The 71819-nt window shown below is 47.2% G+C and overlaps 1 long non-coding RNA gene and 2 other non-coding genes across 5 annotated transcripts; all 3 read left to right on the top strand.

Moving 5' to 3' along the window:
- Positions 1-847: 847 nt before the first annotated feature.
- LOC138273947 (uncharacterized) lies at positions 848-12991 on the top strand. 3 transcript variants are annotated; one of them, XR_011200316.1, is made up of 4 exons: positions 848-929; positions 1090-1145; positions 8500-8575; positions 12901-12991. It is a non-coding gene; the product is annotated as an uncharacterized lncRNA (long non-coding RNA). The 3 variants fall into 3 exon arrangements; XR_011200315.1 differs by having other exon boundaries at positions 870-989; XR_011200314.1 differs by lacking the exon at positions 848-929 and having other exon boundaries at positions 1004-1145.
- A 37488-nt stretch (positions 12992-50479) lies between these two features.
- Positions 50480-50606, top strand: LOC138273986 (small Cajal body-specific RNA 4). Its single transcript, XR_011200358.1, has one exon. It is a non-coding gene; the product is annotated as a small Cajal body-specific RNA 4 (non-coding RNA).
- Positions 50607-53705: 3099 nt separating this feature from the next.
- Positions 53706-53832, top strand: LOC138273970 (small Cajal body-specific RNA 4). Its single transcript, XR_011200340.1, has one exon. It is a non-coding gene; the product is annotated as a small Cajal body-specific RNA 4 (non-coding RNA).
- Positions 53833-71819: the final 17987 nt, after the last annotated feature.

Below are 71819 nucleotides of genomic sequence, written 5' to 3'. Positions count from 1 at the left end.
AGACAAAAAATGGAGCACATTTTGTAATAGTATTACTTCTTTATTTTGTTATATTTAAACTCAGTAACACTGTCTGGGCATTGGTCCCACGTCATTAGTACAATTTTAATATCCAAATATAGCAATAAGCAATAAAAAAAAGTGATCGGTCCAGGTTTGCAAACGGCCTCTCACTACACGGAAACACAGGTCGCTGCATTTTTTTTTTTACCCTTTTAACTGTTTGAGCCAGAATCTTTTTTTCTTTAAAATCTGCAAAATATGAGGGAAATAATGGACTATGTGGCAAAATTATAATTATGCAAAACATTGCTGTGGCAACACAATCGCATAATTCCAGTGACCCAACTATATATGACTCACTGAATGTGTTAGACTGTGAAGAAAAGTCTCCGATGAGAATGCAGGGGCTGATGAAACAGAAGCGGGTGACATCCCTAGCCCGTCTCACCCCACACCAGAGCCACTTGCCCTACAGCTTCAGGGTATAAACTGTGCACGAGAAAGGCCCCCTTCACCCGGGGAGTTAAAGGCACCCAGTGCTGAGGCCAGCCTGCTCAGACCAGGAGCGTCCCACCCACGGGGCTATCACCTGCCCCCTACAGGTACCAGAAGCCTCCGTGAGATAGACACACCCAGCTGTTGCGCGCGTCCGAACACAGCCCATCCAATCACAACCTCGCTCTTCCTCGGGAGCCAATCAATGATAACCGGACTGTTCACATGACGGCCGCAGATATCGCTTCCATCTGTTTCACCTCTCTGCCGCCAAGATATCACGGACGCCTTGGATTGGCCAGGAGGTTGTCACATGACCGAAATAGGCGTGACTTGGAATCATCGGAGAGCCTCTGATTTGTCCAAAGGTGGCCACGTGACCTACTGGCGCGCCAGACTGTGGATTTAAAAAGGGTCAGCGTGGGCATTAGGTTGGTTTGTGCTGTTCACGTTGTGTTTGGAAGTTGAGTTGCTCTCGTCTACGTTTTTATGTATGTGTCTAGTTTGTTAATAGCAATAGTTCTGAGTTGTATCGCTCACCGGGCGTTCTCAGGTTGTTGTGTTTTATAATTGACTTGTTTTGAACTTTAGGACCTTGATGCTTCTCTTTCCTCGAAGAAGGGATGGGATGGCGGCTCAAGACAGAGGTGGGTGAACGAGAGGTGGTGGGATCTTTATTTTAAATACCTTGTAAATCTTCGTTTCTTTTGCAGGTCGCTATTCTTTTTTCCATAATCCGTCTCGAAGCTGCGTTATCCCACGTGATGATCTCTCTGCGGAGCTGTCATTGCTCCCTTTAAACTTCTGCAATTGATTACTGTGGTTTTTTTTTGATCTAGCTTTGTTAATTTTCCAATTAAACGTAAACTTGCTAACAAAACGTTTTAACTAATGTTTAGTTTTTATGTATTTCAGCTCTGGCCGTTTGCACTTTGATAATTTAGTGTTTCTGTAGTGTTTACTATGAAATGTTTTCGCCATTGCCAAGTGCTTTTATTTCCGTTTCCTTAAGAAGACTCTGGTCTTCCTTTCAGAGCATTTATGGCTAAATGACTTGTTAACGGTATTTTTTTGTTTAGTAATTCACTGTTGTGTTCTGGGACTTGTAGTTCAGTGTAAAATTGGAATAACGCCCATGAAAAGAAAATGCGAGCTGGAAGGGAAATGCTGGTCTGGGGGACACCAGTGTTCTCTAAACTCCATAGTAAGTATGCAAGTAGGTTTAATTACTTTAACTTGCAGATACGGTGCAGCTGTGTCCGGTCTCGCAAGAGTGAACCGCGGTGTAACATGAACTGCAGAGGACGGACACTGACAGTTCGCTTTCTTAGAGTGCGATGCATGTTGGAGCTCGTGTTATAGGTGGAAGAGAACAATCTTTAACTTGTGTTTGGAGGGAATTTTGTGCGGGCCGTTGAAATTGAAGTTAATTTTATTACAATATTGTACGCGAACACTGTTGGAGGGATTTTTTTTTTCCTCACCACCCCCCAAAGTGATTCCTGCAGCCCGTGCCTCTGGCTCTAAGGTGAAGTACCCATGTTAAGATGCAGCTCTGAGGTGTGCAAGGACGCTTCTCAAAGGGTCCGGACTGCCTCGAGCACTGGGTCTTGAGTTGGAGAAAGTGGGGGGAGCGCCTCCAAGGGTGAGGAACGCTTCTTTTGAATGTGGGAGGCGGTGCCCCTAACCAGCTTCTCGTCACTCTCGGGGTACTGTGATTCCTTAGCTGTGTTTTGGGATCTGTTAGTAAGATATCTTCCCCGTTGCAGAGTTCTCTCCCATCTTCGGACTATTACGAGGCTCTGTACCGTGTAGGAGTACCTTTATCCCTAATGAGACAGTTGTCTCGGGGCCGCTGTGTGGAGATTCCATGTTCAGGTGGAGTGCATTGCATATCCATTTTTCATTTTTTTGCAGATTTGCTGGTTGTCGTCTATAACGTCTCATCATATCAGTACAGTTGACCTTAGCAAGAGAGGAGGGAGGTGTACTGAACTGAAATTCCCTTTTTGATTTGCTCGCGCACTCCACCCGACCCCTCCCAAATTGAGTAGTTTACTACGAATGGCTGTTTTCACTCCAACTTTCTTTAACTCTGTTTTTCTTACGTTGTCGCAGAGGCTCAGTACCGCAAGCTAGTACACCGTGTTATGGTTTGTACTCGCAGTTCAGACTGAATTTCTCTCGCTGCCGGTGTTTAGATAGGTCCTCGAGTGGGTCTTGCCTGCAGACATTAATTCAGTGACCTCTGCTCAGCAGCTGGTGATGAATTTGCTTGTAGTCAGGCTCCATACACGCGGTTAGGGAGGACACACGCAACAATAGTCTATTATCGTAAAGGTATACACAGGGGCACAATGAGCCCTAAAAACTGGAGAAAAATATTAACTGCAGAAACTCTGCCTTGTCACTAATGCACGTCGTCAGTGTGATTGGGTAAAGTGAGTGCCCTCGTTCGATTAACCAAGCCATCTTTGAAGTTACAGCTTTAAAGGTGTTTGAGACAAATCTTACCCTGCCATTATAAAACTGTCTTCAACGAACTACACCTGTGTAGGCAAAAAATGACTTTCAGACTTATGTTTCTGGAGGCTACAAAATCACCCTTGAATGAACATATCTTGGGAGTGTCAACTCATTTCTCCCTGGCTGAAGAATGAACTCGCCTCCTTGTTTCTCTTCAGTTAAATATCTCTAGTGTGGAGGGACTTCACACGGGACTTTTCACGACTTGCAACATCCTGCATGGCTCGGATTTATCTGTTAAATGGTTTGTGGGTAAAATGATTATAACAAATCTCCCAAGTGGGCTTTTTGGCTCACGTTTTATGATAGGAGTGGCCGTTTTGAATTGGTGAGTACCCTCCTTCCAGCTCAGAAGTAACGTTCTCTTCCTGAGGATACTGCCTGTTTTAATAGCTAATACCTTGACCTGTAAATGGCAAACTAAGTGAAATTGACTACCAATGTAGTCATTTACTAGTTGTGTGGTCTCTGTAGCCAGACCTTGCACCAGAACTTTGCATCTACTTGCCACCAGGAGGCCTTCACTTGGATCTGAAGCTAAATTGTATAAACCTAGTGGTAAGGAGTTATATTTTTTTCCTTGGTGGCACCCTATATTCATAAATTCTGTTTGCAGTGTTAAAACTTCTAACTTGCTCTAGTGCTGTTGAGGGTCCTGAAGGTCGTGGGATTCCGCCAATACCTTTTTGCTGTACTTTTGATCTTGCTATTAGGTGCAGGTTCTGAATGCCATAACTGACTGAAGCTGACTTAACCAGGGCAAAGGTACCACTTGCATACTGCAAGTGATAGGTCCCCGTGGCTTATCCCAGAAACAGCACAGAATCTGATTCCCGCTGATCAATTTCCAGAACTAATTCTGTAATGTTTGAAATTAACTATAAAAGGAATCCTTATGAAGAAAAGGATTGTGGACAGGAACACAGTGGATAAGTTCTAATCCATACATTTTCTGGGGCGTATCTTGGTCAGGAGGAGAGGGGGCAGCTTCAGATTTTCCAACAAAGGTTAAAATACATTTTACAAGGGCAGGGTGCATGAAAGGGACTTAAGGGGCAGTGGGAAGCGAGAAGAATGCCGATTGGTAGGTGGAGCTGGGTGGGAAAGTGTTTGGTAAACTTACCAACATTTTTGAAGACTCAAAACAAAGGAAGCCTGCATGATTACCTGTATGTAAAAATTCCTGGTGCAATCCAACAGACACTTGTCCATACATGACAAAGAACCTTTATCCAAATATTTACTGAAAAGTATATCGGAGGGGAGAGCGTGTTGACTGTAGGAAGCTGGTGTGTGGTGAGCACCTATGGTGTTATCACCTTATAGCAGGTATCCCCTGTTAGTGAGGTGTAGGCACTATCTAGGATGCCAGGGCTCTCTGGAGGTAATTTGTCTGAGCAGCCAAGACTTACCTGGGAGACATGCAAAGCTTATGCAATACCACTCGTCACACACCACTTAGACACATGAAAGAACAGTGTTACAAAAATAAATACTTCATTATGGTAACACAAATATTAGAATACTAATAGGCACCCCCCTTAACTGGAGGTAAGTAAACACTGTGTACACATTTTTAATCAGATAAACATGGAAAGCAGTGAGCATTGGTAAAAGCAATAGTGGTGAGGGCCAAACCATATACTAAAAGTGGAATATGAAGAGTCCTCCACCCAAAGATGTGGAATTGGGAGAAGGAGGAACTAGGAACCCCAAAAGGTAAGTATCCCAGTGCATGCCCTTGCCACCAGGATAGGTAAGTACATCTTGTGCCTCGGTCCCAACAAGACTACTCTGGAAGAGCCAGACAAGATGATCTCCAAAGGAAGGGAATAACATCCTGTTCATGATGCTGTCCTGTTGTGTCAGGAGCTGGAAAACCACCAAGCTTTGGCAAATGGAGGAGATGGTGTGTAAGGCGGAAAAGTACCAAGAAGGTCCAGGAAACTCAACCCAAGGAGGAGTCTGGTGGGTGACCTTTAGCAGCTGGGAGTTAAGAGGTACCCCCCAGGCAGCAGGCAAAGGAGTTGCAGTGAGGTCCACTCACTACCCCTGAAGTGTCGCACCCTACTGTAGCAGCAGGCAGGAGACTGTTGTAGAAAGGTGTTGGGGGCCAGGGCTACCTAAAGCATGAAGATTCCTTGGAGGCACAAACCAGGCTTGGTAACTGCAAGAGTTGCTGTGCACGGGGGTCCTGCTTGAAGAGGCAAGGGCTCGCCATCTCCCAAGTTGGGCAGCTGGTAGATGGGACTAAAGGGACCGCTCCAGACCACCTGTAATGCTGGATCCATGCAGCTCTGGGGAGAGAAGATCCATGAGGACTCATCGTGGCAGTTGGTACTTGAGGGTGACCATATATTGGTGTGTGTGTGGGGGGGGGGGGTGTTCTGTGTACCTGCCTGACCACTCCAATTCTCCCATGGGCCTCTGCCCACCTTGAGTCCAAGGTGGTAGAATCCAGTGGCCAACTGGAGTTCTGAATCCCCACCCCCCAGGGTGGTGATGAACTGGGGTGTAGTTATTCCCTTTCCATTGTTTGCTTTGATGCCAGAGCAGTGTCTAGAGGTCCCTGGATTGGTGCAAACCAGTTTATGCAAGTTGGTATCAAATGTGCCCTTCAAAGCATACCAGTAGCTTGGGGAGGCTACCCCTACCAAGCCATGTTACACCTTCCCAATGGAGATGGTGTTACCTCCCTCTCCCACAGGAAATCCTTTATTCTGCCTTACCCTGCTTGAGCTGATCAAGCAGCAGGAGGACAAACAGTCTGCAGGGTGGTAGTTTGGGCTGTCTTAAACCCCACAGGACTAGTTGGAGCAATGCCAGGGGGTGTTCTCTAAGGAGCCCCTAGAGTGCATGGCATACAGCCAATACTGGCAACAGTAGTAGGGTTGGTTTCTGACATGTTTGAAACATTCAATGGCCATGTTTAGAGTTAGCATTATGTAGCTGGACACAGGGTAAAATGGCTTCCCCTGCACTTTTGAAGTCCAGTATAATGGGACTGGTGTTCATGGCCCACCTCTGCTCAGGTGGGGTGCCTTCAGACACTGGTACCTGCACCCTGCCCTCTGGGATAGGAGGGCCTGACAGAGGGATGTCTTAAAGTGACTTGGTGCATTGACCTGTAGTGAAAGGGTGTATGTACCTTCTCAAGCAGGTTCAGATAGCAGGCCTGCAGATGCACTGTGCATTGCCTCTCATGGGTGGCGCAATACATACTGCGGCTCCTGGGGAATTGCTGATGCCCTTGGTACCCAAGTACCATTTACAAGGGACTTGCATGGGAGCACCAGTATGCCACCTGTGGGGGGTGCCAAGTCTTACACAACTCACAGGAGAGCAGTCCCCAAGGTCCTGGTTAGCAGGATCCCAGTGAAAAGACAGTGACAGCAGGGAAAAAGTGGGGGGTAACCATGCCAAGAGGGTACTTTTCTACACTGCCCAGTGAGTGAAGATTGTTTGGATATAAATGTAGCTTAAGGTGGAAGTTGTTTGTCACCAATTCAATAGGTGTGAGGGGCTGCAAGATGCTAGTGTCCTGCCACGCTATTGTATGTCTGTTAGCAATAGTTCCTTTCATATTTTCCCTAGCCTCTTGTACTTTAACTTTACTTTTTTTTTTAACTTTACTTTTTTTTTTAACTTTACTTTTTTTTTTAACTTTACTTTTTTTTTTAACTTTACATTTTAGAGACATTTTTTTTATTTATGCCTGACCTCAGCACTGCAGCCGGGACCCCAGTGGGCATCCAGGTTTTTCTTTCTGGGTGCACATTGGCGGATCCAGCTGTAGTGCTGATGTCTACAGAGGTGGCAGAAATTGGTGCCATCTGTCACCTCTCTCGAGATAGCCTGAATTCTGGCACCCAAGGGCCACTCAGAACGCCTCTGAATAGACATCTCGCAGTGAAATCTCATCTCTAGAGAACTCCTTGTGGAGGAAGAGCTGCTAGCTTTGACACTGGAAGGACTTACTGCTGGCACAGTATGCACAAATGATTAAGTCACTGTCCCAGTCTGATATTGGCTTTTCCACTGGAGCTTTGGACCAATTTGTCCTCTTACAGATTTCCTGCAGCTTCAGAAGCGGCCTTTGGTTTCTCAGTGCTGCACCAATTCCTGAAGCATAGATGGTAGTTAAGCTGCCTACATATCTGCTTTGAACCAATCGGCTTAAGCTGCAGCATTGAGGGTAAGTCATGGGTTTATGACTTTCAATTATTGGAAAAGAAAATGGAGGTAACTAAATCATGGAAATCCAATTTTAAGGGAATGTAATTCAAATTACCATAAAATAAACTGGATTCAGCAAGCAATACGGTTTGAAGACTGCAGTAGAATATACATCAACAAAGGGGAAACTGTCCCATATTAAATCCCTATTAGGAATAGTTTTGAGTGTACTAATACCAGAAAACATTTCATTAAACTACTATTGAGCATGACTGCATTTATACATGTTCCTAAAAGGTGTTTGCGTTATGGACCAATAGAACTGTAATTCAAGGTTAATATGGAATCTACACCTTATGCTTTTCTATGAAATGGTGAATACTGTTCCCTCTGCAACATTTCATTCAGCAGTCCTAGTTCATGAAATGGCTTGCACTTCAAACTGATTTGTAAGGTGCGTCTATAGTAGCATTACTAGAGTAAGGTGGCTTTCCATAGGCCTTGGGTGTATTTTAAGCAGTGGATTTTGGGGAAGGTGAGGTTTGGAGGCTGGGCTAAGGACTCGAGAGAGCTTAAATATATGCACTTGCGAGCACCTTCAGATAAATAGTGCCTGCTAGCCTTTGTCGTAGTCTCAACTTAATATGGTGGCTCTAGCCCTTTTACACTGTTAATCCAGGGTAGTGTACATGTGGGGTTGCTGCTGAGGCTGTTTTGAATGCAAACATCTATTTTGAGTGCCATTAACACACACTAAAATATTTAGGTTGTGAGATTCAGTTACTATGTAACTGACAAGCCTTTGTCCTGCCTCTTAAATGTTTGCAGGCATTTATATTCAAGCTTTTATTAGATTCTCCTTTCCTACTGTCTTAAATATACATGTCAAAACATAAAACTTGCTGTTTTATGCTGACTCTGGCACCCTAGCTGGGGCCCCACATGGCTGCATGTTTCTTGGGATGTCCCAAGGGGAGCAGGGGGAGACTGGCTGTAGAAATGGAAGAGATTGGTCTGATCTCACACCTTGACTTAAGGGTTCCAAGAGCACCCCAGAGTGCCTTTCTTGATAGACTGCAGTCAAATTTTCTCCCTATTACCAGAAGTGACAACCTTGGAATGAGGCAAAAACTGGAGCCCTCGTGACTGGAGTCAGTGTCTTGCTGTTGGTTCATTATTTTGATATAGCAAGTTAAGAGGATTATTTTATTTGCAGTCCATGTTTTGTAGTACTTATCTTTGCAAAATGAATAGTGTGCATAGTGGTTTCAGCGCCTAATGTGTTTTGGTTTTCTGCAGCTGACCTGGTGTTCCTCAGTTGTCCACTTTGCTGTGTGAAGCCTGTCCTTGCATCTGACACTGCCTGCACTATAAAGTAAGTTAAGGGTTCATAAATTGAATGTTACATGCACTAACGTATGTTACACATGTGATCGTAGTTTATAGTCTGAGGTGGTATGGCAGGTGTAAGGTGATATTGCTGTGAGGACTGGAGGTGGAGGGGACTTGGGAGAATAGAACGTTTATCAAGAGGTAAGAGTAGTTTACTGTGCCATGAGAACTAACAGATGTATTGCACCAGGCCTATGTCCATCAGATCCGACTGTTATGCAATATTTTGTAAGGTAAATCTAGAATGGTTTAATGGTCCAGGATGTAGGAGGCTGGACTGGCTTGTAGTGAGTACCAAGGGGTACTTGCACCTTGCACCAGGCCCAGTTATCCCTTATTAGTGTATAGGGTGTCTAGCAGCATAGGCTGATAGATAATGGTAGCTTAGCAGAGCAGCTTAGGCTGAACTAGGAGATGTGTGAAGCTACCACAGTACCACAAGTGTCACCTGCACAATATCATAAGAAAACACAATACACAGTTATACTAAAAATAAAGGTACTTTATTTTTATGACAATATGCCAACGTATCTCAGAGTGTACCCTCAGTATGAGGATAGCAAATATACACAAGTTATATGTACACAATACCAAAAATATGCAGTATAGTCTTAGAAAACAGTGCAAACAATGTATAGTTACAATAGGATGCAATGGGGACACATAGGGATAGGGGCAACACAAACCATATACTCAAAGTGGAATGCGAACCACGAATGGACCCCAAACCTATGTGACCTTGTAGAGGGTCGCTGGGACTATTAGAAAATAGTGAGGGTTAGAAAAATAGTCCACCCCAAGACCCTGAAAAGTGAGTGCAAAGTGCACTAAAGTTCCCCAACGGACAAAGGTCGTGATAGGGGAATAATGCAGGAAAGACACAAACCAGCAATGCAACAACAATGGATTTCCAGTTGAGGGTACCTGTGGAACAAGGGGACCAAGTCCAAAAGTCACAAGCAAGTCGGAGATGGGCAGATGCCCAGGAAATGCCAGCTGTGGGTGCAAAGAAGCTTCTACTGGACAGAGGAAGCTGAGGATTCTGCAGGAACGAAAAGGGCTAGAGACTTCCCCTTTGGAGGACGGATCCCTCTCGCCGTGGAGAGTTGTGCAGAAGTGTTTTCCTGCCGAAAGAACGCCAACAAGCCTTGCTAGCTGCAAATCGTGCGGTTAGCGTTTTTGGATGCTGCTGTGGCCCAGGAGGGACCAGGATGTCGCAAATTGCGCCAGGAGGTAGAGGGGACGTCGAGCAAGACAAGGAGCCCTCTCAGCAGCAGGTAGCACCCGGAGAAGTGCCAGAAACAGGCACTACGAGGATGCGTGAAACGGTGCTCACCCGAAGTTACACAAAGGAGTCCCACGTCGCTGGAGACCGACTTAGAAAGTCGTGCAATGCAGGTTAGAGTGCCGTGGACCCAGGCTTGGCTGTGCACAAAGGATTTCCGCCAGAAGTGCACAGAGGCCGGAGTAGCTGCAAAAGTCGCGGTTACCAGCAATGCAGTCTGGCGTGGGGAGGCAAGGACTTACCTCCACCAAACTTGGACTGAAGAGTCACTGGACTGTGGGAGTCACTTGGACAGAGTTGCTGGATTCAAGGGACCTCGCTCGTCGTGCTGAGAGGAGACCCAAGGGACCAGTAATGCAGCTTTTTGGTGCCTGCGGTTGCAGGGGGAAGATTCAGTCGACCCACGGGAGATTTCTTCGGAGCTTCTAGTGCAGAGAGGAGGCAGACTACCCCCACAGCATGCACCACCAGGAAAACAGTCGAAGGCGGCAGGATCAGCGTTCGAGTTGCAGTAGTCGTCTTTGCTACTATGTTGCAGTTTTGCAGGCTTCCAGCGCGCTCAGCAGTCGATTCCTTGGCAGAAGGTGAAGAGAGATGCAGAGGAACTCTGATGAGCTCTTGCATTCGTTATCTAAAGTTTCCCCAGAGACCCTAAATAGCCAGAAAAGAGGGTTTGGCTAGCTAGGAGAGAGGATAGGCTAGCAACACCTGAAGGAGCCTATCAGAAGGAGTCTCTGACGTCACCTGGTGGCACTGGCCACTCAGAGCAGTCCAGTGTGCCAGCAGCACCTCTGTTTCCAAGATGGCAGAGGTCTGGAGCACACTGGAGCTCTGGACACCTCCCAGGGGATGTGCAGGTCAGGGGAGTGGTCACTCCCCTTTCTTTTGTCCAGTTTCGCGCCAGAGCAGGGCTAAGGGGTCCCCTGAACCGGTGTAGACTGACGTATGCAGAATTGGGCACATCTGTGCCCATGAAAGCATTTCCAGAGGCTGGGGGAGGCTACTCCTCCCCTGCCTTCACACCATTTTCCAAAGGGAGAGGGTGTAACACCCTCTCTCAGAGGAAGTCCTTTGTTCTGCCATCCTGGGACAAGCCTGGCTTGACCCCAGGAGGGCAGAAACCTGTCTGAGGGGTTGGCAGCAGCTGCAGTGAAACCCCAGGAAAGGCAGTTTGGCAGTACCAGGGTCTGTGCTACAGACCACTGGGATCATGGGATTGTGCCAACTATGCCAGGATGGCGTAGAGGGGGCAATTCCATGATCATAGACATGTTACATGGCCATATTCGGAGTTACCATTGTGAAGCTACATATAGGTAGTGACCTATATGTAGTGCACGCGTGTAATGGTGTCCCCGCACTCACAAAGTCCGGGGAATTGGCCCTGAACAATGTGGGGGCACCTTGGCTAGTGCCAGGGTGCCCTCACACTAAGTAACTTTGCATCTAACCTTTATCAGGTAAAGGTTATACATATAGGTGACTTATAAGTTACTTAAGTGCAGTGAAAATGGCTGTGAAATAACGTGGACGTTATTTCACTCAGGCTGTAGTGGCAGGCCTGTGTAAGAATTGTCAGAGCTCCCTATGGGTGGCAAAAGAAATTCTGCAGCCCATAGGGATCTCCTGGAACCCCAATACCCTGGGTACCTCAGTACCATATACTAGGGAATTATAAGGGTGTTCCAGTAAGCCAATGTAAATTGGTAAAATTGGTCACTAGCCTGTTAGTGACAATTTGAAAGATATGAGAGAGCATAACCACTGAGGTTCTGGTTAGCAGAGCCTCAGTGAGACAGTTAGGCACCACACAGGGAACACATACATATAGGCCACAACCTTATGAGCACTGGGGTCCTGACTAGCAGGGTCCCAGTGACACATAACAAACATACTGAAAACATAGGGTTTTCACTATGAGCACTGGGCCCTGGCTAGTAGGATCCCAGTGAGACAGTGAAAACACCCTGACATACACTCACAAACATGCCAAAAGTGGGGGTAACAAGGCTAGAAAGAGGCTACTTTCTCACACAGGACATGAAGCTAACTAAGACAAAAAGAAGGCTCACAATATGAACTTCACCAGGAGAGACTGGAGTATTTAACTGTTTGCACAAATCTGTCATGTGCTTTATTATAATCCAGGATCTGTAAAGTGCATCAAATCACCTGTGAGGGTCTCAAGGTGCTTAATTGTAGACACTGAGAGCTTACGTTATTTACTGAGAATCACAGTACGTTGATCTGATAATGGAACCTAGTTACCCCAGTTCCAAAGTCGACAGCTCAGGCCATTACACCACACCATCTCCCTCCAGCTTTGCATCAATTGGCTAAAGCTTTAAATAAGGCTGCAGGAAAACGAGATCGAAGAGCATAGAAAGCAACCTGCACCATCTTTTTGCAGGAGGAAAAATTGAACTTAGACCTTGTCCCATGCCAAAAGCTGTGTTCCATAGCAGATGACTCCCATCAAGTATCTATATAGCGATCCCCCCCAATATCTCTTTGGTAATCCTCACTCCTTGCAACTTGAGCTGCTGGGCCACCCTTTAATGCAGCTTCCTCATGCTGTAATCTGTAAATTCCTATAAAGTCTGCAACCCTACATGCAGACATACTGCATGCATGTAGGGTTGTCTTTTTCAGAATAATGATTATCGAAAATGCTGTTCTCTACTTGCCAAGAGTGGCACAGCAACTCAAGCTTCAAGGAGTGAAGATTGCCAAAGGGGTTGATGTGCAGATGTGCACTTGAAACATCAATTTAAAGTCTGCTCACAATGCAGTTGGCCTGTGCATACTCCATTTTTATTTTACTTGCCTTTAATATACTGGCATGCTTGTGAGGGCCTTATCACTGTAGGTTGAGGGGTGGGGGAAAATGTCTGCTGCTTGCTTTTCAGCAGACTGGAGAAAACCTGTAAACAGTCTGCTAGACTTAGTTCATTTTGGATGCTTCAACACTTCTGGTGGCTGTAGCTACCCTCACTCACTCTCTTAATCTTGTTTTCTTGTAGGTGACACCTCCCACCGGAAGCCTCTTGGAGGAAATCTTTGGTGACCAGGCCTTGTCTCGCTTCACATTAAGAAATAAAGTATTGAACTGAACTTTTGTGTCAGTACTAATTTTTGAGAGAATGGCAAAGAGTGATCAATGTTTCCTCAGAGGGGTGCTCCTGTGAGGTGATAGTTTGCAAATAGCATTCCGGTCCATCTTTAGAAGATGCTATATAGCACTTATTGTGCTGGGTAGTGACATACTTTTACAAAATTGCTTCTACCTTAAGCTTCTTCCAATGGAAGCTCACTATTAGAATGGTGTTTTAGTGAGGGGTTAGTGAGATGAACGAGTTCTCGAGCTCTGGATGTTCACAATTAAGTCTACAGTGCCATGGTGTTTATCTGGATTGTTTGTTCACTATCCTCATTTTAACTTCAAATTTGTTAATCATACACGTTTACTGGGTAAAACATTTCTTCATACATAGCTATTCAGTAAGCAAAAGATCAAGCAACAACACAATATATCTATACACAGAAAAATAGAAAACTTTTTTGATAGACTGTGCCCCTTGCATATAACCCGTATACACACGTAACTGTATGGAACCTGTGGTAACCCTTAAATCCTAACCGCATAGGGGTAGTGGCATTATACAAAGATGCATGTTACGAACCATCTAATGTCTAGAGCCAAAAACCAAGACCCTAAAACAAGTGTTTAGGTGTGGCTAAAAGCTGTAAAAAGGCAGGACTGCCCTCTCTCGTATGTAGGTAACAAAAGGGTCCTAATAGATGTTTAATGAAAGGCATTAAACCATTGCATGCACTAGCTGGTAAATCAGTCCGTTCAAACCAAGCACTTTGTGCAAACCTAACTGAATAGGCCCATTCTAAAGTACCTCAGACAATGATGGTGAGTAGACATCTCTAACGAGGGTTGTGTGGCAGGAACTGATGAGGTATAGTACTGTCTGATCAACCTCTTAGCTGAAGCAAAGACCTCCATCTCAGCTGTTGGTAAATTATTCTGGCTTTCCAAGAGCTTTAAAATGTGACTTCATGTATTGTAGGCAGGGTATAGACATTTTGGTGTCTAAGCTCAAGCTATCCCGTATATCTATTCAAGTTTAGCTCCGCCGTAACCCAGCCTGAACAAGATATGAGGGTGAGCGTGGATCAAATTCTCAATAGAACCTTATCCAATTCCCCATGGTTGATCTGGTGGGGCACCTTGTCCAACACCTAGGAGGCCCCTCATGAACTTACGTGCCCCTACCTGTATTGGGTCAATTTGCATAACCAGTCTCGCAGCCAAATGTTGCCATGGGATACATTTTGCTTTATAGACAATTAATGGTCTATTGGCCTTAGCACTAGGCAACCGGGAAAATCATTTATACCAACAGGAGCCCTCTTAAGAGATTATGTATCTTTAATCTGAGGATGGCCACTCAATCCTGATTTAATAAATCCCTAAATGGGTAAAATTGTCTCCCTTGATTGGTCCCGGTCTTTCTACTAAAAGGTAGATGTTGTGTAATTCTTTGAACCCACCACAGGCTTGTCACCAGTTCCAGACTTCTCTTAAATATGATAAAAAGCTCTGTCAAAGCCTTCTGGCTGTACATGCAATCTGGACTACATCATCTGCGTAAAGAGCAGGCAGCATACATTGCTCTGCTTTCAGTATGTCAAGATTATGTCCAATAAGCAAAAACTCCAAATGATAGACCAAATAAATAATAAAAGGGAAGGGTGCCAAAATGCTGTGCTGATGAGCTTTAAGATTAAAATGTCTAGTGCATTCCTCATTGCTCACAAATCTAACTGAGGCTGTTACACCATGATTGAGGTCTTTCGAGAAGGCAGCGAGAGCAGGCTCAAGTCCCATGGAGCCTATCTCTACCAGAGTGTATCTCTGTTCATCTTATCAAAGGCAGATCCAAGGTCCGTGAAGGCCAGCTGTACCCAAACCCCAGCCCTAATATTTGTCATTAGTTATAAATTGAGGTTTTGCTTAGTGCTTACCAACTGGGTCAGGAGGTATCCTCACTCCTTTTCAAGAATAGGGTAAGGGCTGCTTCATTTGGCCTGGAGTGCTCAAGTACCCACAACTTCTTCCCTGGTCATTACTCCACCATGGCTAATCACGTAGTCCACAAAGTCTTGCTAGGGCCTCTTTGAGAAGCCTATCCCAGCCTTCCCTCAGAAGACACAAACATCCCCTTACAGGATGTCCAAACAAACGTTCAAAGGGGGAAATAACCTACTCCCTTCTGTGGCACTTCTCAGTAGGTAAAAAGCAAGCAGGGTAACAGGATATCACATCTGAGTTTTTCCAGGAGTCCTGCAGCCATGCCCATCGTGGTTTTGTTGAATCTCTCAAACCATTTACTTGTGGGTGATATGGGGTACTTATAAGTCAATCTGAATTGCCTTGAGGTATGCAGACATGAAGTTACTATCTGTCTGATACCACCTCTTTAGGGAAGACCACCCTATTAAAGATACAGAGTAGGGCCCTGGCAACTGTGTTGGTAATCATAAGAGGTAGAGCTTCAGGGTACCTGTTTGCATGATCCATCACCATGAACCCTGAGGCCGTTAGATAGTCTAGGTGGGCAAAAACGTCCACCCCTACTCTTTCAAAGGGAACCCCAACCACTGGAAGTGAAATTAAGGGGGCGTTTGGGTGGCTACCTGACTTGCTACTGGCTTTACAAATGCACGTGAGTTACAAAGCTCCTTTACCCCCTGGGACATGCCTGGCCTGTAGAAGTGAGGAACTAACCTACTGCAAGGTTTGCTCTGGCCAAGATGCCCAGCTAAGGGGATGGCAAGAGCCAAGGTGAGTAGGAATTCTCTATTAATCTGAGGTGCTCCCACTCTTCTTGTGGCACCAGGTTTGGAGTCTCTGGCCTCAGTATACAGGAGTCCCTCCTCCCAACAGGTTCTGTGGGAGCCGCTAACCTCTCCCTGGTCAGCGGCATTCCGTTTCAGGCTCTCAAGAGTGGGAAGGGTCTTCTGTCCCTTGCACAGCTTTTCGATACAAGGGCCCAGGAGTTCTGCCATGTAAGGCCTAAGTTCCTGGGGCTCATTTACCTCATGGGCAGACAGTTCTCTCTGAGGAAAGAGGGCCTGAGCTTGGGGCTCCTCAGAAGCTGGCTTACCAGACTTCCTGCCTTTTCTGTTGGAGGGTTGAGCCATTATTCCAGACTCCGCACCTCTTTTGCACCCTGGACTTTGCATAGCCCGCTGGTGTTTTTCATCCACACCCATTTGGGTATACCCAGCATTGCTGCATGAGTCAGTGGCATAACAAAACATGAGCGCGCCCCCCCCTGCAAAGTACATGAAGGCCCCCTCCGAACTCACTCAGGAGCTCTGAGGTCAGAGCACTGCGATAAGGTGGCGTCCTGGAGCTTGGACCTTGCAGTGCCAGAGGGGCCTTTGTTATGCCACTGGCATGAGTCTTTTGTTCGATCTCAGCCATGCTGAGGACTCTAGATCATTTCCTAGCAGCCAGGCTACAGGAACTGCAGAGGATACCACACCCTTTTTCTGTCCAGAAGCCCCTCACAACTCTAAGGGCACCATTTCTATGGGATGAGCCTTAACTTGGTTGTCAGCAATGATGACTGTGAAAGTTTAACCCGTCAGATATTGCTCTGGGGTTATCATTTTTTCCAGTCACTGTGGTGACATTTACACCTGTTACAATAGGATGTTTGAATGTAACAATAAGTCCATACAGCAAAACAGCCAACACATGTTTCGTCTTCAAGACTTTGTCAAGGCTTCAGATGTATATAAAACATTATATGTAAACACGAAAGGTACATAGATCAAGCTGCTGGTAGTCATGAGTCCTTGGGAGAAATCGAATAGTACAGGCAAATGATGGACATGATAAGCCTCAAGTATTTGTGGAGCGAGTAAACCTGTGCCGTGCGCGTCGGGGTTTTGGCAGAGTACTAACACTCTGCCAAAACCCCAACGCGCGCGGGTTTATTCGCTCCACAAAAACTTGAGGCTTATCATGTCCATCATTTGCCTGTACTATTTGATTTCTCCCAAGGACTCATGACTACCAGCAGCTTGATCTATGTACCTTTCGTGTTTACATATAATGTTTTAAATACATCTGAAGTCTTGACAAAGTCTTTAAGACGAAACACGTGTTGGCTGTTTTGCTGTATGGACTTGTTACATTCGAACATCCTATTGTAACTTTGACCATTTATCACCATCTGGCTGCTCTGGACACATGGTCATTTTGTACACCGCAGTCTTTTGATTGAGATTTCTACTTTCTTCCTGCACTTATAATAAATATCTACACATCTTCCAAGAACGAACTTTGAATTTATTCTTGAACATTATCAGGATTCATGCTATTGGTGTGCCCTGGCCACTCTTCTTTCAATATTTAGGCAACCACCCACTCTTCAGTGTGTGGCCCTCCGACACCTGTGGTGGCAGGTGTTAGGGCTAGCCTGGCACCCAACACCATATTGTTTAAATTTTATGACTTCGCTCGGATTTCACTATTGACATACGCTTTGCAGATGTGCAAGCACTCTGGCATCCGCCACCATCTTCGCCTGACTTACATTTACACCTGTATCCCTCAGTGCTTCAACTCTGATCCCTCTAATATAGGCTGTTGTCTATACATCTCCAGATTACTGGGACAGAGCCAGAGCAGCTACAACAACCTCAGCCTCTAACTGCTTATGTGAGCTCTGACATTCAGGGCCCACTTGGTCTCCCATGGGGAGACCTACCACTGCAGCAGGCGCTGTAGGTGCACTAGGGGGTTTCTTTTTGGGACAGGCAGGGTTTCCAGTTTGATGCCCGTTGGCTTTGCAATTGTAGCACCAAGCCTTCTTGTGATCCTAGTTCTGGTACCCACTCCTGCTTTGTCTTGTTGTAGGCCCAACCTACTGAACAGGTTTTTGGGGACCTTTAGAAGACTATCTTTAGACTGGTCACCATCTTTCCCTTGCGGAGCTTAGCAACCCAACAATGAGTTGTCTTGGACACCCTAGTCTTGACCCAGTGGTCTGCTTTCTTTCCCAATTCTTGGGGAGACATTGGACCTAGGTCTACCAGATATTGATGACGCTTTTCATTGAAGCAGTTACTGTAAGAAGCTGGCCTGGTGTGTGGTGGGTACCTAAGGTACTCACACCTTATAGCAGGTCCAGGTGTCCCCTATTAGTGTAGGCAGTGTCTAGACACAAGGCTCTTTAGAGGTAACTGTGGATGAGTAGCTAAGGCATATCTAGGAGACATGCAAAGCTCATGCAATACCACTGTAGTCACACAGTACTCACCAACAAGCAGGTTAAGGGTTCTTGGATGATCCAGTTGACATCCCACAACGGATGGAAGATTGCAGTCGGTCAGTGGTGTGGACAGGCCACCAAGAAGCCAAGGTCAGAATTTGTGGTGAAGCAAAAGTGGAGCTGCTGGCGACCAGCAAGGTCCAGGAGGACTCAACCCACAGGGGAGTCCTAGGGAGACCTTCAGCGAGTCCACAGAAGTAAAGGCAGCCCCCACAGGAGACCCACTGGAAAAGGAACCAGGCCTAGCAGAGGAGCCCTCACAGCACAACTAGAGAAGGGTTCCACACCGCAGAAGAAGCACGCAGAGGGCTCTGCATCGCAGGGAAAAGTGCTGGGAGCTGGGGGTACACGGAGCCTGAAGATCCCTTAGAGGAAAAATGCAACAAGCCTTAGTAGCTACAAGAGATGCGGTGCATGGGGTTACTGTCCTTTGTGGGAAGACAAGGGTTTATCCTCCACCAAAGTTGGACTGCTGGCAGAGAGGACTAAGAGGGCTACTCCGGACCACCACCTGTGATGCAGAATCCATGCAAGTCATGATAACAGGAGATCTAGGCAGCCGGTCGTTGTAGTAGTTAGTGCCTGCCAATGCAGGGGAGTGACTCCTTCACTCAAAGGGAGATTCCTTCTTGTGCAGACTGAAGACTTAACACCCTCAGAGCATACCCGGTGCTTGGGAAGGCTACCCCTCCCAAGCCATGTAACACCTATTTCCAAAGGGAGAGGGTGTTACCATTCCCCACCCCCACCCCACCCCTGTTATCTCCCGAAGGAAATATTTTGTTCTGCCTACCTGGGCTTGAGCTGTTTGAGCAGCAGAAGGGCAGACACTTGTTTGAGGGGTAACCGCAGCTTGGGCTTCCCGGGAAACCCCAGAATACTGATAGGAGCAATGCTGTGGGCCCTCTGAGCCCCCAGGGTGCATGGAATCCTACTTCCAATACTGGCCACAGTATTGGGGTATGATTTCGACATGTTTGATACTAAACATGCCTAGGTCCGGAGTTACCATTATGTAGTTGGTCATAGGTAGTGACCCATGTCCAGTACACGCGTAAAATGGCATCCCTGCACTCACCAAGTCCAGAAAAATGGGACTGGAGTTTGGTGACACCTCTGCTAGGGCATGAGTGCCCTCGCCCACAGGTACTTGAACCTTGCCCTCTAGACTAGGAGGGCCTGCCATAGGTGTGACTTGCAGTGACCTGCAGACTGCAATGGCAGGCCTGTAGATACTTTGCATGGGCTTGCCAGGGGTGGCATAATACATGCTGCAGCCCATGAAGATCCCTTGGTACCCCAATGCCCTGGGAACCATATACTAGGGACATACATGGGGGCACCAGTATGCCAAATGTGAGGTGTAAGTGGTTCAAATAACCATGTTTAAAGAGAGAGCACATAATCACGGGGGAGGGTCCTGGTTAGCAGGATCCCAGTGAACACAGTCAAACAGGCAATAAGTAGGGGGTAACCAAGCTAGAAAGAGGCTACTTTCCAACAGTTACTCATGTTTTCTTTCATAAACAAATTATAGAGCCCATCATAGGCATGCACTTCACTTCCAGTTTGCCAATCCTCTGGTGTTTCACTTAATAGTCTAAGAAATCCACCAGTCTTGCATGTGGTTTCCTCTTAACCTGCCACCCAGTGTATTGACTGAGAAGTCAACAAAATCTATCTAGGATTGCTAGTCTCCCTGAATCTGATCTGTACTCCTCAGCGGTGAGTCCAAAGTCCTCAATCGGTGTATCCTTCATGCGGTCATAGGACTCAGCATCTGCTCCAGTCAGTGTCAGAAGTCTAACCATACACTTCTCTGAGAACAGCTTCCAGATTAGAGAGCCCCAATACTTATGGCTGAGTATCCTCAGGGTACAAGCCCTCTCAAAGGATGTAAACCATTTGGTGATTATAACCCTCTGAATATTTGGAGACAATCCCTTTGGAGATCATAGTCAACCGCTTATTCGTTCTCCCTGTTTAAATTTTTCGTGCCACCAGAGATGGGTTTTATTCCCATCTCACCACTTTCCTTTTGTATAGCCAAGAGCCTAGACTCTAATCCTATCCTCTGAGCTAGCTTCTGGAGTTCAGCATCTTCACGGTCTCCATCTCCTGGGGTTCAATCAAATGTGCTCACAGTGGTGTTACACTCAGTGGAGTCGTGGAGGGATTCAACATCCTCTTCCTACTCATTCTCCGTAGGGGCTCTATCATTTTCTGCCTGCAGAAGGGCTTTAGTGGATTTAGATTGCTTGGCAGAGGACTTCAGGTTGTGCCAACAAAAGGCTTTGGTAGGGACCCAGGCTGAGCTCCCAGGATGAATCTGCTGCTTCAGTCATGGAATTAAAGTAGTTGGGACCTTTTTTAAAGGGCATAACTAACTAAAGTATTTTAAATTCTAAACAATTTAAATTGGGTTACTTTAACACACAGCCCGCCGGCTAATAAAAACAATTATGAAAATTCAAAAATTAGCAAAAAAGTTTCCAAAATAGACCATTTTGGCTTCCATAGTGATATCATTTATTAACCGAGTGGTACAGCAAATTCAAGTTTTGTACCCCGCCTCACACCACAAATATAGGAAGCTGGCTCTTCATATGATGTATCAAAATGAGATATATTGTGCAAAGAGTCCAGTAGTTCCCTAACCAGTAGACATGGGCTTGCTCTAGCAATCCCAAGGTGCTCTTTTAGGGGGTATTCGGGTCAAGCAGCCTTAGCCTTATCCGAGAGGAGTGTTAGACATCTGCAAATGTACACACAGTCACTAAGACACAACTCAATAAGGAAGTCAATACCAAATTACAAAAATAACAAGTATTTATATATATTTAATTTAGGCACCAGAATCAGTACGATCAGGTATGTATGTTTTTCTAGAAAATACTTTAGGTTTCAAATCGACACCGTGCGTTTTTCAGAAGCTGTAATGTTATCCTATTTTAGGGTGGGGGGGGGGGGGCGGTGTGCTAAGTACTGTATTCAGGTATAGGACATTGACTAACGGGACCAGACTTAGGGTGCGTCAGGGAGTCCACAGTGAGCAACTCCAAGGTGGGCTGTGTCTCTGGAGGCTGAGGGGGCCACATTGATACCATTGTCCCACTCCAACTCGGGCTAGTCCGTACGGGTGTCATGTTGCTTTCCAATGTTGGTGTTTTGTGGTCCAGACTCCTCTCGGGGTGCCTCCAAGATGCAGGTAAGCAACTCCACTGCTCCACATGAGTTCCTTGGTTCTTGGTTGACAGCAAGCAGGCTTTTTGGAGGCACAAGAGCTTGCAGGACAATTAGACTTTGGCACAAATCAGCGGGAACAGCAGATAGGTCAGCAGGGTTGGGCCAAGTCAGGTGCTTCTTCCTCAGTCCTTGCTTTTGGGGGGGTCTCCGTTGTCCTTCGTATGTCAGCAGGAATCTGTTTACTTGATGCCTGGGGCTCCGCTAAATATTGAATTACGGGGCTTTAGGGAAGCATAGGGCAGTAGCCAATGGACTACTTACCCTTAGGTTCACTATGCCCCCTATATGACCACTTCCTGTGGGAAAGTGGGCATAACTCTGTCCCAGACTTCCAAAATCTGCCAACACCCAGATGGCAGATTTCTAAATGTTGTGACCACATTATGCAGCGCACCCTAGTCTGTGTAGGTGCCAAATGGACCCTGGGGTATTGGCAGTCGGCATCGCCCCTTTAATTGAAGCCAGATCTGTACACAAACGACGAGAGCCTCCTTTAAGCCCCCTGCCTTGGAATGCAGTTCACAGGTTATCCTGTTGGGAGGGGTGTGCTAACACCATGCCTGATAAGGCTTTTGTTCCTTTCCGCCAGAGGGCAAAGGCCCTCAACCTTGGGGGTCTGTAACGTGTCTGGTGGTGGCAGACTAGTTAGAACTTGTCAGCCAGCACAAGAGTAAATTGTAGGTTTTCAGGGGTCACCTCTAATGTGCCCTCTGGGTGTCTGTATTAATAAATCCATCACTGAGGATTTAATACAAGACGTTTAGTATCAAACATCCCTATTTTCAGTGAAGCCATCATGTAGCTGGGGAACTCGTACTGACTAGGGTCCAGCATATATAATTAAAATGCCTTCCCTGTTCACTTACTATGTCTGAGAATCGACAGATATAACAGGGGCGTATCTGCTCTTGCAAATATGTCCACACATGTAATATAATGCACCCTGCCCTACGGCTGTAAGGTGTGCTGTAGGGGTAACATATATATATTGCATGCAGTGTTAGGGGACATGGCACAAAGCCTGTGTGCCATGTCATGTTTTCACTTTTGTCTTTACCAGGACATGCAGCCTGCAATGGCAGTCTGCATATGCTAGGTGAAAGGGGTCCCTGTGGGTTGGCATTATATATATGCAGCCCTTGGGGACCCTCTTTGGTCTCCATGGCCTGTGTACCAGGGTTACCATTTACTAGGGACTTATGAGGGAGGCAAAAGTATTGCCACCTGGGAAATAATTGCACAGTTAACGACAGAGATCTGGCACAAGGGACCTGGTTAGCAGGAACCAAGTGCACTTTGTCTAAATTGCATTACATACCAGGCAACAATTGGTGGGACTGTGCTAAAAATGGGCACCTTCCTACACCTTATGTTCCAAATTTAAAGCACTTTCTCGGTGAGTTGCTCTGATCTCCTCTTTGAACACTAAAGTTTTAAACCTATGTCCTCCCCCCTGTGTTATAGGATGGTTAGCACATAGTATCACTCTTGCTGACCAATCTCCCACAGCCAGGGATAAATTCTAAAAATGTATCTTTGGCAGAGTGGCTTGGATGGGGAACAACTCTCATAAACTCAACGCTGATAAAACTGAGATTTTGATGATTAACATTGATAATAAAATTAAATATTGAAAGGCTGAAATTTGAGTGGCTCAGTTGGGGACTTCCGACTTGCTGCTTCATTGGTCTGTAATCTTGGGCTCTACTTTGATCAGGATCCCTCTCTCAACTCAGTTTTACCAAGTCTTTTCTCAGTGCTCAAAGATCATGATGTTTCTCCTATTTGATTCCGGTCACATTGTTTTCAAGTTATTGTTGTAAACAGGATTGATTACAATAATACCTTCCACAGTGTTCAAAATATTGCGGCACATCTAATACTCAATCTTCCCTCTTGTTCGTCCATCCCTACCCATCTGAGCCCCCTTCACTGGTTACTCTACTCAAAAGAATTATCTTCAAGTCAATGTGTCTGAAAAGCTTACCAGCCTACTGAACATACAATGCAAATTTGTTGGCTCTTCATGTTCTCAGATCGTGAAATCCCTGTTGTCTATTTGGATCATTGTTTCCTGTTACTCTCAAACTCATACGGGGGGCTTCTCTGTGCTTGTAGCCACACTCTGGAGCTCCCTTCTGCAATACCTTTGAAACAAACTCTGAAAACATGTTTTTTTCTGCTTGATCTTGCAATCTCCCTCCTCACTGGTCATGCTCTGTATGCCAGCCCTGTGGCTTCCCTTTAGCACCATGACATTTTATATGGAACTAATTGCACCAGGATATTTTATAGGGAAAACACAACTAAATAAGGCAGATAGACTTTGTTCCTCTCTCACCATCTCAAAAGATCTATCCGGTAATAATCCTGCCTTGATGTGTCCTCAAATAGACGTCAAAGAGCAGGAATCGAACTCCTTCACCTCATCTAAATATTTGCAACCCCCTCTATCATTTTGAATTATTTCACATTAGACAAGTCACTTTTTACCTATTCCTTCTCTAGTTGAGACTGGTTCATTGTCTGGGTGAACTGAGGGCCCGTGCGAACAAGGGTAGGTCCTGCAGTCCAAGTTGAAGATTTAATATGAACAAGGACTTCACAGTATGATAGCAAGCTCTAGATAAGGGTACTAAGACATCACAGGTTGTAGAGTCCAAAATTGATGTCAGCAGATACAGCAACCACCTGATCTTTATTACTTTGGGTCGTCTTCTCTGCCTTGTCCTTTGGGGGCTAAAGAATTTTCTTAAGGGATAGACCACGTCAGAGGGGCTAGAAAGGGGAGCACTGTCTGTGGAATTGCTCAGCAGTGAAACAAAATATGTGATAACCCATGAAAAACTGGAGTTTAGAAATATGAATACCAAACTCTCTGTAACCACTGGATCCAGACTGATGCACTAACCTGCATGGCCGACTAAATGGCCTCTTTTTGATCCACTGGAGACTGTGGTGAGCTGTACAAGATGAAGAAAACACTAAATACCAATGGATGCATGTGCCCTTGTTAACTCTACATCGATGGCAGCTTCCCTATTGCAGTGCTTCCTCTTCCTTCAGTAGTTCTGCGGGTCTACACATTTCTGCTTGAGCAGTTGTCCACACTAAACCAAGCCAACGTGAGTTGAATGTGCGTTTACAATGGTGAAATGCAATTCTGTTTTTCAAAAGTGCCCTGAAATTGGGACGCATAGCTTTGCACTGGAGCACTTCACTACTCTTTCAGCCATGGTAGACCTGGCATCATTCTTAGAGTGACTTGCAGCGCAGGCTCAAATAAAGCCCTGAGCTGTGGATGATATTGTACATCTGATGCTGCGTCTGCCATGTTATGGTAAAAGTGACCTGGTATTACTGGTACCCAGCAGGTGATAACTCTGGAAAAGAGCTACATAGCCGTACACTGGGTGAGCCCTAGAACGCCCAATACTGAAATCTGGAAGAGAGACTTGGACGAATGGAGAACAGCAGACAAACAAAGATACAATGAAAGATTTGGCTGGCTAGACTGTAATGTAGGCATAGCTCTTATCAGGTTGAAAGTAATCTGGGTTCTAGGGTTTAGAAGTGCAGCCTAAATACTGAATTTAGGGGCTTTACAGGGGGTGCTAGGTGGTACCCTTTTTATGACCACTTCCTTTGGGAGGAGAGTATAACCCTATTGGCCTAATTCCTACCACACAATATGGAGTAATCTGAAAGGTGCTGTCCACTTCAGCTTGTCGACCCTAGGGGTGGGACTGGCATGGAGTGGGCACTCCTAATTTTCCTGCCAGTCCTGCCTCCAAAAGTAGGGTCAGGAAAAGGGGGTCCACTTTATCTACCATTTGGAGAGGCCTGGGTCGCATTTCAAAGCCATCAAGGCCTTTGAAGCTCCCTGCCCCGGAATGTCCATCCTGCCTGGAAGAGAAGGTAACACCTCTTCCAAGTGCAGGATTTTGTTCTGAGCCTTCGGGTGCACTGGCTCTCATCTCAGGGGGGCAGAACTTTGTCTAAGTTAGCACCACTGGTTTTGACCATGTTACCCACGTTAGGAGTTGGAAGGTTTTGCAGGGGCACCTCTAGGGTGCCCTCTGGGTGTCTGTATTAATAAATCCATCACTGGATTCAGTAAGAGTTTAGTAATTTGAGATGTTTGATACCAAACACCCCAAAAATGGCTTCCCTGTTTAATTGCTATATCTGAGAATTGACAAAGACCTAGCAGGGGCATATCTGCTCATGCAGGTATGCCCTCACATGTAATATAGTGCACCCTGCCTCTAGGGCTGGAAGGCCTGCCAGAGGGGTGATATGCATATATTGCATGTAGTGATTAGGGAACATGGCATACAGCCCGTGTGCCATGTTGTTTTCGTTTTAGGTCTGCACCAAGGCACGCAGTCTGCAAAGGCAGTTTAGGGTGCAATTAGATGAGGGTCTCTGAGGGTGGCACAATCTGTGCTGCAGCCCTCAGGGGGCTTACTTTAGTACACATGCCCTAGGTACCAGTGGCAACTAAAGGTTTGCCAATTGGGAGAACGACTGCGCATTTTTAGTAATGAAATCTGGCACTAGGGACCTGTTTGACATGACTCCAGGGCACTTTCATTCAAAATTACACCAGAAACTATGGGAAAAAAGGTGGGGGGGAGGACATATCAAAAGAGGCACTATCCTACAGGTCTTACTCATGTCTTTCCTCTTTCCCAGTTCATAATGCCCCAGTGGGATTGAACTTGGTTCACACTTATCTGATGGTCGCTCCCTTTAAGCCACTTCACAACTGTACACTCAGCCAGGAGGAAGGCTGTTTTTAAAGTAAGCAGGCTATCACCTCTGTCTGCAGAGTGAGTGAGCTGCAGGCTCTTTCTTTGAAGCCATCTTTATTCTCCATCCATCCTGATAAGGTGGTGCTTCGAACTAGACCTTTTTTTCCCTCCCTTAAGTGGTCACACACTTTCATGTGGGCAATCCATCACCTTGCCTACTTTTTACACCCCCCACATCCTTCTAAGGAAGAGGAGAGACTTCACCACCTGGACCCGAAAAGAGCTTTGGTGTTCTAACTCTATCATACTCAAGAGTTCTGGGTGGATGAGTAACTCTTTGTGGGCACGAAGAATAGACGGACAGTTCAGAAAAGAACCATCTCAAGATGTGATGCTCTCTGCATAAAAATGTGCTATGCTTTGGCTAAGAAGCAACCCCCTGAGGGTTTGCATGCTCACTCTACCAGAGCAACTGCTGCAACCACTGCGTTATCACGCGGAGTCCCTGTCCCGGATATCTGCCATGCAGTAATGTGGGTATACTTGCACTAAACACTACTACCTGGATAGTCCGGTCTGCAGGGATGGCTACTTTGACTGTTCGGTCTTGCAGGACTTCTTTGTATGATCTTAGTTCGCAGGCCCACCTCTGGGGATAGTATTGCTTGGGTATCTGTTCTAAGATAAGGAACCTTCATGTATGTCTCTATTAGATGGACAGGTTACTTACATTCTGTAACGCATTATGTGGTGGAGACAATATCTAGTTGCAGATTCCTTACCGACCTGCCCATCCTCCCCGCAAACTGATTTCCTCTTCTTAGTTTTGCCTTCCTGTTTTCTAGGTCTCAACACATGATTGTACTATTAGCAGCAGGAAATACTTGGTTGACAACTTCAGCAATACACTGATTAATCTCTTTTGTAACTAAATTTATGTGTGCTGTGATTACTTCTACCAGTTTATTAATTATTTAGACACAATTCAGCCAGAATAAGATAATGGTCTGTCTAGGCCTTAGCAACGAAGTCTAGGAGGGCTAAAAATAAATGATCTAGGCGTGCATGGGGTTATCGATCAGCTGAGACAGTCCGAACACAGTCCAAAATATTTTAGCTTCACTTGAATTATTGATATCAATTTCGATGTTGAAATCACAGAGACCAAGCAAATTACTAAGTTTGACCTAGTGGAAAGACCAGGTTACCACTATTAATTTTGCACAATTTTTGCCTCAAGATGAATACTAGTTAAAGTTGCCTCCCATTTACAAATAATGACAATACTCCCTAGCCCTCCTCCTTACTTACACCCGGTAGGCTAGAGCAAAATCTGACTTTGGACAATACATTAGCCATGTCATTTTTGCAAATAGAGCCAGATGATGAGCCAGGATGCATTCCTGCACCGCAGGCTCTTGTTTAGGAACACATCTTGGTGTTTGTTTGAACTTAGGCCTAAATAATGTACTAAAATATAAACGTTAAGTCCAATTTGATCACAAAATACTTTACTTTTAAATGCGTTTAATAACAAGTAACCTTCAACCCTAATGTCAACTAAAAACCTAATTATAATTTAAGTAAAATTGCAAACTCTCTATCAAAAATGGGTAGATGCACACTGTAAAAGGATGGCTCAGTCAGTATAGGGTGCCACACCACAGGTGTACACCAGAGTCCAAGCAACCCTTAGTGATTGTAAATAGGTATTCATATAGCGGAATCTCACTAGGGGTAGCTGAGGCCAGCGGCTGAAGCTTATCCAGGAGGATTTTAAAGCACTTGAAATACCACAGTAGTTGAACAGTAACTCATTCACAAGAAAGAACCACACAAGTGTCTTAAAAGTAAAGAATAATGTATTAAAGCACTACCACTAGACTAGCATTGGTATATCTCCCTTTCGAGAAATCTGCACACAGTATGTACACAAAATAACAAACAGAGAAAGCATAATGCACAGGGCCCTAGGGAACCTTGCCTACCTGTCAGATGCTCACAGGGGCCTCTGCCCATCTTGTTTCCAAGATGGCAAAATCAAGTGGCCACCTGGCACAGCTCGGTACACCTCCCTAGGGGAGGAGCTGACCAGGGTGGTGCTCACTCCCCTGTCCTTTGTGTAGGTTTGCGTCAGAGTCGGAAACGGGGGGGGGGGGTTGCAGATTATGCAAGGAGGGCACCAAATGTGCCCTTCAAAGTAGGCTGGTGGTGCTCAGAGACCACCCCACCCCGTAGACACCTAATACACAGGGGGAGGCGGTCACACCTCTCCCTTGCAGGAAATCCTTTATTCAGCTCCTCTGGCCTGAGCCTGGCTCACCAGCAGGAGGGCAGGACAATGTCTGGGGTCAGCAGCGTGGGCTGGCACCTGGTCCCAGTAAGGTTGCACACGCAGAAATGGGTGATCTTCTAAGGCACCCCCAGAGTATATTGCATCATGCAACTAGCACTGGAATTGGCGTAGTTGCATGATTCCAACATGATTGATACCAGAAATGCCTAGGTTTGGAGAATCCATTATGTAGTTGGACCACTTGTGTTGGTCAGTGTCCACTACATACCTTAAAATGGCTTCCCCTCGAGTCGGCTTGGGGTTTATAGGAGTACCCTCACACTTGGAAACATGCACTGTGCCCTTGGGCTAAAGGGCCTACCAGAGGGGTGACTTAGGTCGGGTTTGGTGGTGAGAATGCATGCACCATTTCAAAAAGGCTGCAAAGGGTGGCCAGCACATGCCGTAGTCCATGGAGGACCCCTGGATACCTAAGTACGATACACTAGGGACTTAAATGGGTGCACCAGATTGCTAATTGTGGGTGTAAAAAGTTATGAGCAACTAAATTTAGGGGAGAGAGTACAGTCACTGGGGCCCTGGTTAGCAGGATCCCAGTGAACTACAGTTCATACACAATGACATCAGGCAAAAAGTGGGGGTAACTAATGGCAGAAAGACGGCAATTCACTACACACATTTGTTCTGTTAAAATGCGTTTATTGTGCTATGGTTATGTCTTGTCTTGTGAAGGAGCGTCTGTTGGAAGGCAGGTAGGCTGTTCCTTGCTAGACAAAATACAGGGATCTATTTGGGGTAAAATAGTCAAGACTGCTTATAGGGGTTTGCCGTAAGAATTAGGTTAAATCTGTCAATTGCCCTCGAGATATGCAGAATTAACAAAATGAAGAGATGTGAATCACAGGGCAGAAATACTTCTGTATCCATTTCCGTCCTCTGTTTAGGCATTCTCGACAGGCACTTTGCACTTAATGATCAACCTAACAGGTTTTTCTTTTTATGGAACAATTCTTTTTACGTCTACAACCCTCCAAACACCAGTGGAGAATGTTATCCACTTGAGAGACTGTGGCTTTGCACTCCACAGGATGCAGCAGTGGGCAAACCACCCACTGTAGAGACTTGTGAGACTGTGGCTTTGCACTCCCCAGGATTGATCAGTGGGCAAACCACCCACTGTAGAGACTTGAGAGACTGTGGCTTTGCACTCCCCAGGATTGATCAGTGGGCAAATCACCCACTGTAGAGACTTGAGAGACTGTGGCTTTGCACTCCCCAGGATTGATCAGTCGGCCAACCACCCACTGTAGAGACTTGAGACTGTGGCTTTGCACTCCCCAGGTTGCAGCAGTGGGCAAACCACGCACTGTAGAGACTTGTGAGACTGTGGCTTTGCACTTCCCAGGATTAATCAGTGGGCAAACCACCCACTGTAGAGACTTGTGAGACTGTGGCTTTGCACTCCCCAGGATTAATCAGTGGGCAAACCACCCACTGTAGAGACTTGTGAGACTGTGGCTTTGCACTCCCCAGGATTAATCAGTGGGCAAACCACCCACTGTAGAGACTTGAGAGACTGTGGCTTTGCACTCCCCAGGATTGATCAGTGGGCAAACCACGGTAGGAAGTTGGCTCTGTATGTACTATTTCAAAGTAAGAAATAGCATGCACAGAGTCCAAGGGTTCCCCTTAGATGTACGAGAGTGGCAAAAAGAGATAATTCTAATGCTCTATTTTGTGGTAGTGTGGTCGAGCAGTAGGCTTATCAGAGGGTAGTGTTAAGCATTTGTTGTACACACACAGGCAATAAATGAGGAACACACACTCAAAGACAATTCCAGGCCAATAGGTTTTTATATAGAAAAATATATTTTCTTAGTTTATTTTAAGAACCACAGGTTCAAGATTTACAAACAATACTTTAAATGAAAGGTATTTCACTTAGGAACTTTGAATTAGCAAAATAACATATACAGTTTTCACACAAATGGCAATAAGCTATTTTAAAACTGGACACTGCAATTTTCAACAGTTCCTGGGGGAGGTAAGTGTTTGTTAGTTTTGCAGGTAAGTAAACCACCTACAGGGTTCAAAGTTGGGTCCAAGGTAGCCCACCGTTGGGGGTTCAGAGCAACCCCAAAGTTACCACACCAGCAGCTCAGGGCCGGTCAGGTGCAGAGGTCAAAGTGGTGCCCAAAACACATAGGCTTCAATGGAGAAGGGGGTGCCCCGGTTCCAGTCTGCCAGCAGGTAAGTACCCGCGTCTTCGGAGGGCAGACCAGGGGGGTTTTGTAGGGCACTGGGGGGAACACAAGTCAGCATAAAAAGTACACCCTCAGCTGCACGGGGGCGGCCGGGTGCAGTGTGCAAACAGGCGTCGGGTTTGCAATGTAGTTCAATGGGAGACTCGGGGGTCTCTTCAGCGATGCAGGCAAAGGGGGGGGGGCTCCTCGGGGTAGCCACCACCTGGGCAAGGGAGAGGGCCACCTGGGGGTCGCTCCTGCACTGGAGGTCGGATCCTTCAGGTCCTGAGGGCTGCGGGTGCAGTGTCCTTACCAGGCGTCGGGTTCTTAGAAGCAGGCAGTCGCGGTCAGGGGGAGCCTCTGGATTCCCTCTGCAGGCGTCGCAGTGGGGGCTCAGGGGGGTCACCTCTGGCTACTCACAGGCTCGCAGTTGCCGGGGAGTCCTCCCTGTAGTGTTGGTTCTCCACAAGTCGAGCCGGGGGCGTCGGGTGCAGAGTGCAGAGTCTCACGCTTCCGGCGGGAAACGCGTGTTCTTTAAAAGTTGCTTCTTTGTTGCAAAGATGCTTCTTCCTTGGAGCAGAACTGCTGTCCTCAGGAGTTCTTGGTCCTTTTAGATACAGGGTAGTCCTCTGAGGCTTCAGAGGTCGCTGGACCCTGTGGAACAGTTGTTTTTAAGTGGGGAGACAGGCCGGTAGAGCTGGGGCCAAAGCAGTTGGTGTCTCTGTCTTCTCTGCAGGTTTTTCAGCTCAGCAGTCCTTCTTCGTATTAGGTTGCAGGAATCTAGTTTCCTAGGTTCTGGGGAGCCCCTAAATACTGAATTTAGGGGTGTGTTTAGGTCTGGGAGGGCAGTAGCCAATGGCTACTGTCCTTGAGGGTGGCTACACCCTCTTTGTGCCTCCTCCCTGAGGGGAGGGGGGCACATCCCTATCCCTATTCCTATTGGAATCCTCCAAAATCAAGATGGAGGATTTCTACAGGCAGGGGTCACCTCAGCTCAGGACACCTTAGGGGCTCTCCTGACTGGTGGGTGACTCCTCCTTATTTTTCTCATTATCTCCCCTGGACTTGACGCCACAAGTGGGAGTTGTGTCAAGGGGGGGGGCATCTCCACTAGCTGGAGTGCCCTGGGGCATTGTAACACGAAGCCTGGGCCTTTGAGGCTCACTGCTAGGTGTTACAGTTCCTGCAGGGGGGAGGTGTGAAGCACCTCCACCCAGAGCAGGCTTTTGTTTCTGTCCTCAGAGAGCACAAAGGCCCTCACCACATGGGGTCAGAAACTCGTCTCTGAGCAGCAGGCTGGCACAGACCAGTCAGTCCTGCACTGAACAATTGGGTACAATACAGGGGGCATCTCTAAGATGCCCTCTGTGTGCATTTTTTAATAAATCCAACACTGGCATCAGTGTGGGTTTATTATTCTGAGAAGTTTGATACCAAACTTCCCAGTATTCAGTGTAGCCATTATGGAGCTGTGGAGTTTGTTTTTGCCAAACTCCCAGACCATATACTTAATATGGCCACACTGTACTTACAATCTCTAAGAATAGACATAGACACTGTAGGGGCATAATGCTCATGCAGCTATGCCCTCACCTGTGGTATAGTGCACCCTGCCTTAGGGCTGTAAGGCCTGCTAGTGGGGTGACTTACCTATGCCACAGGCAGTGTGAGGTTGGCATGGCACCCTGAGGGGAGTGCCATGTTGACTTAGTCATTTTCTCCCCACCAGCACACACAAGCTGGCAAGCAGTGTGTCTGTGCTGAGTGAGGGGTCCCTAGGGTGGCATAAGACATGCTGCAGCCCTTAGAGACCTTCCCTGGCATCAGGGTCCTTGGTACCAGGGGTACCAGTTACAAGGGACTTACCTGGGTGCCAGGGTTGTGCCAATTGTGGAGACAATGGTACATTTTAGGTGAAAGAACACTGGTGCTGGGGCCTGGTTAGCAGGGTCCCAGCACACTTCTCAGTCAAGTCGGTATCAGTATCAGGTAAAAAGTGGGGGGTAACTGCAACAGGGATCCATTCCCTTACAACCACCCACTGTATAGACTTAAGAGACTGTGGCTTTGCACTCCCCAGGAGTGATCAGTGGGCAAACCACCCACTGTAGAGACTTGTGAGACTGTGGCTTTGCACTCCCCAGGATGCAGCAGTGGGCAAACCACCCACTGTAGAGACTTGAGAGACTGTGGCTTTGCACTTCCCAGGATACATCAATGGGCATGGAGGCCCCTCGTGGATCTGGCGTCGTGCACTCATCCGGCTGAGGTGCCCCCCCTTCCCTTCCCCCTGTGGTGCCTGTTGTATTTCTATCTGATGCCCCTGCAGTGTTCTCTCTGTTGTGATCTGGTATCGTGTGTGGGCCTCGCCCATGCATTGTGGGCCCAGTGGTCCACGGACTATGAATGGTGCAATACCTGGACTAATAATCTTGGTGTATATTTTTGTTAATAGTGTATATATGTATATTTTTGCTTACTGATTTTTTATATATTACTATGGTTACACTCATTTCCTTTTGTCTTTGCATTCTTCCGGGGGGGGGGGTGTAAATATAATGTATAAATATGTATTAGTGTGTGTGTTGTCGTGGGTGGGTGTGGGGGTGTTGCGTGTTTGTATCCCTGTTTTTTCCCTCCCCCCTCCCCTGTTTCGTAGGTGCAGTACTCAACGTAGTCATCGCCGCCGGCGTTGGTGCTCCTGGTACAGGAGCAGGAAGACAATCGCAGGGAGAATTTGGAGTTCCGGGTCCATGGTGTCCTCCTTCCTCGTGGAGTGTGTAGAGGTGAGCGTTTTCCCTTCGAGATTCCTGTTTCCGCCGTGTTTTTATCCGCGGTGTATCCGCCCCGGAAAAGGTGGCGGATTGGCCTGTCATAATAGTGTGGGTGGTACATTGTCCTCCGCCTGTCTGTTGGCGGTGACCGCCGAGCTGTTTGTTTGTACCGCCGTGGCGGTCGGAGTGTTAAAGTGGCTGTCTTTGTTGGCTGTTTCCGCCACGGTCGTAATTGCTAACTTTTTACCGCCAGCCTGTTGGCGGTCTTACCGCCGCTTTAACACCATCCGCCAGGGTTGTAATGACCACCTCGATCTTGCACCTTAACTTTTTGCAAGGATTAATTCAGTGCAGCCTAAATATTGTACTCTCATATGAGGATTTCTGATTTGATCAAGCCGACTTTCTTGATCCTCAACGCGCCCCGTCTGCCCTCACGGGCCAAAATAACTAAAAGGGACAATTGAATAATTGGTTTGTCAATCTGTTCTAGGTCGTTCATCTCAGCAGCTCTATCCAGTGTTAAGGTTAATTTCTTTTCCTGCCGTCTTCTGGCACTGCTGTGGCACAATCTAGTTACTGTTTTTCACCTAATAGTAAAATTCTCAGTTTGTAATACTCTGTGCTCAGTTACCGAATTCTATGATCTTCTTCGGTACAGTTTAATAACTGATGCACGTAATGGGGATTAATCCATGGCTACATAGGCATTTACAAGGTTTAACATATTTAGGGTTTTTACTTAATTTGTGGCCGGAAGCACGTCTTTGATTTGTTCCATATGACAAGCTTTGATGCACCAGAGTGGGGAGCGGGACACACTTCCAGGCATATGGACGATCAGTTCATAGTGCATTACGTGAAGAACCCAGCGACTTGTAACTTGCTGAATGGTTAGATGCTGCGCTGAGTCATAGTCCCTACTAATGGGAACACATGATCAAGCATATTAACATTGGGATATCTGAGCTACTAATTGGCAGGTGTGGTCAATGGTAACAAGGGCCAGCAGGTGACGTCAGAGACTCCTTCTGATAGGCTTCTTCAGGTGTTGCTAGCCTATCCTCTCTCCTAAGTAGCCAAACCCTCTTTTCTGGCTATTTAGGGTCTCTGCTTTGGGGAATTCCTTAGATAACGAATGCAAGAGCTCATCAGAGTTCCTCTGCATCTCTCTCTTCACCTTCTGCCAAGGAATCGACTGCTGACCGTGCTGGAAGCCTGCAAAACTGCAACAAAGTAGCTAAGACGACTACTGCAACTCTGTAACGCTGATCCTGCCGCCTTCTCGACTTTTTTCCTGGTGGTGCATGCTGTGGGGGTAGTCTGCCTCCTCTCTGCACTAGAAGCTCCAAAGAAATATCCCGTGGGTCGACGGAATCTTCCCCCTGCAACCGCAGGCACCAAAGAACTGCATTACCGGTACTCTGGGTCTCCTCTCAGCATGACAAGCGAGGTCCCTTGGTTCCAGCAACTCTGTCCAAGTGACTCCCACAGTCCAGTGACTCTTCAGTCCAAGTTTGGTGGAGGTAAGTCCTTGCCTCCCCACGCCAGACTGCATTGCTGGGAACCGCAACTTTTGCAGCTACTCCGGCCTCTGTGCACTTCCGGCGGAAATCCTTTGTGCACAGCCAAGCCTGGGTCCACGGCACTCTAACCTGCATTGCACGACTTTCTAAGTGGCCCTCCGGCGACGTGGGACTCCTTTGTGCAACTTCGGGTGAGCACCGTTTCACTCCTCTTCGTAGTGCCTGTTCCGGCACTTCTGCGTGTGCTGCCTGCTTCTGAGAGGGCTCCTTGTCTTGCTCGACGCCCCCTCTGTCCCCAGACGCAATTGGCGACATCCTGGTCCCTCCTGGGCCACAGCAGCACGCAAAAACCCTTACTGCACGATTTGCAGCTAGCAAGGCTTGTTGGCTGTATTTCCACAGGAAAACACTTCTGCACGAGACTCCACGGCGTGGGGGATCCATCCTCCAAAGGGGAAGTCTCTAGCCCTTATCGTTCCTGCAGAATCCTCAGCTTCTACTGTCCAGTAGCAGCTTCTTTGCACCCACAGCTGGCATTTCCTGGGCATCTGCCCATCTCCGACTTGCTTGTGACTTTTGGCCTTGGTCCCCTTGTTCCACAGGTACCCTAGACTGGAAATCCATCGTTGTTGCATTGCTGGTTTGTGTCTTTCCTGCAGAATTCCCGTATCACGACTTATATGTCCTTTGGGGAACTTTAGTGCACTTTGCACTCACTTTTCAGGGTCTTGGGGTGGGCTATTTTTCTAACCCTAACTATTTTCTAATAGTCCCAGCGACCCTCTACAAGGTCACATAGGTTTGGGGTCCATTCGTGGTTCGCATTCCACTTTTGGAGTATTTGGTTTGTGTTGCCCCTATCCCTATGTGTCCCCATTGCATCCTATTGTAACTATACATTGTTTGCACTGTTTTCTAAGACTATACTGCATATTTTTGGTATTGTGTACATATATCTTGTGTATATTTGCTATCCTCATACTGAGGGTACATTCTGATATACTTTGGCATATTGTCATAAAAATAAAGTACCTTTATTTTTAGTATATCTGTGTATTGTGTTTTCTTATGATATTGTGCAAGTGACACTAGTGGTACTGTAGGAGCTTCACTCGTCTCCTAGTTCAGCCTAAGCTGCTCTGCTAAGCTACCATTCTCTATCAGCCTAAGCTGCTAGACACCCTATACACTAATAAGGGATACCTGGGCCTGGTGCAAGGTGTAAGTACCCCTTGGTACTCACTACAAGCCAGTCCAGCCTCCTACAGACCTGCAGAAAACCAACACTTCAGGGAAAACTCCCCGGCGACTGCGAGCCCGTGAGTAACCAGAGACTACCCCCCTGAGCCCCCACAGCGACGCCTCCAGCGGGAATCCAGGGGCTCCCCCTGACCGCGACTGCCTGTAACAAGGGACCCGATGCCTGGAACCAGCACTGCACCGGCAGCCCCCAGGACCTGAAGGAACCGAACTCCAGTGCAGGAGCGACCCCCCAGGCGACCGTCTGCCTAGCCCAGGTGGTGGCTGCCCCAAGGAGCCCCCCGTGCCTGCCTGCATCGTTGAAGAGACCCCCAGGTCTCCCCATTACTTCCTATCTAAAACCCGACACATGTTTGCACACTGCACCCGGCCGCCGCTGTGCCGCTGAGTGTGTACTTTTTGTGCCTTCTTGTGTCCCCCCCCGGTGCCCTACAAAACCCCCCTGGTCTGCCCCCCGAGGCAGCAAGTACTTACCTGCTGGCAGACTGGAACCGGAACACCCCTGTTCGCCATTGAAACCTAAGTGTTTTGGGTACCTCTTTGACCTCTGCACCTGACTGGCCCTGAGCTGCTGGTGTGGTAACTTAGGGGTTGCCTTGAACCCCCAACGGTGGGCTACCTATGCCCCAATTTTGAGACCTGTAAGTGTTTTACTTACCTTCAAAACTAATCTTTACTTACCTCCCCCAAGAATTGTTGATTTTTGCACTGTGTCCACTTTTAAAATAGCTTATTGCCATTTTTACAAAGACTGTACATGATATTGTGTGCATTCAAAGTTCCTAGAGTATCTAAGTGAAATACCTTTCGTCTGAAGTATTACTTGTAAATTTTGAACCTGTGGTTCTCAAAATAAACTAAGAAAATATATTTTTCAATCTAAAAACCTATTGGCCTAGAGTAAGTCTTTGAGTGTGTGTTCCTCATTTATTGCCTGTGTGTGTACAGCAAGTGCTTAGCACTACCCTCTGGTAAGTCTACTGCTTGACCACACTACCAAAAAATAGAGCATTAGGATTATCTCTTTTTGCCACTCTCTTACCTCTAAGAGGAACCCTTGGACTCCATACACACTATTTCTTACTTTGAAATAGTATATACAGGGCCAACTTCCTACACTTAACACTACCCCCTGATCAGCCTACTGCTCCACCACACTACTACAAAATAGAGCATTAGAATGATCTACTTTTGCCACTATCTTACCTCTAAAGGGAACCCTTGGACTTTGTGCACACTGATTCTTACTTTCAAATAGTATATACAGAGCCAACTTCCTACAATGGTGGATCAGCGGTGAGGTCTAAGACTTTGCATTTGCTGGACTACTCAGCCAATACCTGATCACACGACTAAATTCAAAAAAATTTCATTAGAAACTGATTTTTGCAATTTGAACTATTTTTCTAAATTTGTAAAAGTCCTGCTAGGGCCTTGTGTAAGTCCCTGTTAGCATTTCTTTTAGAGTTTAAAAGTTTGTAAAGGTTTGGATTTAAGTTCTAGAAGTAGTTTTTAGATTCTTAAAATGTAATCCCAACTTTTAGAGTGATAATGTCTAGCACGGATGAGATGGTGGTGGAACTCAACCTCACCCTTTGCCTGATTCTTAGGATGTCAGAGTTAATGACTCTCTGTAAAATAAAACATATAAAAACTGGATCAAACCCTACCAAAGTACAGCTCCAGGAGCTTTTGGCAGAGTTTGCTAGAGACCACCCCTCTGAAGATACCCTTACAGAGGGGGAAACTAGTGACATGGAAGATAACTCTCTCCCTCCTGTCCTAGTTAGGGAGACCAGGGTTCCTCAAACCCTGACTCCACAAGCGATAGTCAGAGATGCTGCTTCTCCCACAGGGGAGTCCAGCAACTCTGGAAGCATTGAGGACAGCCTAAATGAAGATGACCTCCTGTTAGCCAGGATGGCCAAAAGACTGGCTTTGGAGAGACAGCTCCTAGCCATAGAGAGGGGAAGACGAGATGGGTTTAGCTCAAATCAATGGTGGCAGCAACTCAAATAGGGTCAGATAGAGTACTGACATGCTAAAAATCTCCAAAGGGATTGTAACAAAATATGAAGATGTGATGACATCACCAAATGGTTCACAGCTTTTGAGAGGGCTTGTGCAACTAGAAAAGTAAACAGATCTCACTGGGGTGCTCTCCTTTGGGAAATGTTCACTGGGAAGTGTAGGGATAGACTCCTCACACTCTCTGGAAAAGATGCAGAATCCTATGACCTCATGAAGGCTACCCTGATTAAGGGCTTTTGAGTCTCAACAACTGAGGAGTACAGGATTAGGTTCAGGGGGGCTCAAAAATCCTTGAGCCAGACCAGGGTTGATTTTGTTGACTTCAGTCAAAACACTGGATGGTTGGATTAATGGCAGTGGTGTAAATGATTATGAAGGGCTGTATAATTTGTTTATGAAGGAACACCATTAAGTAATTGTTTCAATGATAAACTGCATCAGCATCTGGTAGACCTAGGTCCAATTTCACCCCAAGAATTGGGAAAGAAGGCAGACCACTGGGTCAAGACAAGGGTGACCAAGACTTCCACAGGGGGTGACCAAAAGAAAGGGGTCTCAAAGCCTCCACAGGGGAAGAGTGTTGAGACATCCAAGGGAAAAAGTAAAGAGTCTTCTACAGGGCCCCAAAAACCTGCACAGGAGAGTGGGTCCAAAGCCTCTTCACAATCCTCATTTGGATACAAGGGTAAACACTTTGATCCCAAAAAGGCCTGGTGTCGCAGCTGTAGTCAGAATGAACACCAAACTAGAGACAAGGCCTGTCCCAAGAAAGGTTCCACTTCAACCACCACTCCAGTTCGCACTGGAATAGCCAGTCTCCAGGTGGGATCAACAGTGTGCCCAGACCAAATCAGGGTTCATACTGAAGCTACATTAGTCTCTCAGGGTGGGGTGGACTTAGCCACACTAGCTGCCTGGCCGACTAACATGCAAAAATACAGGCAGCAGCCTAGTTATTAATGGGACTAGAGTAGAGGCCCTGAGGGATACAGGTGCCAGTGTCACTATGGTGACAGACAAACTGGTTTCCCCAGGACAATACCTGACTGGACAAACGTATCCAGTCAACAATGCTGACAATCAGACTAAAGTACAGCCCATGGCTATGGTAACTTTAGAATGGGGAGGGTTCACTGGCCTGAAACAGGTGGTAGTCTCTTCTGCTATACCAGTTGAACGTCTGCTTGGAAATGATCTGGAGTCCTCAGCATGGGCTGAGGTAGAACTCAAAACCCATGCAGCCATGCTGGGTATCCCTGAACTGGTGTGTGTCAAGACTAGGGCACAGTGCAGAGCTCAGGGTGAAAAAGAGGTTTTGGAGTCTAGAATAATGGCCCAACCCTCCAAGAGAAAAGGAAAGAAGACTCGGGAACCAGCTTCAGCACAGAAAAAGAAACAGAACCTCTCTTCTCAGGAAGAAGTTCTATCCCAGAGGGAACTGAGCCTATAGAGTTAGAACCTTATCAGGTTGAGCTCTTGGGCCCAGGGGGTCCCTCAAGGGAACAGTTGTGCAAGGGGCAAGAAACTTGTCCCTCTCCTGAAGGCCTAAGGCAGCAAGCTGCTGACCAAGAGAAAGGAAATGTCAGTGGAACACACAGGGTCTATTGGGAAGATGGTCTCCTTTACACTGAGGCAAGAGATCCAAAACCTGGTACCACTAGGAGAGTGGTAGTGCCTCAGGAGTTTAGGGAGTTCCTTCTGGTCTTAGCCCATGACATTCCCCTTGCTGGGCATTTGGGACAAACCAAGACATGGGAGAGGTTAGTCAACCATTTCTATTGGCCCAATATGTCCCAGAAAGTGAAGGAGTTTTGTGCCTCCTGTGCCACCTGTTAAGCCAGTGGTAAGACAGGTGGCCACCCAAAAGCCCCCCTCATTCCACTTCCAGTGGTGGGGGTCCCCTTTGAAAGAGTAGGAGTGGATATAGTGGGTCCACTTGAACCTCCCTTAGCCTCAGGGAACCAGTATATCCTAGTAGTAGTGGATCATGCTACTAGGTACCCTGAAGCAATTCCCCTTAGGTCCACTACTGCCCCTGCAGTAGCCAAAGCATTCATTGGTATTTGTCCCGGAGTGGGATTTCCTAAGGAGTTGGTTTCTGATAGAGGTACCAACTTCATGTCTGCTTACCTAAAACACATGTGGAATGAGTGTTGGGTGACTTACAAATTCACCACACCATACCATCCACAAACCAATGGTCTTGTTGAGAGACTTAACAAGACATTGAAGGGCATGATCATAGGGCTCCCTGAAAAACTCAAAAGGAGGTGGGATGTCCTCTTGCCATGCCTGCTTTTCGCCTACAGAGAGGTGCTTTCCTTTGTCCAGTTTCGCGCCAGAGCAGGGCTGAGGGGTCCCTGAACCGGTGTAGACTGGCTTATGCAGAAATGGGCACCATCTGTGCCCATGAAAGCATTTCCAGAGGCTGGGGGAGGCTACTCCTCCCCTGCCTTCACACCTTTTTCCAAAGGGAGAGGGTGTAACACCCTCTCTCTGAGGAAGTCCTTTGTTCTACCTTCCTGGGCCAAGCCTGGCTGGACCCCAGGAGGGCAGAAACCTGTCTGAGGGGTTGGCAGCAGCAGCAGCTGCAGTGAAACCCCTGAAAAGGCAGTTTGGCAGTACCCGGGTCTGAGCTACAGACCCATGGGATCATGGGATTGTACCAACAATGCCAGGATGGCATAGAGGGGGCAATTCCATGATCTTAGACATGTTACATGGCCATATTCGGAGTTACCATTGTGAAGCTACACATGGGTAGTGACCTATGTGTAGTGCACGCGTGTAATGGTGTCCCCGCACTCACAAAGTCCGGGGAATTTGCCCTGAACTATGTGGGAGCACCTTGGCTAGTGCCAGGGTGCCCACACACTAAGTAACTTTGCACCTAACCTTTACTAAGTAAAGGTTAGACATATAGGTGACTTATAAGTTACTTAAGTGCAGTGAAAATGGCTGTGAAATAATGTGTGCATTATTTCACTCAGGCTGCAGTGGCAGGCCTGTGTAAGAATTGTCAGAGCTCCCTATGGGTGGCAAAAGAAATGCTGCAGCCCATAGGGATCTCATGGAACCCCAATACCCTGGGTACTTCAGTACCATATACTAGGGAATTATAAGGGTGTTCCAGTATGCCAATGTGAATTGGTAAAATTGGTCACTAGCCTGTTAGTGACAATTTGGAAAGAAATGAGAGAGCATAACCACTGAGGTTCTGGATAGCAGAGCCTCAGTGAGACAGTTAGTCATAACACAGGTAACACAGTCAGGCACACTTATGAGCACTGGGGCCCTGGCTGGCAGGGTCCCAGTGACACATACAACTAAAACAACATATATACAGTGAAAAATGGGGGTAACATGCCAGGCAAGATGGTACTTTCCTACAAGGTCGAGCCGGGGGTGTCGGGTGCACAGTGGAAAGTTTCACGCTTCCGGCGGGAAACATGAAGTCTTTAAAGTTGTTTCTTGGTTGCAAGAAAGTTGCAGGTTGTTGAACAGGGCCTCTGTTCACGGGAGTTTCTTGGTCCTTGGTTGCAGGGCAGTCCTCTGAGGCTTCAGAGGTCGCTGGTCCCTGTTGGATGCGTCGCTGTTGCAGTTTTCTTCAAAGTAGGGAGACAGGCTGGTAGGGCTGGGGCCAAAGCAGTTGTCGTCTCCGTCTTCTCTGCAGGGCTTCAGGTCAGCAGTCCTTCTTCTTGTGGCGGAGGAGGGCAGGGAACGGGAAGAGGTCGTCATTGTTATATCTGACGAGGAGCAAGAGGGACAGGAGAGTTTTGGTTTTGTGGAAAGATCTATCGCTGAGCAGGATGTGAATTTTTTGAGTAGAGGAGCTGGGGCAGATGGTTTGAAGGAGTCCAGTTTGGGGAGGTGTTCAAGCATAAGGAGTTTTGAAGGAAATGTTAGCGCACGGAATGTTTTGCATGTGGGTGAACAGGTGGATCTGGTGGATCAGGAAGGTGTGTTGGTAACAGGTTTGGTTTATGGTCAGGTAGGTAGGCGTGTGAGTAGGGATAAGGGTAAGGTTTTGCTTGATAGGTGGAAGCCAGCTTTGCAAGAGGTTAGCGCTGGGTGTGACGCCCCTCGGTTTCCGGGCAGGCCGGGTGGACTGACGGTGCATCAGGATGCTGGGCGGCATGCTGGTGGGCAGAGTTTCCCGGTTAAGGCCAGGGTGCCTTTGATACACCGGAAAGAAGGGAGGGTAAATTCCGGAGCGGTTTACCCGACGACGAGGGAAACTGTTGTACGAGGTTCGCTGGGTCACGGTGCGGGCTCAGTTTTGGGAGATGAGCAGCCCTCCACCAGCTGGGGCGCTGGTGCAAGTTTCAAAAGGCTTGAAGAAACTATGCTCGATTATGACGACGACGAGGTCGATCAGGATACAAGGGTAGCAGCACCGGTGTTGCAGTCAACGGTTCCGGAGGTGGTCCAGGGCGATCATTATGGGATTTGTCGCACTTCGGCAGGGAATTTACCTAGAGGTGAGCTGGGGATGGGGATGGGTCGAATTGTTGGTGGTAATTATGGGAGGGAAGTATGTGTTTTTGGGGGGTTAATGCTTCTGTACAGGTGGATGGCATTAAAGAGGATGGGGCAGGTAAGTCAGAGGTTACTGGGGATGTTCGTGAAGAGGACGGGTCAAAGGTTTTGCAGGAGTCGGTAAAGGCAGGGGGTGTAGTAGGTGCAGAGGTTTCGGTAAAAGGTAAAAAATTGCCGTACATGGGAGTGGCGATGCCTTTGGGGGCGCATCTCACTCAGAATTTACAGGATAAGATTTGGAAAGGGGAATTTGTGGATGTGTTTAAACTATTGCATAGAGAGGTGCAAGCGAAGGAAGGGTCAAAGGAAGAGGAGTGGGAATTGGCCAGGAGACCTAAAGTTCCTACAAATATTGAAAATTGGACATCAGCCTTTCTGATTTATGCATGCGTCTATTGTGAAAGGCACAAGGATTCGTGTATTGCTTTGTTTAAATATATGGATGTGGTGCGGCGGGCCCAAATGGATTATGGGGGATTTGGGTGGTTTCGGTATGAAGAGGAATTTCGTGCAAGGAAGGCGATGGACCCATCCAAAGCTTGGGGGGAGATAGATAATGAGTTGTGGATGCAGTGGTTAAGGACGGCCAGGTATGCTCCTACTACGCACACTGCAAGTGGTCTTCCGGTACAATATAAGCCCTTTCAGGGGCGTCCCACCCAATTTGGGGTGGGTTTTGGACAGCGCAGGCAGTTGCAAGGAAATGGGTCTTGCTGGGCATTTAACAGCAGCTTCTGCAATAGGCAGTCCTGTAGATTTCGGCATGATTGCTCCCATTGTGGAGGCAGGCACCCAGCTTTTCAGTGTTTTGGAGGCATGCACTGGGGATGGCAAGGACAGCAAAGTAGAGGTGGTGACAGGGGCAGAGGCCAAAGTCAGCATGTTGCTGGAAAAGGGCCCTACGCCTATTAAGTTTGAGATTATTTCAGATTGGCTACGTTGGTATCCTCGAAGGGACGAAGCAAAGGTTTTGTGGAGTGGTTTTGTTGAAGGTTTCCGTTTATGCTATGAAGGTCCTAGAGTGCGAAGGTGGGTCAATAATTTGAAATCGGCGAGGACTTACCCGGAGGTGGTTCAGGCAAAATTGGACAAGGAATTGGAATTGGGAAGGATTGTAGGCCCATTTTTGGAGTGGCCTTTGGCCAACTTGACTATTTCGCCCCTAGGAGTGGTTCCAAAAAAACAGACAGGTGAATTTAGACTGATACATCATCTGTCTTGGCCAGCGGGGAGTTCGGTCAATGATTTTATCGCTGTTGAGGATTCTGTTGTGCACTATGCATCAGTGGATGAAGCTGTTGCCTTGGTGAGGAGGTGTGGGCATGGGGCAGAGATGGCAAAAGCGGACATAAAATCAGCGTTTCGGTTATTGCCTGTTCACCAAATGTCCTTTGTAACGTTCGAGGAGACTCTCTTCCATTTTCTTAAAACCCTATAACCTTATTGTGCGTTTTTTAATGGGTAGGCGGAGATTTCATTGCTCACCTACCCAGTTTTGCATTTTCATATCCCCACACTTGAATGGGGTGATTAATACCCACACCCAAGGCAGAATTACTGCTTGTGTATTGCGAGGTGGTGCCACAGTGACATTGAGGAGGTGGACCGTAAGTAATTATTGTAGAGTCGCTAATGCTAATGTGTGTTTTTCTGCTCATAGCATGGACCCATTCATATGACTAATTTAGGTACAGGCTTCCCAGACCAGCGAGGTGCCTGCGGAGGTGACAAGAAGAGAGGTGGTTCCCAAAGCAAGGAGAGAGAGAAGGACAGGTATGTTTGCACATAAAGCATTGACCCTTTGCTTAAGTATAGTAAACCATTACACTATAGGGCTCTTGAAAGTATGGGCAGTTTGAAGACTGTACTTATGGAACTTAGCTACCTGACCACCCAGCTTTATTTTGCATTTCTTACTGACATCTCCTAAATCTCTGGAGTGAGTTTTGTTTCTAAACTGCCCACCCTTCTGGAAACATGCCTTAAAAGCACCTTCTTCACATGTATATGGAAGGTGTTCCTGTATGATTTGCTGTGAGTTATTCAGGTGAAATTAGAGTATTTTATAGGAATGCAAATGCATATTTCATTTCACAAATACTTGAATCGCAGAAAATTGAAGGATCCTACCCTTTGATACAATAGTTTTGACCTCACTAAAGGCCCGCACATTTAAACAGTGACTTGAGCCTTTATATATGTGTTTTGCTTCCATAGTTTCTTGCTTTTCGTCATTTCAGCAAAACAAAGTTTGAAATATTGCCAAAATGTGAAATTGTCTTGCTCAATGTTCATCCTCTTTTTCATATTGTAAGCATGTTTCTGAACATAATGTATAAAATGTACTTGATTATTATTATATTAATGGTTGGATTTTTTTCTATGGGCGCATTTCTGTTGAGTGTCGAACATGGCAGGCAAAAGTAAGGAAGAAATAGCAAACTTTCTCCCATTATTAATCTCTAGGCATACCTCCTATCTATTGGTAATACCAGTGACTGCGTCTACGGTTCTACTCCTTCCAAACTTGTATATGCTGCTTCACTACTTCCCTCAGCGCTTAATTCGTAAATTAAAACGTTCCGGTGCTCAAAGTCCTCCTCTTAAACACGCGGCTGCTGCAATTAACGGTGAGAGCACGGTTGAGGCAGCGTAATCCTGAAGCCATCTCGTGCCACTTTAATCTATTTACACACTCCCTGTCCCTTCAGCTCACTCTTGTAGTTTTCTGTTTTCTCCCTTTGTGATGGTTTTTCTCTTCCTCCGTCTTTCCCATATGTGCCTTTTGCTCTCAGAAAAGGCTTGAGGCAGAAAAATAAGCGCCGACCCTCAAAAACAAGTGCTGGTGTAGGAAAGTACCATCTTGCCTGGCATGTTACCCCCATATTTCACTGTATATATGTTTTAGTGTATGTGTCACTGGGACCCTGCCAGCCAGGGCCCCAGTGCTCATAAGTGTGCCCTGTGTGTGTTCCCTGTGTGATGACTAACTGTCTCACTGAGGGTCTGCTAACCAGAACCTCAGTGGTTATGCTCTCTGCTTTCCAAATTGTCACTAACAGGCTAGTGACCAATTTCACCAATTCACATTGGCATACTGGAACACCCTTATAATTCCCTAGTATATGGTACTGATGTACCCAGGGTATTGGGGTTCCAGGAGATCCCTATGGGCTGCAGCATTTCTTTTGCCACCCATAGGGAGCTCTGACAATTGTTACACAGGCCTGAGTGAAATAACGTCCACGTTATTTCACAGCCATTTACCACTGCACTTAAGTAACTTATAAGTCACCTATATGTCTAACCTTCACCTGGTGAAGGATGGGTGCAAAGTTACTTAGTGTGTGGGCACCCTGGCACTAGCCAAGGTGCCCCCACATTGTTCAGGGCAAAGTCCCCGGACTTTGTGAGTGCGGGGACACCATTTCACACGTGCACTATAGTCACTACCGATGTATAGCGTCACAATCGTAACTCTGAACATGGCCATGTAACATGTCTAAGATCATGGAATTGTCACCCCAATGCCATTCTGGCATTGGGGAGACAATTCCATGATCCCCCGAGTCTCTAGCACAGACCCGGGTACTGCCAAACTACCTTTCCCGGGGTTTCACTGCAGCTGCTGCTGCTGCCAATCCCTCAGACAGGTTTCTGCCCTCCTGGGGTCCAGCCAGGCTTGGCCCAGGAAGGCAAAACAAAGGACTTCCTCAGAGAGAGGGTGTTACACCCTCTCCCTTTGGAAAAAGGTGTCAGGGCTGGGGAGGAGTAGCCTCCCCCAGCCTCTGGAAATGCTTTGATTGGGCACAGATGGTGCCCATCTCTGCATAAGCCAGTCTACACCGGTTCAGGGATCCCCCAGCCCTGCTCTGGCGCGAAACTGGACAAAGAAAAGGGGAGTGACCACTCCCCTGACCTGCACCTCCCAGGGGAGGTGCCCAGAGCTCCTCCAGCGTGCCCCAGACCTCTGCCATCTTGGATTCAGAGGTGCGCTGGCACACTGGACTGCTCTGAGTGGCCAGGGCCAGCAGGTGACGTCAGAGACTCCTTCTGATAGGCTAGTAAGAAAGGTAAGAGCCTATCCTCCTTCCTAGGTAGCCAAACCTCCTTTTCTGGCTATTTAGGGTCTCTGCTTTGGGGAATTCTTCAGATACAGAATGCAAGAGCTCACCAGAGTTCCCCTGCATCTCCCTCTTCACCTTCTGCCAAAGGATCGACCGCTGACTGCTCAGGACGCCTGCAAAACTGCCACAAAGTAGCAAAGACGACGACTGCAACCTTGTATCGCTTCATCCTGCCGGCTTTCTCGCCTGTTTCCTGGTGGTGCATGCTCTGGGGGTAGCCTGCCTCCTTCTTGCACCAGGAGCTCTGAAGAAATCTCCTGTGGGTCGACGGAATCTTCCCCCTGCAACTGCAGGCAACAAAAGACTACATCACCGGTCCTCTAGGTCCCCTCTCAGCACGACGAGCGTGGTCCCTGGAACTCAGCAACTCTGTCCAAGTGACTCCCACAGTCCAGTGACTCTTCAGTCCAAGTTTGGTGGAGGTAAGTCCTTGCCTCCCCAAGCTATACTGCATTGCTGGGTACCGCGTGATTTGCAGCTTCTCCGGCTCCTGTGCAGTCTTCCAGGATTTCCTTCGTGCACAGCAAAGCCTGGGTCCCCGACACTCTAACCTGCAGTGCACAACTTTCTGAGTTGTCCTCCGGCGTCGTGGGACTCCCTTTTCTGACTTCGTGTGGACTCCGGTTCACTCCTCTGATCCCGTACTTCTGCGGGTGCTGCCTGCTTCTGTGAGGGCTCCCTGACTTGCTGGGCGCCCCCTCTGTCTCCTCATCCAAGTGGCGACATCCTGGTCTCTCCTGGGCCACAGCAGCATCCAAAAACCCTAACCGCGACCCTTGCATCTAGCAAGGCTTGTTTGCGGTCTTTCTGCGTGGGACCACCTCTGCAAGCTTCTTCACGACCAAGGACATCCATCCTCCAAAGGGGAAGTTCCTAGTCCTCTTCGTTCTTGCAAAACACCAAGCTTCTTCCATCCGGTGGCAGCTTCCTTGCACCCTCAGCTGGCATTTCCTGGGCTCCTGCCCACTCTTGACACTGTCGCGACTCTTGGACTTGTTTCACAGGTACTCAGGTCCGGAAATCCACTGTTGTTGCTTTGCTGGTGTTGGTTTACCTTGCAGAATCCCCCTATCACGACTTCTGTGCTCTCTGGGGGTTGTAGGTGCACTTTACACCTAGGTTACAGGGTCTGGGGTGGGCTATTTTTCTAACCCTCACTGTTTTCTTACAGTCCCAGCGACCCTCTACAAGCTCACATAGGTTTGGGGTCCATTCGTGGTTCGCATTCCACTTTTAGAGTATATGGTTTGTGTTGCCCCGATACCTATGTGCTCCCATTGCAATCTATTGTAACTTTACACTGCTTGCATTACTTCCTTTTGCTATTACTGCATAATTTTGGTATTTTGTACATATATCTTGTGTATATTTGGCATCCTCATACTGAGGGTACTCACTGAGATACTTTTGGCATATTGTCATAAAAATAAAGTACCTTTATTTTTAGTATATCTGTGTATTGTGTTTTCTTATGATATTGTGCATATGACACCAGTGGTATAGTAGGAGCTTTGCATGTCTCCTAGTTCAGCCTAAGCTGCTCTGCTATAGCTACCTTCTATCAGCCTAAGCTGCTAGAAACACCTCTTCTACACTAATAAGGGATAACTGGACCTGGTACAGAGTGTAAGTACCCCTTGGTACCCACTACAAGCCAAGCCAGCCTCCTACAGCCGGTGCTTAGCACCGGAAACAAGAAGCACAAATTAAGCACTGACTTCCCTTTTAATGGTGAATGGAGTTGGAAAAAAGAAGTTTCTTTTGCGATATGATTTTTCGATATGGGTCTTAGTCCTGGATGGCACCGTGGCAAGGAGTACATGACCATTTGCTAGCAGCTCCACCATCCTGCTTCCTTCAGGGTCGAGACCTAGCACTGGTTTTCCATATTAAGCGACTGGGTTCTTATATCTCAATTCCCACTATTGACAGTCCATTTCTACATCAGAATCCCCATTTGATGATCCCTTGGGTCTCTCTAACAGTGCCTTAGCTGTGAATTTCTTCTTGGATGCCCAGAGTGCCTCGAAGGTTTTCAGTTGCTTCTGGTTGCATCAAGTGGCTCTTTAGAGATGAAAGCAATACTGATGACTTATTGTCCTACATTTCCTGAGGCTTGAATAAGTTATAAAGCCTTTCTGTAGAGCACTCAGAATATATGGCAGTGGCTTTGTCAGGGAATATACTCACTGGGAAGTGGCGTGATTGCCTATTTAACAATGTGCTTTTTTTAAACCTTCAATCTATGGATTGACTTGCTGCTAGATCTTCGGTGAAGATATGCATGCATATGAGGTATTAGTAGGTCTGCTTTATTTTCATCTGAATAAGGTTGTTGTAGAGCTTTTTCATGGAGGCTAATTTTCACATCAGCCCGTAGAATAGGTGCAAGGATGGCCAGTCAACAGTCCATTAATGTTCTTGTATTCCATTTTTGCCTATTAAATTATTTACATTGGTGTTCTCGCTGGTTTGTTAGTTTTTAAACCTACATTGATGTTTTTTGAAGGCTTAGCATGATGGGGCTGAAGAAACTTGCCATTCTGAAAACTTTTTGCAAGGATTAATTCAGTGCACCCTAAATATTGTACTGCCTCATGAGGATTTCTGATTTGATCAAGCCGACTTTCTTGATCCTCAACGCGCCCCGTCTGCCCTCACGGGCCAAAATAACTAAAAGGGACAACTGAATAAATGGATTGTCAATCTGTTCTAGGTCGTTCATCTCAGCAGCTCTATCCAGTGTAAACATTAATTTCTCTTCCTGTCGTCTTCTGGCGCTGCTGTGGCACAATCTAGTTACTGTTTTTCACCTAATAGTAAAATTCTCAGTTTGTAATACTCTGTGCTCATTTACCGAATTCTATGATCTTCTTGGGTGCAGTTTAATAACTGAGGCACGTAATGGGGATTAATCCATGGCTACATAGGCATTTACAAGGTTTAACATATTAAGGGTTTTTACTTAATTTGTGCCCGGAAGCACGTCTTTGATTTGTTCCATATGACAAGCTTTGATGCACCAGAGTGGGGAGCGGGACACACTTCCAGGCACATGGACGATCAGTTCATAGTGCATTACGTAAAGAACCCTGCGACTTGTAACTTGCTGAATGGTTAGATGCTGCGCTCAGTCATAGTCACTACTAATGGGAACACATGATCAAGCATATTAACATTGGGATATCTGAGCTACTAATTGGCAGGTGTGATCAATGGTAACTGTGAGGTAAATTGATATGATATTCAGTAAGTTTTCTGAGATAGCGTTCGGAAATTAATAAACTATTTCCATATGTTATTTTGTGTATTTTTATCCTTATGAGGACAGTTGGCTTTCAGGTTTCCGAATCCTCCTGAGTAAAATCATTCGGAATTATAAAATTGTATTTTGTCAGATTCTGTAATAAATCCTCCCTAAAGCTACAGCCAATGTTTGTGTTAATGGAGGATTAAGAAGGTTAGGCCTATGAAGTAAGGCTCTGCTGATACTATCCCCCTAGAGTAAAGGGAAGTAGAGAACTGTCAGTTTCAAGAAGAGCTAGTGACGTGTTACTACTTCCTACATTTGCCCTGTTCTCATTTGCTCATTGTTGTTGCGCTCTAGTGGCAGTATGCATCATGGCTGTGTTGGCTTTGAACAGTGGGAGAATTCTTTCAGTGCGATCACTGGGGCGAGGGATAGTAATCTAGCTTCCGACAGTGTTCTACATTTCCTGTGGGCACCGTTGGAGTGACGTCTAGTATGGGCGATGTTATAGCACCCACGCCAATATGTCTTATTGTATCCTTTCTGTGGGTACATCAGGTGAAAGAAGTCCATCTGTTACGTGAAAGTCTTTTTTGGCAGCTTGCTAATAGGACCGATATTACCAAAACTGTAAAAAAAAACAAATTGCCCTCTGAAAGACACCTTAATACAACATGGACACAAAGTTGAATGCTTTCAAGTGTAAGCAATATTCTGCCCACATTAGAAAGCAGGACCCCACACTATTTCAGTAGCTCTTGATGCTCACAGTTTTGGTGTTACCGACCACAGACAAACTTTCTGTACAGATCCAACTTGCACCAAAATGCATACTTTTCATTAAATCTGTGAAGTGGAAGAACAATCAGTAACCTGGGAAGCCTAGATTTATCTGTAGAGAAAGATAGTTACAGGCAGTACTTGGTGATGAAAGGTCAAGGGGTGAAGATGGTGCTTTGTGTGGTGGTTTATTTCTTGGACTTTTTTGTTTTCCCTCTGCCCTTCCACATACATTTCTATGTCCTTGAAGGGCTAAACTTCTGTGTAAAATTCAGAAGGAGGACTAGGCTTCCAGTAGGCTGTGGGTGTACCAGAAAATAATATTTTTGCTTCTTGAAATCATGGGTATCGCTTTTTTCAGTAACATTTTTGTTTTTGCTGACAGGAACGTGATGTCTTGGTCGATTCCACCTCTTATGGGCATAAAAACCGAACTCCCAGAGAGAAATGGTTCCAGGGCCTCATCTGGACGTCACGGTGAGCATAATTCCTACAGAATACGGGCTTTGAATGTTGAACTGTGAGCCGGTCTGCATCATAGTTTTCTTTTGTGGAGCTCGCTCTCTTGCATTGCATATTGTGTATTGAGCCCCTAGGATAAGATTAATGTTCAACACCAAGCCTGTTTAAGAGTCTGAGTAATCTAGTCCAGTGCAGTTCTGTGCTTTCACCCTGTGCATCTTCCCATGTTGCAGGCCAAGAAAGCCTTTGAAAGGGTTGAGAGGCCAGCATGGTTCTAAATAAATTTATATATGGGTACAGGAGGCTGTCACATGCCAGGTGTGCATACCACAGAGCCAGGCCACAGTATACTAATATTTCCAATTAGAGGAGCAAGGCTCATTTGACACTTTATGGGGTATCCTAGCTTGTGAACTTCCAGACCAGGCCAGAAGTCTGTTGGCGGTTTTATGGCGTTTTTTTGGGCGCTCTTTTGGCGGTCATGTGGCGCTCTTTTGGCGGTCATGTGGCGCTCTTTTGGCGGCCGTTCGGCGCTCTCCTGGCCCTCTTTCGGCGCTCTCCTGGCCCTCTTTCGGCGCTCTCCTGGCCCTCTTTCGGCGCTCTCCTGGCCCTCTTTCGGCGCTCTCCTGGCCCTCTTTCGGCGCTCTCCTGGCCCTCTTTCGGCGCTCTCCTGGCGCTCTTTCGGCGCTCTTTCGGCGCTCTTTCGGCGCTCTTTCGGCGCTCTTTCGGCGCTCTTTCGGCGCTCTTACGGCGCTCTTCTGGCGCTCTTCTGGCGCTCTTCTGGCGCTCTTCTGGCGCTCTTCTGGCGCTCTTCTGGCGCTCTTCTGGCGCTCTTCTGGCGCTCTTTCGGCGCTCTTCTGGCGCTCTTTCGGCGCTCTTCTGGCGCTCTTCTGGCGCTCTTCTGGCGCTCTTTCGGCGCTATTCTGGCGCTATTCTGGCGGCCATTTGGCGCTCTTTCGGCGGCCATTTGGCGCTCTTTCGGCGCTATTCTGGCGGCCATTTGGCGCTCTTTCGGCGCTATTCTGGCGGCCATTTGGCGCTATTCTGGCGGCCATTTGGCGCTCTTTCGGCGCGGGGGGCATAGGTGGGAGACTAGTCTTCACCAATGTGCGCATATGCGAGTTAGCATTCAGGTGTAAAACAGTAGCATGATCCAAAGACAAAATTAGCCCTGCTCTGTTACCTTTAAGTTAAAGATCCTTACCCTCTCTGGAGCCAAACTATTTCATAACACACAGCGTCCTGTCAGAAATTGGTTGGAAAGGACTCTTTCTTGCACCTTAACTTTTTGCAAGGATTAATTCAGGGCAGCCTAAATATTGTACTGTCTCATGAGGATTTCAGATTTGATCAAGCCGACTTTCTTGATCCTCAACGGCCCCGTCTGCCCTCACGGTCCAAAATAACTAAAAGGGACAACTGAATAAATGGTTTGTCAATCTGTTCTAGGTCGTTCATCTCAGCAGCTCTATCCAGTGTTAAGGTTAATTTCTCTTCCTGTCGTCTTCTGGCGCTGCTGTGGCACAATCTAGTTACTGTTTTTCACCTAATAGTAAAATTCTCAGTTTGTAATACTCTGTGCTCAGTTACCGAATTCTATGGTCTTCTTGGGTGCAGTTTAATAACTGAGTCACGTAATGGGGATTAATCCATGGCTACATAGGCATTTACAAGGTTTAACATATTAAGGGTTTTTACTTAATTTGTGCCCGGAAGCACGTCTTTGATTTGTTCCATATGACAAGCTTTGATGCACCAGAGTGGGGAGCGGGACACACTTCCAGGCACATGGACGATCAGTTCATAGTGCATTACGTAAAGAACCCTGCGACTTGTAACTTGCTGAATGGTTAGATGCTGCGCTCAGTCATAGTCACTACTAATGGGAACACATGATCAAGCATATTAACATTGGGATATCTGAGCTACTAATTGGCAGGTGTGATCAATGGTAACTGTGAGGTAAAGTGATATGATATTCAGTAAGTTTTCTGCGATAGCGTTCGGAAAATGTATACATTATTTCCATATGTTATTTTGAGTATTTTTATCCTCATGAGGACAGTTGACTTTCAGGTTTCCGAATCCTCCTGAGTAAAATCATTCGGAATTATGAATTTGTATTTTGTCAGATTCTGTACCAAATCCTCCCTGAAGCTACAGCCAAAGTTTTTGTTAATGGGGGATTAAGAAGGTTAGGCCTATGAAGTAAGGCTCTGCTGATACTATCCCCCTAGAGTAAAGGGAAGTAGAGAACTGTCAGTTTCAAGAAGAGCTAGTGACGTGTTACTACTTCCTACATTTGCCCTGTTCTCATTTGCTCATTGTTGTTGCGCTCTAGTGGCAGTATGCATCATGGCTGTGTTGGCTTTGAACAGTGGGAGAATTCTTTCAGTGCGATCACTGGGGCGAGGGATAGTAATCTAGCTTCCGACAGTGTTCTACATTTCCTGTGGGCACCGTTGGAGTGACGTCTAGTATGGGCGATGTTATAGCACCCACGCCAATATGTCTTATTGTATCCTTTCTGTGGGTACATCAGGTGAAAGAAGTCCATCTGTTAAGTGAAAGTCTTTTTTGGCAGCTTGCTAATAGGACCGATATTACCAAAACTGTAAATGTCACATGCCAGGTATGGATACCACAGAGTCAGGCCACATTATACTAATATTTCCAATTAGAGGAGCAAGGCTCATTTGACGCTTCATCGGGTATCCTAGCTTGTGAACTTCCAGACCAGGTCAGAAGTCTTTTGGCAGTTTTTTGGAGTGTTTTGGCTGTCATTTGGCGCCATTTGGCTGTTTTTTGGCTGTCTGTAAGGAAATGCCTCCTTGGAATGGTTACCCCCTAATCTTTTGCCTTTGCTCATGCTAAGTTATGATTTGAAACTGTGCTGGGACCCTGCTAACCAGGCCCCAGGACTAGTGTTCTTTCCCAAAACTGTACATTTGTCTTCACAATTGGCACAATACTGGCACTCAGGTAAGTCCCTTGTAACTGGTACCCCTGGTACCAAGGGCCCTGTTGCCAGGGAAGGTCTCTAAGGGCTGCAGCATGCCTTATGCCACCCTAGAGACCCCTCACTCAGCACATGCACACTGCTTCACAACTTGTATGTGCTGGTGGGGAGAAAATGACTAAGTCGACATGGCACTCCCCTCAGAGTGCCATGCCAACCTCACACTGCCTGTGGCATAGGTAAGTCACCCCTCTAGTAGGACTTACAGCCCTAAGGCAGGGTGCACTATACCACAGGTGAGGGCATATGTGCATGAGCACTATGCCCCTACAGTGCAGGGTAGCCATAAGAGTATATGGTCTGGGAGTTTGTCAAAAACGAACTCCACAGTTCCATAATGGCTATACTGAAAACTGTGAAGTTTGGTATTAAACTTCTCAGCACAATAAATACACAATGATGCCAGTGTACAATCTATTGTAAAATACACCCAGAGGACATCTTAGAGATGCCCCCTGAATACATGCCCGACTTCTAGTGTAGGCTGACCAGTTCCTGCCAGCCTGCCACACACCAGACATGTTGCTGGCCACATGGGGAGAGTGCCTTTGTCACTATGTGGCCAGGAATAAAGCCTGTACTGAGTGGAGGTGCTTCTCAGCTCCCCCTGCAGGAGCTGTAACACCTGGCGGTGAGCCACAAAGGCGCACCTCTTTTGTTACAGCGCCCTTAGGCATCCCAGCTAGTGGAGATGCCTGCCCCTCCGGCCACTGCCCCCACTTTTGGCGGCAAGGCTGGAGGAAATAATGAGAAAAACAAGGAGTCAGCTCCCACCAGTCAGGACAGCCCTTAAGGTGTCCTGAGCTGAGGCTCACCCCTGCCTTTAGAAATCCTCCATCTTGAGTTAGGAGGATTCTCCCAATAGGATTAGGGATGTGCCCCTCTCCCCACAGGTAGGAGGCACAAAGAGGGTGTAGCCACCCTCAAGGACAGTAGGCATTGGCTACTGCCCTCCCAGACCTAAACACACCCCTAAATTCAGTATTTAGGGGCTCCCCAGATCCCAGGAAATCAGATTCCTGCAACCTGAAGAAAGAAGAAGGACTGCTGACCTAAATCCTGCAGAGAAGGAGGAAGACGACTACTGCTTTGGCCCGAGCCCTACCGGCCTGTCTCCAACTTCGAAAACCTGCTCCAGCGACGCATCCAACAGGGACCAGCGACCCTGAAGTCTCAGAGGACTGCCCTGCATCTAAAGGACCAAGAAGCTCCCGAGAACAGCAGCCCTGTTCAAGAAACTGCAACTTTCTGCAACAAAGAAGTAACTTTAAAGACCCCACGTTTCCCGCCGGAAGCGTGAGACTTTCCACTCTGCACCCGACGCCCCCGGCTCGACCTGCGGAAAAAACTAACACTACAGGGAGGACACCCCGGCGCCTGTGAGCCCGTGAGTAGCCAGAGTTGACCCCCCTGAGCCCCCACAGCGACGCCTGCAGAGGAAATCCAGAGGCTCCCCCTGACCGCGACTGCCTGTGTCAAGGGACCCAACGCCTGGAACCAACACTGCACCCGCAGCCCCCAGGACCTGAAGGAATCGAACTCCAGTGCAGGAGCGACCCCCAGGCGACCCTCTGTCTAGCCCAGGTGGTGGCTACCCCGAGGAGCCCCCCCCTGTGCCTCCCTGCATCGTTGGAGAGACCCCCGGTTCTCCCCATTACTTCCTATCTAAAACCTGACACCTGTTTGCACTCTGCACCCGCCTGCCCCTGTGCCCCTGAGGGTGTACTTTCTGTGCCTGCTTGTGTCCCCCCGGTGCTCTACAAACCCCCCTGGTCTGCCCCCCGAGGACTCGGGTACTTACCTGCTGGCAGACTGGAACCGGGGCACCCCTGTTCTCCATTGAAGCCTATGTGTTTTGGGCACCTCTTTGACCACTGCACCTGACCGGCCCTGAGCTGCTGGTGTGGTAACTTTGGGGTTGCCTTGAACCCCCAACAGTGGGCTACCTTGGACCCAACTTTGAGACTTGTAAGTGTTTTACTTACCTGCAAAACTAACTTCTACTTACCTCCCCAGGAACTGTTGATTTGTGCACTGTGTCCACTTTTAAAATAGCTTATTGCCATTTCTACAAAGACGGTACATGCTATTGTGATTATTCAAAGTCCCTAGAGTATCTAAATGGAATACCTTTCATTTGAAGTATTACTTGTAAATCTTGAACCTGTGGTTCTTAAAATAAACTAAGAAAATATATTTTTCTAAATAAAAACCTATTGGCCTGGAGTAAGTCTTTCAGTGTGTGTTCCTCATTTATTGCCTGTGTGTGTACAACAAATGCTTAACACTACCCTCTGATAAGCCTACTGCCACAAAATAGAGCATTGGAATTATCTCTTTTTGCCACTATCTTACCTCTAAGGGGAGCCCTTGGACTCTGTGCACACTATTTCTTACTTTGAAATAGTATATACAGAGCCAACTTCCTACATTGGTGGATCAGCGGTGGGGTCTAAGACTTTGCATTTGCTGGACTACTCAGCCAATACCTGATCACATGACTTAATTCCAAAAATAGTCATTAGAAACTGATTTTTGCAATTGGAACTATTTTTCTAAATTTTTAAAAGTCCTGCTAGGGCCTTGTGTAAGTCCCTGTTAGCATTTCTTTTAGAGTTTATTGTTTTGTAAAAGCTTGGATTAAGTTCTAGAAATAGTTTTAGATTCTTAAAAAGTAATCCCAACTTTTAGAGAAATACTGTCTAGCACAGATGAGATGGTGGTGGAACTGAACCTCACCCGTTACCTGCATCTAAAGATGTCAGAGTTAAGGTCTTTTTGTAAGCTAAAAAAGATAAAAACTGGGTCCAACTCTACCAAAGTACAGCTCCAGGAGCTTTTGGCTGAGTTCAAAAGGGACAACCCCTCTGAGGATAATACTTCAGATGGGGAAATTAGTGAACAGGAGGATGACTTCCCCCCTCCTGTCCTAAATAGGGAGAACAGGGTCCCTCAAACCCTGACTCCTCAAATCCTAGTCAGAAAGACTGGTTCTTCCATAGGGGATTCCAGTAGCTCTGAAAACATTGAGGGCAGCCTCAATGAAGATGACCTCCTGTTAGCCAGGATGGCCAACAGATTGGCTTTGGAGAAGCAGCTCCTAGCCATAGAAAGGGAAAGAAAAGAGATGGGTTTAGTTCCCATTAATGGTGGCGGCAACTTAAATAGGGTCAGAGAGAATAATGAAATGCTAAAAATCCCCAAAGGGATTGTAACAAAATATGAAGATGGTGATGACATCACCAAGTGGTTCACAGCTTTTGAGAGGGCTTGTGCAACCAGAAAAGTAAACAGATCTCACGGGGGGGCTCTCCTTTGGGAAATGTTCACTGGAAAGTGTAGGGAGAGACTCCTAACACTCTCTGGTAAAGATGCAGAATCCTATGACCTCATGAAGGCTACCCTGATTGAGGGCTTTGGATTCTCCACTGAGCAGTACAGGATTAGGTTCAGGGGGGCTCAAAAATCCTCAAGCCAGACCTGGGTTAATTTTGTAGACTACTCAGTGAAAACACTGGATGGTTGGGTAACTGGAAATGAAGTGCATGACTATGTTGGGCTTTATAATTTGTTTATGAAAGAACACATTTTAAGTAACTGCTTAAATGAAAAGTTGCATCAATATCTGGTAGACTTAGGTCCAATTTCTCCCCAAGAATTGGGAAAGAAGGCAGACCACTGGGTCAAGACTAGGGTAACTAAAACTTCCACTGGGGGTGACCAAATGAAAGGGGTTACAAAGCCTCCCCAGGAGAAAGTGGGTGACACGACAAAGAAAGAGAGTCCTCTGTAGGCCCCTAGAAACCAGACCAGGTGGGTGGGCCCCAAGACACAACCCAAAACAAAGGTGGGTCCCAGGGTAAGAACTGGGATGCCACTAAGGCATGGTGCCAAAACTGTAGACAGGGCACCACACCAAGGACACTTCTTGTCCCAAAAGCAAACCCCATAGCAAAGTCCCAGAGGTAACCAGTGTAGCCATTGGGGGTGACTCCCCAGATGAGGAGGTCTTCATAGCCTTCAACTTGAAAAAGGGCCCAACAGGTGAGTTGGAGATTCCAGAGGGAAGTAGACACTTCCACCGCCTACTGGTGAATGGAATTCCAGCCACTGCCCTGAGAGACACTTGTGCCAGTCACACTATTGTGCATGACAGGCTGGTTTTCTCAAACCAGTACATCCCAGGTGAGGCTGCCAGAGTAAGAGTTAGCCCAGACAGGGTCAGTGATAGGCCTGTGGCTTTTGTGCATATAGAAGTGGTTGGGACTTTTAGCTAGAGAAGGGTGGTAGTCAGACCAGACCTCCCCCTTGATTTCCTCCTTGGAAATGACTAACCAGAGGTTACTCAGAGCCTAAGAGGGGAACTGGTCCAGTACCAGCCCTCTCCCAAGGATTCTGGAGGTGCTACCTCTGCCGTAACTGCAAGTAGGCCGCAGAATAAAAAGAAAAGAAAACAGAGTAGGAAAGGGGGGTAACCTTTAGCCAAGGTTCCAGTAAGGGAGAACTCCAAAAGTGGCACTGGTAAAGTCCAACCTGGCCCACAAGAAGTCCTGACTAGTCAGGCAACTGTTCAACTGGAGTGGGTGGCTCCTCAGTTAACAGAAGAAAGAGTGGAAGAAGGGTGTTTACTACAAGATGCAGTAACCCCCCACTCCAACACAGCAGACAGGCACCCTGAACCCAAAGAAGCCTGTAACTTAGCTTCTTCCCTTGTAGGTGAAGAGCTAAAGGTGTGGTTCTGGGCACTGACAGCTGTCAGTGGCCCCTGCTGGGTGTTAGCCTTTATGGCTGCACTATCCTTGGCATGGTGGTCTGACCCCATGCCAAATAGCAAGTTAGGCCCCCTGACCATGTTGGTCATGGTGGGGTTACTCCGGCTATGGGTAACCTCTTTGGGTAAACTAGGGGTGTGACCCTGGCTAAAATGAGATTAGCAGAGGTGGATACCTCTAAACCCAAAATAGAGAAAATAGGTGAAGACATTAAAAAGTCAGACAAGAGGCAATTCGGACTAGGTCCTATCACTGTGGAAGTGGGTAGTTCCCCAGAGGGAATGACCTGAACAGGAGGATGTAAGGCAGAGTAGGCCCTGCAACAAACCAGCCTATTTTCCCTACTCTTCCTCGCCTGACAGACTAGGAAGACTCTCCCAGCTTTGGCCGAGTCTCCTGGCCTGTGGGCTGGGGGGAGGCTTGTGTAAGGAAATGTCTCCCTGTTGCAGTTACCCCCCACTTTTTTCCTGATACTGATGCTGACTTGACTAAGAAGTGTGCTGGGATCCTTCTAACCAGGCCCCAGCACCAGTGTTCTTTCACCTAAAATGTACCATTGTTTCCACAATTGGCACGCCCCTGGCACACAGATAAGTCCCTTGTAAAAGGTACCAGTGGTACCAAGAGCCCTGTGACCAGGGAAGATCCCTAAAGGCTGCAGCATATGCTGTGCCACCCTAAGAGACCCCTCACCTAACAAATGCACCCTGCCATTGTAGATGGTGTGTTTTGGTGGTGAGAAAAAGGCAAAGTCGACATGGCATCCCCCTCAGGATGCCATGTCCACAAAATACTGCCTGTGGCATAGGTAAGTCACCCCTCTAGCAGGCCTTACAGCCCTAAGACAGGGTGCACTATACCACAGGTGAGGGCATAGCTGCATGAGCATTATGCCCCTACAGTGTCTATGTCTATTCTTAGAGATTGTAAGTACAGTGTGGCCATATTAAGTATATGGTCTGGGAGTTTGGCAAAAACAAACTCCACAGCTCCATAATGGCTACACGGAATACTGGGATGTTTGGTATCGAACGTCTCAGAATAATAAACCCACACTGATACCAATGTTGGATTTAATAAAAAATGCACACAGAGGGCATCTTAGAGATGCCCCTTGTATTTTACCCAATCTTTCAGTGCAGGACTGACTGGTCTATGCCAGCCTGCTGCTGAGAGACAAGTTTCTGACTCCCTGGGGTGAGAGCCTTTGTGCTTAGCACCTCCACCCTGCGGGAACTGTAACACCTAGCAGTGAGCCTCAAAGGCTCAGGTTTCGTGTTACAATGCCCCAGGGCACTCCAGCTAGTGGAGATGCCCGCCCCATGGACACAGCCCCCAATTTTGGCAGCAAGTCCAGGGGAGATAATGAAAAAAACAAGGAGAAGTCACCCACCAGTCAGGACAGCCCCTAAGATATCCTGAGCTGAGGTGACCCCTGTCTTTAGAAATCCTCCATCTTGATTCTGGAGGATTCCCTGTAAGGAAATGCCTCCTTGGCATGGTTACCCCCTGACGTTTTGCCTTTGCTGATGCCAAGTTATGATTTGAAATTGTGCTGGGACCCTGCTAACCAGTACCTTTGTCTCCACAATTGGCACAACCCTGGCACCCAAGTAAGTCCCTTGCTGACCACATGGGGAGAGTGCCTTTGTCACTCTGTGGCCAGGAACAAAGCCTGTACTGGGTGGAGGTGCTTCTCACCTCCCCCTGCAGGAACTGTAACACCTGGCGATGAGCCTCAAAGGCTCACCCCCTTTGTTACACTGCCACAGGGCATCCCAGCTAGTGGAGATGCCCGCTCCTCTGGCCACTGTCCCCACTTTTGGCGGCAAGGCTGGAGGAGATAATGAGGAAAACAAGGAGGAGTCAACCCCCAGTCAGGACAGCCCCTAAGGTTCCCTGAGCTCAGGTGACCCCTGCCTTTAGAAATCCTCCATCTTGAGTTTGGAGGATTCCCCCAATAGGAATAGGGATGTGCCCCCCTCCCCTCAGGGAGGAGGCACAAAGAGGGTATAGCCACCCTCCAGGACAGTAGCCATTGGCTACTGCCCCCAGAACTAAACACACCCCTAAATTTAGTATTGAGGGACGACCCTGATCCCAGGAAATCAGATTCCTGCAACCTACAACAAGAAGTAGGACTGCTGACCTGTAAGCCCTGCGGAGATGACAACTGACTTGGCCCCAGCCCTACCGGCCTGTTTCCAGACTCTAAGAACCTGCACTGCGATGCATCCAACAAGGACCAGCGACCTCTGAGGACTGAGGACTGCCCTGAACCCGAAGGACCAAGAAACTCCTGAGAACAGCGGCACTGGTCAAAAACTGAAACAACTTTGCAACAAAGAAACAACTTTTAAAGAACTCTCTCTTCCTGCCGGAAGCGTGAAACTTCACACTGTGCACCCAATGCCCCCTGCTCGAGTTCAGGTAAACCAACACTGCAGAGAAGACTCCCAGGCGACTACGATGACGTGGGTACCCTGAGTCGACCCCCCTGCACCTCCACAGTGACACCTGCAGAGAGGATCCAGAAGCTCCCCCTGACCGCGACTGCCAGTTTACAAGGAACCTGACGCCTGGACCAAGCACTGAACCACAGCCCCCAGGACAGAGAGGTACCACCTTCCAGTGCAGGAGCGACCATCAGGCAGCCCTCTTCCTAGCCCAGTCGGTGGCTGGCCTGAGGAGACCCCTGTGCCTTGCCTGCATCGCCTAAGTAACCCCCGGGTCCCTCCATTGCTTTCAATAGCAAACCCGATGCCTACTTTGTCCACTGCACCCGGCCGCCCCTGTGCCACGGAGGGTGTGTTTTTTGGGCTTGTGTCCGTCCCCCACCCCCCACCCCTCCAGTGCTCTACAAAACCCCCCTGGTCTGCTCCCCGAGGACGCAGGTACTTACCTGCTAGCAGACTGGATCCAGGGCACCCCTGTTCTTCATAGGCACCTATGTGTTTTCAGCCCTCCTTTGACCTCTGCACCTGACTGGCCCTGTGTTGCTGGTGCTGTGGCTTTGGGGTTGCCTTGAACCTCCAATGGTGGGCTGCCTATGCCCAGGAGACTGACTGTGTAAGTGCTTTACTTACCTGAGAAACTTAACCAAACTTACCTCCCCCAGGAACTGTTCATTTTTGCAGTGTCCACTTTTAAAATAGCGTATTGCCACTTTAATCTAAACTGTGTGTACTAATGTTTGAAATCAAAGTTCCATACTTACGTGTGTGAAGTACCTTGCATTTTATGTACTTACCTCAAATCTTGAATCTTGTGGTTCTAAAATACCTTAAGAAAATATATTTTTCTATATAAGAACCATTGGCCTGGAGTTAAGTCTTTGAATGTGTGTTCGTCATTTATTGCCTGTGTGTGTACAACAAATGCTTAACACTACCCTCTGATAATCCTCCTGCTCGACCACACTACCACAAAATAAAGCATTAGAATTAACTAATTTTGCCACTATTAACCTCTTAAGGGGAAGCCTTGGACTCTGTGCACACTATCTTTCACTTTGAGATAGTATTTATAGTGCCAACTTCCTACATATAGTTTAATAGATTGTGCTATTGCTCTACCTATAACACAAATAATGGCCAGTTGCAAGGGTCACATGCTACAATTGCAAATGGTAGCGCTAGCAACAAATGAGAATGCCTCGTTGTAAGCAAACCACAAGTTCTCATTATAGCGGTTTGAAACAACTGGCATAAACTGCTTTTGGACTTCCACAAGGAGGGGCATGAAAGGCCCGGTGCAATGTAGTACTCTAAAATGTCCACCCACAACACTGTCCAGGATTCTGAGTGGCAGTACTGACACTGGGCAGCCATCAGGTGGAAGTTGTGCAGGTCACCAGGCTTCTTTCCTCCTCCTTTGTCCTTGCTGGCCCTTGCATTAAGCGACACAAAGACCAGCCACATGAACCAGTCTCCTCAATCCGACCTTGAACCCGAGGTAGGGTGGCTTATCCCTAGATGTAGTCTTTGGATACAGCTTCCACGAAGTTGATGCTGACATCAGGATGGAAATAGTGCAAATGATGTTGAAGATGGTAAAAGCCACCAGACACATGCGGTCAATGACTGTGGCGGCAAATTTTCACTCATTGCAGGCCGCCTCGTCTGCATCCTGGCTACGGAAACGATCTGCCAGGTACTGCACCTCCTCTAGGATCTTCTCAAGTTGGGGATCACCCGGCTCTGAACTGTGCCCGCTGGGCGGCACCCCATTGGAGTGCAGGGAAAGAGAAGCAGGGAAGTCAGGTTGCTTGTGCAAAAGGTCTGAGGTCTTGCCAGTGGTATGGTGCAGCTCTTCTAGGCCTCGGAATCCAATGTATAGTAGGTTTCCATTGGCACTGTTAGGACCACTGCCATGCCGGTCAGGAGTGGTGTGTTCGCTGTCAGAGCTGCAACTCAGAAGGCTTGGGGTTCACTGGGGCCTTGGCTCAGCTTCCTCCCCAGGCTTCTTCATCCTCAGGAACCAGGCACACCATTTCAGAACAAAGATCTGCACCTAGGGAAAGCAAAGACACAGAGGGGCATAAAGCAGAGTTTTTCACAAGACCCTATTCACCCTGTCAACACCAAAAGACTGAGAACAAGGGTTTAAGACTAGCGGACCTGAGGGAGAGCTACAGGACATGCAGAAATGGATGTTCTTAAACATTATGTTAATGCTTTCCTGCTGCAACAATATTACATTTATAATATATGTACAAGTTACTTACCTTCGGTAACGATATATCTGGTAGAAACATATTCTAGTTGCAGATTCCTTACCTTAGAATTTTCCCCTAAGCGTCAGACTGGATCCGGAGATTTTTTCTTCGAGCAATACCCTTGCACGTCGGTAGGTGGCGTCGGTTGACTTCGCAGGCGTCGTAGGCATCGTGGTCACACTGATGATGTCGGGAGCAGTACATAGACGCCGCACTCATGCAGTGACGTCAGTTTCTTTTAATGACTTTCCACGCCAGAGCGCAGAGCCGCTAAGAACTTTGATATTGGTGCGCTAGAGGTAAGGACCTCAAAGGGGGAATCCCTGTCCCTAGAAATCAGTTCACAAGCAGGGAGGATGGGTGGGCGGTAAGGAATCTGCAACTAAAATATGTCTCTACCAGATATATCGTTACTGAAGGTAAGTAACTTGTACATCTGATAGAGACTTCTAGTTGCAGATTCCTTATCTTAGAATAGATACCCAAGCAATGCCATCCTCGGTGGTGGGCTGCGAACTAAGATCATACTAGAAAGTCCTGCAGGACCGAACGACCAAAGTAGCCGTCCCGTCGGACCTGGCTGTCCAGACAGTAATGCTTAGCAAACGTGTGCAGAGACGCCCACATAGCTGCCTGACAGATATTAAGGACAGGAACTCCGCATGCTAACGCAGTGGATGCAGCAGTGGCCCTGGTAGAATGAGCCCACAAGCCTTCAGGAGGTTGCTTTTTCGCCAAAGCGTAGCACATTTGATGCAAAGAAGCACCCATTGAGAGATGGTACGTTTCTGCACCCCCTTCCGTTTCTTCGCTCCCACATAGCCAACAAAGAGTTGATCGTCCACCCAGAAGTCTTTAGTACGATTGAGATAGAACGCCAATGCTCTTTTTGGATCCAGACGGTGGCGTCTCTCCTCCTCATGGAAAGGATGTGGGGGTGCGTAGAAGGTAGGCATTGTGATGGACTGGCCTACATGAAACGGTGTAACCACCTTAGGAAGGAATGAAGCCCTAGTGCGTAACACCACCTTGTCGGGGTGAACGATAAGTATGGAGGCTTTGAAGAAAGGGCCTGAAGCTCACTCACCCTGCGAGCAGAGGTGATGGCGATGAGAAAGACAGTTTTGAATGTGAGGAGCTGTAAGGGACAATTATGCATAGGCTCAAAGGGAGTACGCATCAAGAAAGTAAGCACAAGATTAAGATCCCACTGAGGTATGATGAAGGGAGTGGGAGGAAATAAGTGGGTGAGCCCCTTTAAGAACCTACTCACAAGAGGAGATTTAAAGAGTGAGGGCTGATCAGGAAGCCTAAGAAAGGCGGAAATGGCAGACAGATACCCTTTAAGGGTGCCCAATGCAGAGCCGTGCTGGGGTAAGGAAAGAATGAACAGAAGAACCTCTGAAAGAAGGGCAGATAGGGGGTCAACAGATTTGTTGGTGCACCATGCCACAAATTTATTCCAACAACAGGCGTATACAGTTTTAGTCGAAGGACGCCTGGCTGCCAAGATAACATTGCAGACTTCGGGTGGAAGGGCAAATGCCGTCAACTGTTGCCGCTCAATCTCCACGCATGAAGGCAGAGGTTGGAAAGGTCCGGGTGAAGGACTGTCCCCTGCTGCTGCGACAGAAGATCCGTCCGAAGAGGCAGTCTGAGAGGAGGATCGATGGACATGCTCAGTAGCTCGGGATACCACAGTCTTCGAGCCCAGTCCTGAGCCAGCAAGATAACTTGGGCCCGGTCGCTCTTGATCTTCTTGAGAACTCTGGGCAGGAGAGGGATAGGCAGGAAGGTGTAGAGGAGACCGGAGTTCCACTCGGAGACGAAAAGCGTCTCCGAGCGAGTGCCGCCTTGGAAACCCCAACGCGCAAAATAGCTGACATTGCGCATTCTCTGCGGAGGCAAACGGATCTAACCAAGGCTCTCCCTACTAGCTAGAATTGGACATCTGCACCCTTCACTGGCTAACCGTCGCTTAGGAGAGTACTGCTTTACACATGATGGAGGGCATGTGTATCTACAACCAAACATGCTACGAATGGGTCTTTTAACCCTATAAGCATCTCTTTGTTGCATGTAGTGTAGATCAAAAGGCAAAACTTACCTTCTTCGAAGCCAGCGGAGGTAGGCTTTCACCATTTTTCACCTGTCCTCATTTACAGCACACACATAGTCGCCATACTGTCACACCAACTACTTTCTCTCACCCTTTGTGCGAAAATAATCTAACTGATAGAGACTTCTAGTTGCAGGTTCCTTACCATTGAATTTCCCAAGGCGTAAGCCTGGATCCGGAGATAATTCTTTGAGCAGTAACTCCTGTGTGCCGCGGGTGTCGTCGTGGTCGCCTTGATGACGTCCCAGACGTATATAGGCGCCACCCTGGTGCGCTGACGTCAGTTATTTTCTTTCCGCACCAGCCTTCGCGCATATCCGGGCAAAGAGCTACCTCAGTCATTTTTTACTACCAGCGACTGTTTTGTTGAACTTTCTGTGACAAGATTGGGGGTGCGTCAAGGAATGTCACTTAAGACAAGCCTCAAACCCTGCGACTCCTGTCACCGAACTATGTTGGTGACGGATATGCACCTCATGTATCTATTGTTTGGAGCGCTACCATGACCCGAAGTCGTGCTCAGAGTGTTGGGCCATGAATCCGAAAGCTTTTAGGGAGCAGTCCCTAAAGCTGCTGGTGGCCCAACACTCGGCTCCACGTTGCTCCTGGTCTCGATCAAGAGGAAGGTCTCGAGACTGCCTGTGGACTCAACACCACTCTTCGCCCTCAAAGTCTTCTGAGCTTTTGGGTCACAAGGAAAAAGTCGAAGAAGATAAACGTTCACCCTCGACTTCACCCTTTCGTTCGGATGATGGGACTAGGGATGAGCTCAGCACTCTAGGCCTCCGTCATCGGAGCCTGCATCTGGGTCTGCTCCGCATTTCCCCAACTTCCTGGGAGCTGGTGTCACCCCTGCCCAACTAAAAGAATTCTGAGGCCATGCGCCTCATTTTTGGGCAGTCTGACCCACCCTCGGCCCCCTTAGGCCCAGGTGAGTCAGTAGGGGCCCCCTTGGGTTCCAAGTCATCGGCTTTGGCCCCGACTCCGGAAGATCCCTCCGGATCAGTTTCTGGATCCGTCCAGATGCCAGTTGTACCAGCGCAACCTTCCCCAGCGTTGGGTCTGACGTTGACGCTCCCGACACTGATTGTGCCCAGAATCGATGTCGATCCTATACTTATACCTGACGACCTCGATCCAGAACGGCGTCAATCGACACCCACTGGGATTGTAGAGGGGCTGCTGCACTCTTTGGAATACCAGCGTGACCCTAACATGGACTAGGTAGAGGAATTGAGTAACACCAGTGGACACCTCCCCTGATGCTGGCATGCTGTCTCCCATCTGTGGCTACGGAGGAGGGGAGCTCTTACTCAATGTTGGTAAGAATGGCGGCTGAGGTCTTGGACCTCGAGCTTCCTTCTGTGGAGGTCAGGACTAATCTCCTAACCAGGGTGCTTCAACCTAGTTCTTCCTCTTCCGAACCTCTTCTCCCATTTAACGAACACTGACAGACGTCCTCTTGGGTACCTGGTCAAGACCAAGCACAGGGGCTCCTGTGAATAGGATGATTGCCAGCCGCCATAGACCTGCACCATCAGACCCCAAATTCCTCACTCAACATCCCACGCCTGAGAGCCTTGACATCCAGGCTTCATCGGGCGCATTTCCTACCGCACCCCTGGATAGGGAATCAAAGACTGGACAACTTAGGGAAGATGTTTTCTTTCACTAGTATAGTGCTGCGGTCTGTGAACCCCGCCTGCCTTTTGGGACGCTATTCTCATACTCTCTGGGATACGGTCACGCAAGTGCTGTCTAGAGTCCCGGAGGAGGCCTGGACTGTCCTTTCCCAAGCCGCGACAGATGGGAAGGACGCAGCAAAGTTTGATTCGTTGTGGACTGGATATGAATGACTCTCCAGGCAGATCGGTTGCATTGGCAGTGGCATTGAGACACCTTTGATGGCACATGTCTCTTTGGAGACAAGGTGGACTCAGCGCTTGAGCACTTCTAGGATTCCCAGGCCACGGCCCGGTCCCTTGGCCTCACACCCGCTCCTAGACCCTATCAGTCTTCCTTTTGTGGCTACTGAAGGGGCACCCAACCGCTTTCTTTCCCCCCAGTCATTGACCCACACATGCTGTACTGCCCCTGCGTGGACACGGGATCCCATGTTCCCGGGGATCAGAGAGCCAGCGGGTCACCTAGTTCACTTCCGCCCCCTCCTCAGCCCCCAAACCTTCCTAGTCTGCAGGCACACCAGGAACCAGTTGGTGGCAGGATTCGCCATCTCCTGCCCCAATGGCAATCCATTATTTTGGACAGGTGGGCCCTCCAGATCGTCCAGAGGGGCTACTCTCTCCCCTTCGAGACATCTCCAGCCATGCCACCTTCATACAATTGCATATCGGAGGATCATATGGCACTTTTCCGTTAGGAAGTCCAAGCCTTTTTGCCTAAGGAGCTATAGAGAGGGTCCCTCTTCCAGAAGTAAGTCGTGGTTGTAATTCCCGCTACTTTCTGTGCCGGGAAAGGACAAGGGCCTTTGTTCTATACTAGATCTTCAGTCCCTCAGCCTCTTCCTCTAAAAGGAGAAGTCCAAAATGTTGGCATTGGCTCAGGTCATATCTGCCCTGGACCCAGGAAACTGGATGGCGGCGTTGGACTTTCAAGACGCATACTTCCACATCCCCGTTACCAGATCAACATTCTTTATTCAAATCTCCCATTGTTGGGAGGTTTATTAAAGGCCTCATACATCTTTTTGCTCCTATCTCAGTCATCAAGTCCCAATGGGATCTGAACCTAGTCTTAAAATTCGTTGTGTGCCCTTTTCGAGCCTCTTCACAATTGCCCTTTACAGCTCTTAACCATCAAAACTGTGTTCTTAGCTGCCTTCACCTCTGCCTTTCGAGTAAGTGAGCTCCAAGCTCTTTCATCTGACCACCTTTCCTGGCAGTACACCCTGACAAAGTGGTACTTCACACAAGGGCTCCTTTTGTTCCTAAAGTAGTGACACCCTTCTATGTCGGGCAGTCCATCACTTTGCCTACCTCTTTTGCACCCCCACATCCCTCTCATGAAGAGGATAGACTTCACTGGTACGATCAAGGTAGAACTCCAACGCTCTTTTTGGATCCAGGCAAAGACTTCCGGGTGGATGATCAACCATATGTGGGTGCAAAGAAGGGGAAGTTTGTGCAGAAGAGACCATTTCAAGATGGGTGCTCTTACGCATCAAAATGTGCTACACTAAGAAGCAACCCCCTGACGGCGCACAGAGGTACTGCTGAAAGAAAAAATATCCAGATCCAGACTGACACCTGGGGAAATTCGAAGGTAAGGAATCTGCAACTAGAATATGTCTCTACCAGATATATCGTTACCAAAGGTAAGTAGCTTGTACAACAGTGGCGTCAGTGCCCATGTTTACTACCAATTAAAGAAGGGATCGTATGGTACCTCTTGACTCTAAAGACTTCAAACAAAAAACAAGCAGCCACAGTCCGAGCTATAATTAGATGGTGGGTGTATGTAGAGCCCGTGATTCTACAGCACTACGTGCAACAAACAGATGTTTATAGGGACGGTAACATTTCTTCTGTTCACAAGAGTTAATGACAAATACACTTGCCTAAACTCATAAAGCCTAAATATAATACAGTTGGGGATGTGATGTTCCATTCCCTGAAGCCAGTGATATCAACACTGTACACTACACTTTTCACCTTCTGCTCTTGCAAGCTTCTTCGTCCTAGTTTGTCATCTACAAAAAAAAAAGCCTAAAAGGTGACTGATATTTTTCCACACACCTAATTGTTCTCTTTTGTTGTTCTGTGTTGTTTTTTTGTTTGTTTTTTTCTTCTCTTCTTTCTCTGTTCTCTTACATGTGCCTGATGAATCTGTTTGCGGATGCTGATGCTGTTTCATGCGACTTCCAACCTGGGGGCTGCCATTGATCCTGTGGGATCGTGAAACGGTGTCCAACTAACAATTTTACTATTAACAATTTTCTTTTAACTAAATCGACCATTTTGTCCTTGTTTGGGTTGGGGGTGTTTTTTTTGTTGTTTTTTTTTGTGTGTTCCCAGAGTTCCCAAGCAAGAAGATGAAGACATCCGAAAAGGTAGTGGGATTGGTGGCATATGCTGGAGACTCATCAGATGAAGAAGATGATCAGGGCAGTCACAAAAAAGCAAGTACATTTGGACAGAGCTGGAACTCTAGTCGACAATTTCCATCTACCATGCAGCAGCGTGCCCAGCAACAGATGCCTTTCTGGATGGCACCATGACCCAACTGGCAACAGGCTGTCCATAGCGAACTCTCAGTAGCAATAATGCAGCATGAACTATTTAATAACACTTAGATTTAAACCTTAAAGGACAACTATTTCTTAACCTTCATACAATGTGAGGTGCAGTAATTTCTTTTGTTTCCATTAGAGGTTATTTGATATCCTCCCAATGGAGTTGGCACCTATTTTTTTTTTTTTTGTCCAATTTTTAAGGCGTAGATTGGAATTTGAACAGCGTGTGGAGAAACAACTTGCAGAGTGTCATGAGAGCAGGAACTGTGTTCAGCTAACACATTTTATGCATCATCGTATTTCTTTTTAGTCTTGGAACTACTGTTCCCAGTTGAATCGCAATTACAGAAATTGGATATGGAGCTGAAACGAGCACATATAATGTGCCATTGACTTTCAAGTGTCCTTCATTAATGAAAGTCTGTTATGAAGAGCCAGTTAATGGGTGCTGTAATGTCTGTTTTTATTGTGTATATGTCCAAAATGAAAGGACATTGTAATTTGTCTTGATCGGCTGTGTTTTTTTTATTTTATTTTTACGAGCGAATTTTGAACCTGCATTTGCCTTTGGCATACTAACTCTATCAAGTCTGACGCACCTTTGTTTAGCTTGTTGGCCCACCATTTTTTTGAGCGTCCAATTGAGTGAGAGACCTCTAGAGCCTTCCACCTTTACCTTGTTACTGTGGCACTTAGCAGATAATTACCCCCTGTCTAAACCTTGGCCAACTGAATACTATCGCCTATTGCTGAATGCCTTTCTTTCCTTTTTACTTCCCAGTCTGGCACTAACTTTCCGAGTGAAGTTTGGATACCTCTGATATTTTCTAGGGCACTGGAATGAGGCATATCTTTTCTCCATTTTTTTTTTTTCTTTGTTTGCTTCCCCCCTGTTTATTGGGTGTGACCACCTACCCCTTCAGTTGATTGCATTGTTTATTTTCAGTACCCCATTTACAGGAAACTAATGTATTTACTTGCTGCATATGTCAAGGCTACCTGTTCTTCCGGTTTTCTTTTACAGCCATGTCTTCGCATCAGTGATTGTTTTTGGCAAATACCATATTGATTGTCCGCGTCTGTACCACACTTTGGACTCTGTGAAATGGAAGTAGCACACACGTTGCAGTATCTTGCTTAATAAAATTCTTATTTGTAAGAACGTTTAAACCATGCAAAGAAGAATTGTGCCCTTATTACTTATATTTTATGGGACCCTTTCTCCAGTAGTTGTTTTTTTGTATTTTATTTATTGACAACTAGGCCAGAACATGATTGCAGTGACAAAGATTGAACTTACCCAATCGTTCTAACATATCCCACACTTAACAGTTCTCTTCTTTCTCAGTCTCTTTCCCCATGTCAAATGTTTGTTTCTCATTTGCCTCCAGGTCCACGACTTCAGGCCTGTA

Source organism: Pleurodeles waltl, unplaced genomic scaffold, assembly GCF_031143425.1.
Source record: "Pleurodeles waltl isolate 20211129_DDA unplaced genomic scaffold, aPleWal1.hap1.20221129 scaffold_127, whole genome shotgun sequence".
Lineage (NCBI taxonomy): Eukaryota > Metazoa > Chordata > Amphibia > Caudata > Salamandridae > Pleurodeles > Pleurodeles waltl.
Note: the sequence above shows the minus strand (reverse complement) of the source record. Positions and strands in the feature narration are given on the sequence as shown.